Source organism: Natator depressus, chromosome 27, assembly GCF_965152275.1.
Source record: "Natator depressus isolate rNatDep1 chromosome 27, rNatDep2.hap1, whole genome shotgun sequence".
Taxonomy (NCBI): domain Eukaryota; kingdom Metazoa; phylum Chordata; order Testudines; family Cheloniidae; genus Natator; species Natator depressus.
The window spans coordinates 9,180,531-9,251,317 of NC_134260.1; the positions used below are offsets into that span (position 1 = coordinate 9,180,531).

The 70,787-nt window shown below is 50.3% G+C and overlaps 2 protein-coding genes across 2 annotated transcripts; one reads left to right on the forward strand and one right to left on the reverse strand.

Moving 5' to 3' along the window:
- Window positions 1-796: 796 nt before the first annotated feature.
- DLX3 (distal-less homeobox 3) lies at window positions 797-6,676 on the forward strand. The gene is made up of 3 exons (XM_074940718.1): window positions 797-1,452; window positions 3,180-3,370; window positions 6,156-6,676. Exons 1-3 carry the CDS (start codon window positions 858-860, stop codon window positions 6,498-6,500), a joined length of 1,131 nt encoding a protein of 376 aa, XP_074796819.1. The 5' UTR covers window positions 797-857; the 3' UTR covers window positions 6,501-6,676.
- Window positions 6,677-32,756: 26,080 nt separating this feature from the next.
- DLX4 (distal-less homeobox 4) lies at window positions 32,757-42,546 on the reverse strand. The gene is made up of 3 exons (XM_074940513.1): window positions 42,222-42,546; window positions 36,457-36,650; window positions 32,757-33,410 (listed from the first exon to the last, which is right to left on the reverse strand). Exons 1-3 carry the CDS (start codon window positions 42,529-42,531, stop codon window positions 33,159-33,161), a joined length of 756 nt encoding a protein of 251 aa, XP_074796614.1. The 5' UTR covers window positions 42,532-42,546; the 3' UTR covers window positions 32,757-33,158.
- Between the last annotated feature and the right edge of the window lie 28,241 nt (window positions 42,547-70,787).

Here is a 70,787-nt window from a genome sequence, read left to right on the forward strand (position 1 = left end):
CCCCACAGACCTACACAGACCCCCATTGACCTATGCAGACACCCCACAGACCTACACAGACCCCTACAGACACCCCCACAGACCCCTATAGACATACTCACCCCCACAGACCTACACAGACCCCTACAGACACCCCCACCCCTATAGACATACCCCCCACAGACCTACACAGACCCCCATTGACCTACGCAGACACCCCACAGACCTACACAGACCCCTACAGGCACCCCTACAGACCTACGCAGACACCCCACAGACCCCTATAGACACCCCCCACTGACCTACAGACCCCTATAGACATACTCAGATCTAGACAAACCCCTACAGTCTACGCCCCCACAGAATTACAGAGACCTCTACAGACACCCCCCCAATCTACACAGACCTCCTATAGACATATGTACATCCCACAGACCTCTCTAGACGCTCCCCAGAGTCCTACACAGACAGACCCCCACAGACCTACCCAGATGGCTTTAGACATACTCCCCCGCCCCCCACAGACCTACCCGGAACCCTAGCCACGAAAACCTCACCCCGAAAAACACCCCCCAGATCCGCACACACATGCTCTTAGGGACACCCAAAGGACAACCCCCCCCCCGCCACACACACACACACACACACCCATCTCCATATATCCCTCTGGACCCCCAGGCACTTATACCCCTATAGACACTCTCCCCCTCTAGCCCCAGATCTGGAGCTGTGGCCCAGCAGCTGCCCCCTGCCTCCCTGCAGGGGTTCGGCCGACAGGGCGGCTGGGAGCTTGGATTTTTTTTTTTTCACCCACTCTTTGTTGTTGCAAAAAGAAAAGAAAAAAAAAAAAAAAGAGTCAGTTTTGCCTCCCAGGCAATATGTCTGGAGCCAATCGGCGCGCAGCATCCACCCTGCCCTGCACCATAATTAAAGGCTTGAAGCAGGCTGGCTGGGCTGGGGAGTTTTGCTTCATCGCCTCGCAGCAGCCGCCGCCTGTGGAGCTCTCAGCGGCTGGCCTGCGGGAGGAATGCTCGCCTGACCCCTTTGGGGAGCGACAGAGACCCCCGCGCGCGCGCCCCAGCGGATCTGGTGCTTGTCCAGCGGCTCTGGCCCGGGGAAGGGAGCGGATCCCGCCTGCCCCCTGCCGCACCATGAGTGGCTCCTTTGATAAGAAGATCACCAGCATCCTGACCGACCTCTCCAGCTCCCTGAGCTGCTCCAAGGATTCCCCCACCTTGCCCGAGTCCTCGGTCACCGACCTGGGCTACTACAGCGCCCCCCACAGCCAGCACGACTACTACCCCAGCCAGCCCTACAGCCAGCCCGTCAACCACTACTCCTACCACCACCAGTTCGGCCTCAACGGGCTGGCGGGGGCTGGGACTTACCCCACCAAGGCCGAGTACCCCTATAGCCCCTCCTACAGGCAGTATGGGCATTTCAGGGAGCAGCAGCTGCCGGCCCAGGAAGCAGGTAAGGAGCCCCCCGACCCTAGTGGTCCAGGGGCATGGGGGTGCGGGGGGGTGGATGTCTGGAGATGGGGGGGTGGTATGGAAAGGAGTCACTTCTTGGAGTCAGCAACAGCTCTTCCTTCCCCCCCCCCCCTCCGCCCCACTGCCTGTGTATTCGAATGAGAGGAGAGTTCTTGTCAATATCCCACACACACACACACACACACACACACACACACGAGACTGCCTCTTGAATCACACACAAGTGGGGTGGTGAGAGGGAGGGAGTTGCTGAAGGTGGGGGGCTTGTTTGCTAGATCCAGGTTCGGACGCACAACTTTCTGAACTCCAGCTCCGATTTAAAAGATTACTTTTCCCAGCCACCCACACACTCTCCCTCCTTTTGTCTCTGGCAAATTCCTGACCTTTATTTTCTGTGCCACCAGTCAGGGTGGCTATTTACCCTTCCCAATCTCCACCCCCCACAGCTCTCTCCCCTCACCTTTGCCCCTGCAATCTTAAGAAACTTCAGGACAACTCAGGTTAGTTGATGGAAAAGGAAAACCATTTTGGGGGCAGGGGGGGATAGGTTGTCTCTCTTTCCAGCCCAGGCTGCTGGGGTAGAGAGAATGACCCATGCCAAGACTGGACAGGAAGATGATGGTTAGGTAGCAGATCTGGGGGAGGGGAATATGGGTGGGAAAGTGTTTTATTTGTGAATAATCTTGTGGTTTTTTAAAGCGAGTCGGAGGTGCTGGGGGATTATAGGAAAGTAGGAAGATCAGAGAAGCCTAGAATCTGCTGCCCTAAAAGAAAGGGACGCGGGGAAAGGGAGAAATCGATCCTGCCCTAATTTCCACTTACTGAACAATTCTACCCCCACTCCCCCAAAAATAACGCTTGGGAAACATCCAAGCAGCTGGGACCTGAGGCTGCTTTAGAGACAGGCTTGTCACAACCCACCCTATGGGCTGGGAGAGGAAGAGAGGGGCCAATTCTGAGAACCAGTTGGTTTCCAGAAGATCAGAACCAGGTGGGGAGCTCCTGGGCAGAGAAACAGGCAGGCTGGGGTGAGCTGGGAGTTTGGGGAGCTAGTGAAATGGAGCCAAAGGAAGAGGTGGCCAGGGACAGGAAAGGGAAAAGGCAAGACAGAATGTACCAAAAGAAGAGAGAGGGAGAGAGAAAGGAAGAGAAAAACCCACCAAAGAGAGAGAGAGAAAAAACCACAAAAGGGGAGGGCGAGAAATGAAAGACCTTGCGTGCTAAAGAACAACCCCCCAAATACTCCTTTCTTGCTGTGCTTCTGAAAGCTTTTACCTGGAGTCTGTACAGCGACTTCTCCAAGTAATCAGCCCTTAACTCCTCTACAATTGTTCTCACTTGCCATACGTACAGTTCAGGTTCCTGGGTCACTTCTCACGCCACAGCCTTGGGGTTCTGCATCTGGGAGGTGAGGTTTTCTAGACGGAGGCTTAAATCTAGGGTGACCAAACAGCAAAGGTGAAAAATCGGGACAGGGGATAGGGGGTAATAGGAGCCTATATAAGAAAAAAAATCCCCCAAATCGGAACTGTCCTTATAAAATTGGGACATCTGGTCACCCTTAAATCACACCCCACCTTCCTCGTCTCTCCCCAGCAGGGATAAGGGTCAGAAACCACCTCCAAAGACTGGGGTTGTTTTTTACAACATTCTGGGTGGGGGCAAGTCAGCTGCTGAGATTCCGACATGTTCCCTTTTCACTTCCAGTCTCGGTGAAGGAAGAACCAGAACCGGAGGTGAGGATGGTCAACGGGAAACCCAAAAAGATCCGAAAGCCCAGAACCATTTACTCCAGCTACCAGCTGGCGGCTCTGCAGAGGAGGTTCCAAAAGGCTCAGTACCTGGCTCTGCCCGAGAGAGCCGAGCTGGCTGCTCAGTTGGGGCTGACTCAGACACAGGTAACTTCAAAAAGAATTAAAAAAAACCTTTCCCCTCTGCGTGGGGGGGAGCAAGAGAGAGTGCACTTGTTGCCAACTCTGTACAGCCCCTGGGTTTAGTGGGCTTAGATTAAAGCACTTACGCAATCAGACAGGGACCCATTGCGGAGGAGCCGGCTGTCTGAGACAGTGGGAACAAAAAGGTGGGTTTTCTCTAGGTATTTGGATACATTTCCTACCGCTGTGCTCAACCATGTGGGCGAAGAGAAGCCCAATCCTCTTTGCGCTCACCAGTGTCAATGCATTGACTTTAGGGTTATTCCTGACTTACCCCAGCCATCCCAGTCGGGCCCAGATAAATGAAAATGGATTGGCATTGTTTTCCCCCCCGATGGGGGAGATTTTTCCCCCTCCCCAAAGATGATCAGTGCTTAAAGGTTCAGGGCCCAATCTATAGCTCACTGATTCGGATCAAGTGCAGAGAGCCAACTTCAATTCGGCGTTCCTTCCCCTTCGTGTCGACTCACTGGATTCCCGGCACAGTTTGGTGAAGTGGGCCGAAGAGTCTAGCTCAGTGGTTCTCAACCTTCTTTCGTTTGCGGACCCCTACAAAATTTCAAGTGGAGGTGCGGCCCCACTTTGGAAATCTTAGACGTAGTCGGAGGACCCCCCAGGGCTCATAGCGACAACCTTTCGTGGATCCCTTAGACATCTGCGGACGACAGGTTGAGAACCACTGGTCTAGAAAACCAGGAAGAAGTATCCCTTCCTCTCTTTGGGCAGTGACGGATCTTTGGGTCCTGTCTGGATTTTTTTTTTCTTTTTTTTTTATGTCTCTTCAGAATTCAACCACTAATTTATACCAGAGCAGCCCTTGGGCTGGAATGGGTAGGACCATATCTGTGGATGCTAACACCACTTGGGTCAGTGGGGTTTTAGTTAGGGGTAATCTAGTGTAGACCCCAGAGTCAGGGGTTCCAGAACTCATTTCTTTGTGTGCGTCTTGCACTTGTGAATATGCTCAAGCTCTTGCAGGTGAGGGGTTGTTTTTTTTTTTTAAAGGAGTCTTTTAATACATTAGGCCCAGAACCTCAAAGGTATTTAGGGTCCTCAGTTCCATTGATAGAACGTTTAAGCCTGAAATAGTGGAATCCAAAAGAGATTATACCCAACCCCTCTATCCTTACTTCACCGTCACATTAGACTGCTACAGTATCTGTGGGCGGGGGGGCGTTGTGACCACGAGTGGCTGCTCTTTGTAAAGGGAAAGATTAATAGAAAGGAGTCTGAACAGCTTCCCCCCACCTCCAGATCGGAGATGAGTGAATCCCCCTCATCCCTCACCCGAAAATTGGAACATCTCCAAACTCTGAGGAGGGTCACATCCAACCCCACCCATAACAAGGGGCGATCTGCTTCTGCTGTCCCTTACAGGTCGGGCTTCTGCGGATGTCAACAGGAGCATCGCTGGAGTTAGGAATGCAGGGCTGGTCATAGATGGTGACAACAGGCTCACTTTTAATTGCCCAGATCTAAATAAAGTTCCAGGTCAGCGTGTTTGCGTGGGCTGTTAGCCCAAGAGCAGATGTTCTGTGCCATAAGGGAGGGCCTTACACCCTCTGAGTGATTGCGACATGATAGGGAGCTGTTTCTTTTTGATTCCCTTCTTTAAAAGGGGTTTGATTTGTTGTTGTTGGCTTGTTTATTTTAATGTGGTTGGGGATTCTGCACTGCAAGCTGCTTTTTGTCTCTGGAAACAAAGGAAACTCCGGAAAAGCTTTAACGAGGCACACACGAGCCCCTGACGGGAGCTGGACTTGGAAAGCGGTGCTTTTCAGGGGTGCTAAAATACTAGCTTGTGTTTGCACTCTAGTTTATTCCCTTGGGTTAGCAGGGGGGATTTATGATTTCTGTGCTTTTCTAAGGGGTGTTTATCATGCATGAAAGATCCCCTTAAATTGAAGCTGAGTGCCCCATGTATGGCATAAGGCGTGGATACTCCCTTTACAGCATAAATGCTACAGTAGTGCTAACCCCAAGTGTTCAGAAACCACGAGCCAGGCCTCCCCCTCAAAATCACAAGATCCTCTTAAAACTCATGAGATTTCTCATAAGCATTATTTTGGGGTGTTTTGAGCCTGTCGTGAACAGTCAGGTCATGTTGTCAGGCTTTTCTCTGCCATCTTGAGGGATAGAAACTTTATTTTTAAATGAGAGCGGAGGTGCTCACCTAATCACAGGATGCGAGGAGCTGGGGCTTTACGGAAACACCAGATATTGTGAAATTTGGCAACACTGACACTACGCTCCTTTGGCTCTTTGTTGGCTGTTCTATCTTCTCCTTCCTGGTTCTCCCTGTCACATTGGATACATCTGCCTTTCCCGTCTCACCCGCCTTCTTCCTCACCACCCTTCAATTTCTCTCTTTGTCTCCTCCTCTCCCCGGCGGCTCTTTAAGTGGAACAGGAACCCGCTCAAGTATTTGAAATGAACCCCATCAGGTTTGCCCCAGTCCCGGTTTCATCACTGTCCTGCCCGGCCTGGTGACTTTTGTAGCAACAGGGCCACTTATAAATGTCCAAAGGAACTCGTCATTAGCTGTCAAAGCAACAACCTCTTTTGGGGACAAACCCCTCCCTGCACCTTAGGCTAAACAGAGAAGCAAATCTGCCCACGCTGTGACATTTCTGTTCACGCGCCACTCCATTTGTCCCCCGTCCCCTCTGCCTCCCTTCGGTGGTGTATTGACCATGTACGTAAAAGGGACCCAGAAAGTCACACTTCCCTCCCTTCCTTCCTTCTCTAGGTGAAAATCTGGTTCCAGAACCGGAGATCCAAGTTCAAGAAGCTCTACAAAAACGGGGAAGTACCCTTGGAACACAGCCCCAATAACAGCGACTCCATGGCCTGCAATTCTCCGCCTTCTCCAGCCCTCTGGGACAGTAACTCTCACAGCAACCCTTCCAGCAGGAACCAGCTCCCCCAGCAGCTCCCCTACAGCTCTTCCCCAAGCTACATGGAGGAGCAGCACAACCCCTGGTACCACCACCAGAACCTCAGTGGACCTCACTTACCGCATCAAGCTTTGCCCACTAACACCATGCATCATACACCCCCCGGGCCGCCTCCCAATCCGGGGGCCGTGTACTAACCTCCAGCCTCCTTGGACCAGGGGAGCAAGAGAGGAAATTGTCACCGTCGCGGCCAGACCCTTCTTAAAACGTGGGTTTGTTTCCAGGACAAAGGCAGACACACGCAAACATCCCAGCCCGTCTCAGGACCCGCAGAGCTGCAAAGGGTTAAAACGATCAGAGGACGATCCACAAGCGAGGCAGGAGTGGTGGCGGGCAGGCAGGGGTGGGGCAGGGTTGGGGAAGAGGTTTTGGATTTTTATTTTTTGGTAAAGATTCAGAATTGCCAATTCCTTTTCACCCCACCCCTACTTTCTACGGGGTCCCCGGCCCCCCTGCACCACCATCCCACCCACCACCACCAGGCACAGTGAATGGGAAGATTCTTCCACCTGGAGCTCTGTGCCAGAGACTCACCTCTCATCTGGACAGAGGCCAAGAGACACCGCACGTCTCCAAGCGTTCGAAAACAGCACGACTGGTTTTTTTACCTTCCCGGGTGAGCTGTTTGTGGGGTGTCTCCTTGAGGACTCTGGAAGAACATCTCAGCTGGCAGGACTTCAAAAAACCACTTGGCTTCATCCACATCAGGGTAGGATTTTTCATCACGCCCAGATGATAGAGAAGGGAAAGTAATTGTCTCTGCGTCTTCCCTCTCATCCACCCTTGCAAGGGTCAGACTGGAGATGAAAGCACCATTTAAGCTAAAAAGAAAAATGCAATAAGAGGTACCATACTTTGTAGTCTTTTAAAAAAAATTCCATATATTCTAAATAAATAAAGTCAATTTTTAGATATGTCTATTGTACAGAACTGGACACTATAGAAACATTTAATAACATTATTGAAGGGACCATTGTTAGAGAGGACCAAAAGCCCAGCCGTGGGGAAGGGCTAAATTCTGATCTCATTTACACCAGTGTAAATCTTGCTCTACACCAGTGTTACTCCAGATTTACAGAGAAGAATTTTGGCTGGTGCAAACTGGAGTGCCAAAATCTCCGTACTGGATGAGGGCCAGATTCTGATCTCAGTAACACCAGTGTAAATCCAGAGTTACTGCAAGATTAGAGGAGAAGTTTGCCCTTCCGGGCCAGATTCCCTACTGGCGTAAATCTGCATTGATCTCAATGAAAGTCACACTGATTTACGCCAGTTGAGAATCTGACCTTCTGTTAGGAGTCTGAGAAAATACATAGAGGGGTTGTTTTAAAAAAATGCAAAAAATTATTTAAAGTGTTTCAGGAACGATTTAAGTTATTTTGAACAGGGAAATGAGCCTGTTAATGGTTTAAGTTTTCTCCGCACATCAGTTAAGCTCCTGTCAAAGTAGAATGTCTATTTTTTTGACAAAACAACAACCAAAAAGGGGAAAAAAAAAATCTCGGATATTTTTTAAAAAAATAATTGTATTTTTTTTTAAAAGCTGCCGTTTTAAGAAGCGTTCTCGTGTCTTCCTATTTATGTTGCCTTGTAGAAATAAGGGCAGATGAGGGGAAAAAATCATGTACAGAAGGTTCATTTGTATAAAGTTGACCAAAACAAGAGTTTTCGTTAACCTGGCTTGGGGGGGGAGGGAGAAGAGAGCTCCCTCTAAAGTCAGGGCTTTGTTCCAACGTCCTTTCTGCTTTGTTAGTGGACAAAACTGTATATATCGTGTTAATAAAAATACTTTGAATTTAAGATGGTCCAATTTGGTTTTTTAATCTCTGTGAAAAGGAGATTGAAAAAAATAAAGTTCTGGCCTCAGAACTATATCTCAGAGCTGTGAAGTGTAGATTTGGATAATACCCTCCTTAGGGGACCCGTAATATAATTTGGTTTGGAAGAGGATGAGGTCGGGAGTCCAATCCATGTGCTGCTGAAAGTCTATCACCAGTTATTAAGCTCAATACAGGAGCAACTGAGTAAACATCTTCGGCCCATGTTACACAGGAGATCAGACCAGACGATTTAATGGTCCCCTTCTGGCTTTTAAAACTCTGTAAATCTATTGAATTTGGCCCTGATCCTGCAAACACATAAGTAAGTGCTTAACTTTACGCATGTGCCTGGTCCCCCATTGACTTTAATGAGCTTCTCCTGTGTTTAAAGTGAAACATGTGTGCCGGATCGGGGCCTTTAACAAAGTTGGAGCAAGTCCTAAATGAACAAAAGCTGATTTCCCCCCTCTGCCCCTCTCCTGGAGAAGGTGACCTCTTCAGGGCACAGATGCAGTCAGTCAAAGTCAGCAAGAGCGGGGAAGTGTTCAGGAGTGAATGGTCGTTGAAAACATGCCCCCCCACCACACACACGCACTCTCTCTCTCTCTCTCCCTCCCTCCCTCTATCCTCATGGGACCTCCCTGCAGGCAGATCTGAGCACTCATTGGTAATAGTGGGTGAAAGCCAGGATTGAATAATCATATGTAGACAAACTGAGAGCAGGCTGATGGACCTGCACCATTTGGCCTGGAGACCAAGAACCTGCTACTCCCTGGCCTTGCAACTTGTGTTATCCAAGCTCCCACTTCGCACAGGTGTATATGACTGCACCAGATACAAACCAGTGAAGGATCAGTCCCAGAACCCACTCTCCCCAATCCAGAGATGGGTGTTTCCTTGGTGAACGACTTGCACACATTGTTCCAAGCCAACCTGAATTCAGTTCCTTCTTCCCTTAGGAGCTCACGGCCTCCTTTGGCCAAGGGAAGGGTCGATTGGTTGTTAAATAAACTCAGAGTGATTTGGTAACTTGTGATCATGCTGGCCAGGAGTTTCAAACGATTCCAGCACCTGTGGATTTCCCATGCCCTTGGTACCCCAACGTGCCGGGACTCTTTGGCAAACTGACATATAAGAGCCCCAGGGGGAGCTGAGCCCTTCTAAAGGTCTGGCTCCAGCGGTGGGTGAGGAGCCCTTGAAAATGTGGCCCTGAGCTCTTTTGAAAGTTTGACCTATTGTGTCCTGGCAGGTTTCAGAGTAGCAGCCGTGTTAGTCTGTATTCGCAAAAAGAAAAGGAGGACTTGTGGCACCGTAGAGACTAACCAATTTATTTGAGCATAAGCTTTCGTGAGCTACAGCATCCGATGAAGTGAGCTGTCACTCACGAAAGCTTATGCTCAAATAAATTGGTTAGTCTCTAAGGTGCCACAAGTCCTCCTTTTCTTTTTGTGTCCTGGCAGAAACTCTTTGGAGACGGTAAGTTTCTCTCAACCCATTTTTGGGGGGTGTGGGAGTGCGTGTAAAGTAATCAAAGCAGATTGCATTAAACAACAAATCTGCAAAAGGCAGCTACGTTCTCGTGTGCTCGGAATTGCTTGGTTCTCCCTGTATTTTCTGTCTCAGCGAATTCCAGCCAGGAGAGACAGTAGAAGCCTCAACAACAGCCATGCCTCCGGCTGGAATCCTGCCACACTGAAGGAAGCTGTAGATAATATCTATGGCTGGTAAGCAACAACTTTGGAGGGAGCTGTGTCTCTAGTGATGAGAGGAGGAGGCTGGGAATCACAGCTCTGACATCGACTCGCTGTGACCTTGGGTAAGGCGTTTCACCTCTCTGTGCGTCAGTCCTCACATCTGTAAAATGGGGGCAGGGGGACAGTCGACTGGGACTCTGCATGTGTGCATAACGCCATATGTGTCAAAAGTCCCACTGAGCTCCGCGGGAACTGGCATGGATTTAAAGGCACGCAAGTGTTTGCAGAATCAGGGCTTTAGGTTGTAAAGCCCACTGAGCGTTGGTAACGGGCCTGGGACGGGATCGTGCGGGGAGAGCTGCATTTCAAAAAGGCACCCAACAATTTAATAATGCCGTCAGCGGCACTGAGCTACAGATCCCCAGCAAAAGGCAAACAAAAAGGCTTCATAAGAACATAAGGACGGCCATACTGAGTGAGATCAAAGGTCCACTTAGCCCAGTGTCCTGTCTTCCAACAGTGGCCAATGCCAGGTGTCCCAGAGGGAATGAACAGAACAGGTCATCATCAAGTGGTCCATCCCCTGTCACCCATTCCCAGCTTCCGGCACACAGGGGTTAGGGACACCATCCTGGCGAATAGCCATTGAGGGACCTATCCTCCATGAACTTATCTCGTTCTTTTTTGAACCCTGTTATAGTCTTGGACTTCACAACATCCTCTGGCAATGAGTTCCACAGGTTGACTGTGTGTTGTGTGAGGAAATACTTCCTTTTGTTTGTTTTAAACCTGCTGCCTATTCATTTAATTTGGTGGCCCCTAGTTCTTGTGTTATGAGAAGGAGTAAATAACACGTCCTTATTGTTGCTTTACCTATTACGCCACTGTACCTATTGCACCTTGCTTCCAAAGACACTGAAGCACTTTGCAAGAGATGATCTCTGATTTGCAGAGGTGGAGGCCCAAATATTCCAAAGCAGTTTCCGGTTTTGGAAGCACTCCATTTTTCACGTCCCCACCCCAAGCCACCTACGGCCTGATTGTCAGAGGTACTGAACACCCTTTACACCAGTGATAGCCAATGGGAGCTCTGGCTGCTTTGCTCAGCCTATTTGGAAAGGCCAGAGCCTTCCGCAGTGTGTTACCAAAGCGTGTGATTTTTAGCATGCTGTTCAGTGTTTGTCTTAAAGCCCCAGCTGCCGGATTCATGTGATGATGGGACAATCTCGACTTTCATGAAATAACAATGACAGTTTCTAGCCCTGATGGCAGCAGAGAAAAACTGGGAACCCTGATCCCTGAAGACTCCCACAGCAGATGGCAAATAAAAGAACCTCCCCCCCACATGCATTCATTTTAAAATCTCATGATATTTGGGGGGGCTAACTCATGATTTCTGAATGTTTGGGGCTGGCAGTACTGCTTCATTATTTTATTCTCTTTCCCAATCGGCAGCACTGATACGAGTAATTGTGTCGGGGAATTAAAGCTAGTGCTGATCCATACGGGACACTAGCGGGGTTAGTGGGATCTGGACATCTTGAGTTTGCCTGAGGCCTTGAGGACATGCATAGGCATTTTGGCCAATCAGAAGGGTTTTTATTCCCTCCACTGCCATCTTTTAACTAGAGAAAGACATTTTAAAAGTTATATTCCTTGTTTAAAATGTTACGTCTGAGTTTGACTAATGCTCCAGCTTCCCTTAGGGACGGGAAATCAGCCACAATGCAGAGATTCTGTTTTGCTTGCCTCTCTTCCCCCAAACCCATGTGTCACATACTGGCCATACTTTGTGGCTTGGAGTCCTGTCGTGATGTGTCCCTTTAGGGCCACGCTGGTGTGCTGGCAAAACCTCCAGCAGCTCTGGATGTTAGCCTGGTGCATGAGTTGCTGGCAGGCAGGGCAGGAAGCTGGAGCTCTGCTGATCAAAGAGGGTTTCATCTCCCAAGGTGGGTGTGCCTGAAATTAGATGCTACAAGTCCCACACAGAGCTGAGCCCACCGAGAGGTGGCCAGAGCCATTTCCAGAGTGGAAAGCAGTGATGCGTCGCCCTGCCCCTCTAAGGTGTTTGTAACAACTAAACTCTTTATAATTAGCATTATAATCTAGTACTTTTCATCAGTGGCTCGCAAAGCACTTTCCAAAGGCCTTTTGCAGATGGGGAAACTAAGGCACAGAGCAGGAAAGTCACTTGTGCAACACCACCCAGCCGGCCAGGAACAGAACGCAGGTCCCCAGAGTCCCAGTCCAGCCCTTGAACCAATAGGCCCCACTTCTCTGAAGAACACCTGGAGGTTTTGTTGCATGTTTGTACAGCGCCTCCTGCCGCGGGGCTTGATTTTTCACTCGGTGCTGCTCTAACCCCCTCATCCGCCCAGATGGTGCAGGCATCCTTGATGCTGGCTCCCTCTAACCTCACTCCCGCTGGTTTCCCGGCGTACTCTGACTCCCTCTTAAAGCAGCAGATCTCAAGCAAGAATCAGAACTCGTGCACTGCATACATTACATGAACTTGTCAGGGGTGCAGCTATGAGCCAGTAGGCCAGGGAGCTCCGAAATCCCCATGACAAGCTGCTGAACGTGCCTGGCGGCCGGGTTGTCACGCAGTTCACGCACTGGGAGCCATCCATACGTGGTTTATGAAAAGCTTTTCTTTTGGTTTTTTTTTAAATTGCATTGAAGATCGAACCCTCCTCCTTTCGCCGGTCAATTTCTCCCTTGCCCCCAGATTTCCATACATGTTGCTTTAGTGGCAATGCTGAGTTATGGGCCCATTTCAGGCCCCGTCCAGCTCCGGCTGAAGCTCGCGGGAGCTTTCCCAGCACCTGTGAGCAGAATCGGGCCCCTCTGCCTTTGAGGCCACGCCAGGCCAAAGCAGCTTGACGTCAGTATGACGGACGTGACACAAACAAGCTACATAACATCTAGAGGTGGACCTGGCCTCGTGTTTGTCCTCCAAGCCGGAGGAGGGCTGGGGCCATGACTCATGGCTGGGGCAAGCACCCTGCCCCATGGGACTGAGTGCCACTCACCCCAGCCTGCCGCTGCTCCCGGCAGAGAGTCAGGCCCTGGGGCAGCTCAGGAAGGGGAAGACCAACGAGAGAGGCACAGCAGGGGAGAAAAGGAGAACTTGTGGCACCTTAGAGACTAACCAATTTATTTGAGCATAAGCTTATGCTCAAATAAATTGGTTAGTCTCTAAGGTGCCACAAGTTCTCCTTTTCTTTTTGCGGATACAGACTAACACGGCTGCTACTCTGAAACAGCAGGGGAGAGACGTCCCACAGAACGAGAGACACACAAAGAGAGCCAGGCGACCGTGGTGCTTAGGGAGTCAGTCACCTCCTCCCTTTGGCCCATTCATCCTTCAGCAGCCGAACGGAGATCGGGGCCCCTTCGTGCAGGACGCTGTACTGGGAAGCAGCGAGCTTGCTAGCTCGCTAGGGTTGGGCGGGAAGGGAAGCAGGGGGACAGAGATGGGGAGTGACTTGCTCAAGCGCCTCCTGTAAATAGGACTCCTGACTCACAGTCCACCTCCCGACCCACTAGGCTGCACTGCCTCGCAGCCTTTGCGCTTCCCTGCTCGCTTGGCCCGTCCTTCCAGCCCTGACAGAGCCGACCCCTCTGCTTTTGCCCCCTCCTGACCGACGTGTGGCCTTGCTTGAATAACTGCACAGTTTGCGTTGCTGGCCCACCAGCTGCATTACTGCTCCCTGGCTAATTAGTTTCTAGGCCAAGGGAATGGGGAGCTGGCATTTCTGAAAATCCTCAGTGCTTTTGAAAATCCTGGTGCATCCCCCTCGCCACCTGCATCTGCCGGGCTCCTGTCTGAGTCAGAGCACCGTCCAGGACTGCTTCTTCTCTCCCCAGCAAGCTGGGTGTCTCTTCCAGAGACAATTGCTGTTCCTCCCGCCGCGTTGCTGACCCTGGCTTGCACGTAGCTGGAAACACAACCAGAAGGGAACCCCTGCAGAGCGGACAAGCACCCCTGCAGTGCCGCAGGCTTTCTAGGTGAGGCTCCATCTGCCGAAGCACGCAGTCGCAGGGCTTTGACACGCACTTGTCTGCCCAAATCAGTGGCCTGCATCCCCTCGCGTTATTCCCTCCACTGGATTTCAGGGCTCCCTTATGCTCGTATTATCTGCGCGCATGAGAACCATCAGCTGCCTTACCTAGCTTCCCCAGCTAAAATGATGGCAAAGACTATGTTGAGTAACCTGGTGTGTGCTGGAATTATAAAGAAGGGGATTCCCCCAGCATTTGGGCTAAGCCTCACCACTTCCTTATAAAGGGGCCACCCCCCCCCCTTCAAAACCGCCCCCGCTGGTGGCTGATCGCCGATCTGATGGGGCATTAAGAGGTCGTTTCTGCCTCGTGTCTATTTCCCAGGCCGGAGGCCAGTCTGGCCTCGAGAAGAAGCCGGCTGGAGGAGTAGGAAAATCAGAATGGCACGGGACACGCAAACACTGCCATCGTCTCTGCTTCTTAAAAAAAACCCACCCGGCCCTCTCATGGCTCAGATCCGTCTTTCCACTGCCAGAAGCAACACGCCTCCTAACTGTACCGCGTCCCCTTCCTGCAGAGGCCAGGCGCCTGCCCTGGCCCAGGAAGGGGTGGGCTATAAAGGGTTAAGCCGAGACGCTAGCCTCTTGGGTTCGCCGGAGCAGCACGGTTTGAGGGCTGCGTGCAAATGGGATCTGTGTGCTGGCAGGCGGGCAGACAGCGTGGAGACACTGCGTTTTACGAGGGCCCGGCTGCCAGCAAAAGCGAGCGAGCGGCAGGGAGGGAGGGGTGAGCGAGGCGGGAGCCCAAGCCGCGTCGCCTGAAGTGAAACCCGTGTCGTAAGCGCAGCCCCCACCGCCACAAGAGCCCACCACCCTGGGTGCAGGGGCTGCGTGGGGAAAGGGCAGGGCTGCTCCTGCCGCAGGCCTGCTTAGCTGGCAGTTCCGCAGAGCAGCCGGGCTTCTGCAGCTTCCCTTCGCGGCCCACTCCTCCTGCCCTAGCCCGCGGGCCCAGACGCCATGGGGATGGGCGCGGGGGCGGGGGGGTACGAACCTGAACAGAAAGGCTTCGAAGCTGCTCCTGCCACCTGCCCACTTGTTTAATGCACAGCTCCCCCCCCCCACGCACACAACTCCCTGCTGCTTTGGCCAAGCCCAGGGCTGGGGGATCGGGCCTGGGGGATCTGGGCCACCAATGAGTCCCAGCTAACCTGGACAGTTGCTCAGCTCAGGCCCGTGTCGAGAAAAGCTCCCCGACTGGTTCCACCGCCTAGGACGGACACAGGGCCTGTCCCGCGGAGGGTGGTGGCTGCGATCCTGGAGTCCCCAAGCCGGAGGGTGGGGCCAGCAGCTCTTCGGGACGGTTCCTCCCTTCTCAGCCCTGTTGCACCCCTTTCTCTCCCCGCCCCCCATCCCCGTGTGGACACGATGTCATCTGACAAGCCCTTGAATTGGTTGGAAAGCCCGTTCAGCCTACACGGCCATCACCGTCTCCAGCTCACATTCGCCTCCGCGGTCAGCTAGGTCCCCCGGGGTCTGTCAGTGCGGCCCCTACTCAGCCCTGCCCCGCTCTCATCTCTGGCCTCTCCAAGGCCCAGCTCACCAAGGTCTGATCCCCACCCTCAGCCCGAGGGGTGGGAGCCCATCCATCCGCTCCCACAACCCAATGCTGCCTCCATCCGGTTTCTCCAGCCTCTCACCCCTGGCTTCTTCCTTTCCTTTCCCCTCCCCTGCTCTGTGTTTAGCCCTCTTTGCAGGTGGGCTGTGACGGGAGGGGAGGGGGGTCTAGGGCTCTCTGAGGGCTCCCCACACGGAAGACAGAAGAGGGGAAGAAAAACCCAGGTGCCATGCATGGCCATGTTGCCTCTGACACAAGCGGGAGAGGGGAGGATGGATGGACGCAGCCTGCATCTCCGGTGAATGGGAGCGCTGGGTTCTCAGCTCTTCCTAGGGCATCGGGGATGCACTTTGGGCACATCCCAGGGATTGTGGCAGATACGAGGGCACCACAGTGAGCATCAGCTATTGTGCAAGGAGCCCCGCAAAGTGGCAAAGCTAGAAGCAGGACTGTACAGACAGGGCCTGCATGAGATTTCCCAACCAGCTGATGATCCACTTCAATCCTGATCCACAGCAGATCCGGTTCTAGGCCTGGGCTCCCCACCACCGCTCTGCCCAGGCCCCTCACTCCCAACCCACAGCCCCCTGCTGTTCCAGCCCTGGGTCCCCACACCCAGCTCTGCCAACGCCCCTCACTCCTGGCCTGCAGCCCTGCTATTTTGGTCTTAACCCAAGAGAGACACTTGCAAGAAGACAGGACAAACCCCTTCCCCATGGGGCTTCCCCCTTATCTGAGCCAAGCTATTCATCAGAGAGAGGCCATCTCTAGCACCGGGGACAAGATAATGGGGGCCTACTCTGGATTCCACCTGTTCTAACTGTGTTGCACAGGGGGCCGCAGATGGCAGAGCTCAGACTCTCCGTGGTATTGGGAGGAGATGGGGCTTTTCTGTGTCCCCGGCTTCACCCCACCCCCAACCATCAAGATTAGAGTGGCCCATTCACTACCCCAGAACTTCTTCATCAGCAATTTCCACCTGCCTATTGGAGCCCAGGACTTTTGGGCTGCTTACCCAGCTGCCTCAAGGGACCCCAGCTCAGAAATAAAGATCGCCATGTCACACCCGTTAAAGGCAGCCTTTGGTTTCTTGCCTGTTTGTTCTTGTCGGCAGCATGGTCTAGTGGGTAGGGCACTGGGCTGGGACTCAGGAGACCTGAGTTCAATTCTCTGTTCTGCTGGGTGACTTTGGACAAGTCACAGCATGCCCCTTGCCTCAGTTTCCCCATCTGTACAAGGGGGGATAGTGATCTCCTTGTAAAGTCCTTCGAGATCTATTCTATCCTGGCTCAGAGCCCTATTGTGCTAGGTGCTGCCCAGGCACATAGTAGGAGACAGCCCTGCCCCCACAGAGCATATAGTCTAGACAGACCAAGGGAGGGAAAAGAGGCACAGAGGGGAAATGACTTGCCTGAGCTCAGTGGTAGAACCAGGAATAGAACTTGGGTCTTCTGGCTCCCCCCGCTCTGGGCTATAGGCCGTACTGCTTCCAATACATCATGGAGCCTTGGCTGGACAAGAGTTGGGCCAATGCCCACATACAAGGAGAGGGGAGAAACCGAGCCCCTCTCCTTGACGTTCACCAACCTGCATACACATATCATTGACAGAGGTACTTATGTTACCAGGAGGCAGACGACTCCTGGCCAAAGCCATGGAATGGGGGAAGCTCCCGTTTGTTTGGAGCTGAGAATGTGTGAAGCTGTTGCCCTGTGTGTGTCACACCATATGACATTCCTCTGTGGAGTGACTTTGCTAGGAGACCGTGCATTTCCTGCACCATTGCATCACGCCAAAGCCAGCTGCTTGTGTCATGCTGCCACGGGCAATGTGTGTGGGCTACCCATCCCCTGCCCTTCCCCTGTGTTTTCCTAGTTAATTGCAATGTCTCAATCAGCCTAACAAGCTGTTTACTACGGCTGTCGGGGACCCAGCTGCTCGCTGAGTCCAGTCCGTCATGAAAGAAAGCTCCTAGAGTTTGTGAGATGACGTACAGAAGCCAACAATGCCTTTGGAGTTCTGGTCCCCACACGGGAAATCCAAGGGACAGCTTCGTAGCATGGAAGTCACCCCAGCCAGGGGAGATTTGCAGCATGAAAGGAATTGCACAGGTCTGAGTGGGTACAGCTAAGAGTAGTGGGATGAATGGGGAACCAATGTCCACAAAGACATGCTCCCAGCAAGATCAGATGGGCTGACAGGTGTCGGAAACCATCCCAGAGCACCGAGAACGCTCAGCCTCCCACCCACCCCCAGATTCAGATCCCCACTTGGCTCAGCACCCCGGTGCATCTTCACAAGGCAACTAACAGAACGCCATGGCCATTCAGCTCTCTGCACCTCTGGCAGGTGAGCTAACGCCCCCAAGACCCTATCTGCTCTGCATGGTCCGCAGCGATCCCCTGGCACTGAGACAAGGCGAGGTTTCCCCTCTACTTCTTGCCCACAGTTGTCATTCCTCACGCCACTGAGAGAGAGACAGACAGAGACGGACACCCCAGTCCCGGAGGGAGGCATGCTGCTAGGGCTGGATGGAAGGCCATTATGGATGGGCCCCCTGTGATCCATTAAGCTGCAAACCAATACACCTGTGACTCCTTGAACTCTGTAGACTTTCTAGGCTGTGCCCCCTTCACTGTGGCCAAAGACCCTTCTGCCGTGGGTGGGGAAGGGGAGGGGAGACATGAGTCAAGAACCCCAGAAGGCAACCTTCAGCGTCCCCCCAACTCGTTTTGCCCCCTTCCCTGGGTTTTTCCAGTCGGAGGGGAACACCCAGGCCGAACCCCTTGGAACATACTCCGAACAGATGGACAGGTTTTCAGAAAATAAAGGAGAACCCTGCAGATAGATCCCACCCCTCCAGGGGAAACTCATCTGTGTCGACCGAAGATTCTGCAAGGCACCCGTAGCCTAGCCACTGGAAGGGATCTTGCAACGCGCACCAGGCAGCTCCAGGCCGAGGAGCATCAGGGTTCAACCAAACCACACAAGCGATGGAGTGTCTCAAACCCTCCGGAGCGACCCTGAACCTGCAGAGCATCGCAGCCGGCGGGGAGAGCCAGCCTTGTCTGGAGTGTAAAAAAAGCACTTAATGCCTTACAGAGTTCAGAGCCGGGGACAATATTACAGGCCTCAAACCACAGCATTGCATACAAATGGGAACAATGTGTAGGCAAGTCGCTAGGGGGAACATTCGTTGGTTTAGCAAGTTAAAGCGAAGCTGTGGCTTGAAGGCAGAACTTTCCGAAAGCCGAGGAGGGGATTGAGACAGCCAGTTCCCATTAAAGTGCGTGGGAGTAATGGGTCTGCGTTTCCCTCGGTGGGGTGGGAAAGTTCAACCTAGGTGAGCAGCAAGTGAGGGCTGGAGTCCCAGCTCCCACAGGGAGGGAGGCTGGGGCAATGGTTCTGGTGCGAAACTGGGGAGGCCTAGTTTCAAGTCCCTGCAACGCCACAGATGCCCTGGGTGAATCACTTAAGCCTAGATCCTCCAAGGGGTTTAGGTGCCTAACTCCCACTGGAATCATTTTGATTTGATACATGTTGGTAGGTGCCTCAATCCCTTGGGGGAGCCAGGCCTTCGTCTCTCTAAGCCTACACTCACGGCGGCGTGGAGAATACATGCAGCTACACGCTGCAGCGAGCCCCCCAGGCAGCTCCATGTCCCTGCTGCCAGAATCTTTCCCGGCTGCCTCCCGCATGCCCCCATTTCACCGCAGCTGCGAGGCGGCAGGACTCCACACTGTGTCGATGTGGGGGGCACCGCTTGGGCCCGTCGAGAGCCCATGTAGGGGTCCACACACCTGGGGTTCAGGGCACCCCATTCTATTCCACCCACCTAAGACGTGCATCACCATCTATGCTGCTGCTGATGCCCAGGCGAGCTGGGCGTGCGGCGTGTTCACCCTCTGCGTCCTTCCAGCGTGAGATACGACTTGCTTACCTTCCGGGGGTGTGGAAGATGAACTCAATAATGTTTGCAAGGCCCCCCAGACACTACACAGACGGGGACAAGGTAAGATCTCTTGGCCCATTTGCTCCAAATAAGAACAGGCTGCGATAGACGCTAGCACTGTGAGCGCAATAGGAGATCCGGAAAACCGGACTGGTGCCAGGGAATTAACCATGCTCTATGCCTGCCCGTTCCCAGATTCCAATAGATCCTTTCCTTCTTGAGTGTGGAGGGGGGGACAGTCTACCAAGACATCCTTCGTCTGCTTCCACTTTTAAACCCTAAGCTCCAAAATCCTCCGCTGGGAGCGCAAATCAGGGTCTCTCTCGGTACACGAGAAGTCAAAGCCCAGTAAGTGGTTTCCTAAACTCAAACTATTTCACAAGCATGATATAATGACACTGGAGGGAGGTGGAAGCTAGGAGGGACCAAGCTCCCGGGTACATTCTTGAAAGGGCTCAAAACCCACGTGGGAGGGCAGATTCGACAGCTACACTACAAAGAAAAGCTGAGTGAGTGGTCACTCAATGCCTGGGGAAAGCACCTTGTTCCAAAGAACCTGGGCTCTTCCCCCTCTCCCACCACCTCTGCCCGGTGCAGATTGTTCCCTGCGCACGATGTTCTCCGGTGCTTTGTCCCATAATAAACGACTTCTGGAGGGAAGCTTCAGCCATTACCCTTTAGAACTGATGCCACAGCCCCTTTAGGAAAAGATGCCCTGCTTTCTGCAGAGCATAGATAAGTAGAGTCTCTTGATAAAGCATTAGATTATCAGAATGGTGGTGCCCTTGGGCCCCCCACCATGGATATAAGAGACGCCCACACCATAACTTGGTGGTTAGGCTGCTTACCTGGGAGCTGGAAGTCCCTAGTCCAAATTAGGCAAACCAGAGACTTTAACATAGGTCTTCCATGGCCTGGAGAAGTGCCCTAACCACTAGGCCATTCTGTTCCAAGAAGGAACAAAAACAAAGGTCAAAACCTCAACACTGCTTTTTGCAAAACACTCTATGGGCACCAGAGTTGAAGCACCTCAGTGAGGGGATGTGTCCAGGCATGGCGGGGAGGGGGGGAAGAGAATGATATTTCTGTGTCTGGCTGTACTTTTGTGCAGCACCTAACACAATGAGGCCCCAATCCTGACTGCAGCCTTCGGATGCTACCATAATACAAATTGTCAGTTGGCATCTACCCATATGAATGCAGCTAACCAATGGCTCAGCTTACTGGTCATCTCAACAGTGCTCAAAGGCTAAGTGGGTCCTAGAGATGGACACTCTGAGGAATCCAGGCATCATCTTCTGCATGGACTAAATTCATACACCCAAGGGTACTGCAGGGAGGGTGGAAAGCAAATATATTAAAGCACTAATCAAAGCCGCTTCCTGGCATGCTGTATGGGGTTATTTTCCAAGGTGAGTTTAGGGACTTGGGCCCAGATCCTCAAAGGTATTTAGGCATCTCTGAGCAGGGCTTAATTTGTACTGAAAGAGATGCTGGGGCTCAAACAATTTTTCTTTTTTTACATTCATAACGGATGCAGCAAACCCAGAGCTGCCGGGGCTATGAATTGCCAAGCCTAGAGGTGCCAGGTCTCAGCCCTGGCAAACTCTGACACAAATTGAGCCCTGCCTTTGAGGTTATAGGCTCTGGGGCCTGATTCTCAAGTCCATTGAGTTCAATGGGCAGCCTCAGACTTCATTCAGTGGGTTTGGGATCAGGGCCCTAGACAGGGTTTTAGACTCTCTTATAAATATAAGACACGCACTCATGTTTATCCTAGCTATGGACCAAACCCAAATCCTGGATCTAGACAGACCTGAACATTGGGGTGTCGGAAACTGGAATCCAAATGTGTTTCAGTTTGGTCCAGTCTCTATTTACACAGAAATTTACTTGAGGATTTGTGCGCACAAAAGCCATTTGCCAAACTCTGCAAAGACAGAGGAAGAGACAGGAAGACGAAGACAGAAAGTGTTTTGCATAAATATAATTCAATAGCTAACCAGGTTTTCTTACCTTGAACTTCCACCAATGCAGAATCCAAGCTCCTTGGAGAAATAACTTCTTCCTCTGCCTGCAAGATGGGACCTTCAACCGGGCAGCTAGCACCTTGGCACCAGATCCCTGGCACCTAGCATCAGATCCATCACTAAATCCAAGACAGATGGGCCATGTGCCTTTTTTCTGCTTTCATTCATGATGTTCCTGAAGAGCAGAAACTGGAGAAAAACTAGCCGCCTTACAGCGAGGAGGAAAAAATTCACCTCTGTGCACAGAGAGACAGTGTGAGGTCTATGCAGTTCTGAAGTGAGGGTTGCCAAGTGTTCAAAAATTATGACCCCATTCCTCCCACCCCACCCATGAGATTATCTTAAAAAGAATTAGGTTTTTAAAAAGACATTGTAGGGTCTTTTTCTTTGCCTTCTGGATTCTGATCCTTTAGGGTGCACTCAAGTAAGGTTTTCAAGCTTTTTCTCTGAACCCACGAGGGTGAGAAACTTACTTTATTTTTAAAATGAACAATGTGATCCCAGGACTCCAGGAACTGGGGCTTTAAGACAACCACCAAATAATGTGGAGAGTTGGCACCATGGGAAGCCCCACTTACGACCGCCAAAGCCCTCAGCACAGGGGTGAAGAGAATTTCCTACCAAGTTCTATGCTAGAGACTCTGTAGAAGAAATTCTCATTTACACCAATGTAAATCTGCAGTAACCCCACTGCCCTCAGTAGAAATATTCTGGATACAGTTAGGTGTAAGAGAGCAGATTTTGGCTTCCTTCCTCAGACAGGCTCTTGGCGGGGGCAGGAAATGAGTCTTGCTCCACGACTTTGCTCCTACATGCTTACTTTTGCCACTGGTCCTACTGAAGCCGTGGGCCTAAATCTCGTGTTTTACATTTACAACACTACATCATCATGTAAATAAGATCATATTCAAGTCCATGAGCAGATCCATCTTTGTGGGCCAGAGAATGCGCGTCAGTAACACACATCTAGGCCCGGATCCGTATCTCCTATGGAAAGAAGAAAAATCTGATGGCAAATTGCAGAAGGGTTCTGGTTGTGAAGACACAATGCAAGGTGTGAACCTTATTTTTCCCCACCTCTAGGAAGCTGCTGGTTCCCCTTAACACGAGGCGCATTCTAGGAACGACAGTTGAGTCAGGTTGCTTTTTGTTTTTAAACTGAAGTTCAATGTGGTTTCAGGTTTTGACAGCTGCCCCCCAGTGACTGCCAGTATTCATGGTTTTACAGCCACATTTTCCTATTGTAAAAGCTCCTGTTTGCCTCTCCCCCGTTGCCCGGTGAAAGACCCACGGAAACGGAGACCCGTATTTTACAGACATTTCGACGAGCGAGTAATTTTACTCAGGTGAGGATTATGATTTCAGGATCTGGCCCTAAGTTACAATCCTGCACTGTTCCATGTGTGGACACTCTTATGCCAGAAGAGTGCCTTGTTCCAGTTTACCTATGTCTACACTACAGCAGCCCAGCTGTGCCCCTGTAATGCTGTACCTTATAGACACTTCCCACATGGACAGAAGGGGCTTCTCCGTCAAGGTAGTTAATACCTCTCTGAAAGGTGGTAGCTAGGTTGATGATCAATCGACGATTCCCTGGTCTGTTCATTCCCTCTGGGGCACCTGGCATTGGCTGCTGTCGGAAGACAGGACACTGGGCTAGATGGACCTTTGGTCTGACCCAGTCTGGCCTTTCTTAGGTTCTTATGATGGAAGAATTCTTCTGTTTAGCTCCATCTAACTCCAGTGCTCAGGGTGTGAAATTTTTCACTGCCCTCAGCAACGTAGCCAATGCATACGCATAGATGAGGCCTACAGAGCTTATGCTGGCCTAGCCTCCTAGTATAGACACAGCCTGCTGCAACACACGTGTTTGTCGGTGCAAGGATTCCACCTCCCTGAAGGACAGAAGCCCTCTTCCATCCACACAGCTGTGTCTACACTGGGTTTTCTTTCAGAATAACTATGCCACTGGGGTGGGCGGCTTCACACCCCCGGTTGATATAGCAATGCCAGTAAACCAGGCCTTCATACAACCTGGAACAAGGCATTCTTCTTCCTGAATAAGAGGCTCTACACAGGGAGTTTTTCAGAACTAGCTCTGCACTTTACATTCACGCCTTCCCTTAATCCAAATTAACTTTCAAACGTAAATAAGCCTTAAAGCACCTTTACACAGAGTTAAGCGTATCCCCAACAGGGATTGTACGGGTACAGCTATTTTCATTTTAAAAACCTCACCCCCCAGTACAAAACCTGTGTCAAGGCCAGGCCTTGGGGCGGCGTCCATGGGAAACGTACAGGAGCACACGGGGCTGTGAAAGAATTTTGGGGATCATGAAAAAATAAACGTGATCCCTGTTTCAGGCTCCCAAATTGTTCTTTGCTTGTATGTCCGGGTAGCCTCTGACTGGCAAAGAGCTCCAGCCAGGGACCACCACAGGGATTTCTGGATGTAGAAGGCAACATAAGGAGACTGGTTTTCTGGACACGTCAAACACACGCCGATCAACATGTCCTGGGATCAACGTAGTTTGAAAGGTTGCGGGGGGGGGGGGGAGGGGGGGGAATCCAAGGGAAGGAAAATGTAGGGTTTCACTTTCTTCCTCACAGCAAAACCCTGAGCTTGTTCTTGAAGTTGGCTTTTTAATTGCCATGTTAAAGAGAAACCCTGGGGATCTACTGCCAATTAATCTCAGGATGGGGGCCCAGTAAACAATGCCCCCTCCCCCTTTGCAGGGAGAAAATTAATTTTCAGCAAGCATGGGGGCGCGGGGAGAGAGGGAGGATCAAATTAATGAACTGAGAAATTTTCCCTCCCCACTTTAAACCTAGCAGAAAAATAACCAGCAAATAACATGCTTGGAGTCAAAGGGGGAGGGGAGGGTCCCTTTGTGCCCGTTTGTAACGAGAGCCTGTGGCTCTTGGTCTTAAGGGCAGGCTGGTGAGCTCGGGTCCCCTTGAAATAGTCTCTGACAATTACAAATACAGATTTTAAACGATTTTGTTTTACCCTTTTGTATTTTATTCTTAGCAGCTCTATGGGCCGGTCCTTGAGAGATCAAAGCAAACCGCTGGGCATTTCCAAGGGGGAATCGCTGGGGAAAGAGTCCAAAAGATACATACAGATGTTCTCCGGGAGTCCCTAGTCCGGCAAAGACTGAGCTACGGCGTGGGGTTTTTTTTTTTTTTTTTTTGGTTTTGTGGCCCCGTCTAGACTCGGAAAACGAGGCCTGCCCCCGTGCGAACGGACACGTCTTTAAACTTCACTCCGCCCAGTCGCCCGGGGAGAATCCAGCACCTGCCTGAAGCTTGGCAGACGCTCGGAAACTTAACGCGGGGGGCGTTTCCAGGGAGCTCCCGCGCCCTGCTTTGCCCAGCTGCCCCCTTCCCAAACCCTTGAGGTGTCGCTTAATACCCGAACAATAGCCAGGAAACCCGGCGCGGGGACCTCTTGCCTCTGGGTCGGGTTTCCTCCCCCGCCTCCCCTGCTCAGGAGAGATTGAGACATGGGGGGCGGGCGGGGGGGGATTCGTACTCGGAGATGGGGGGGGGGTGTCTCCTTAGAACAAACACCCCAGCTTGGAACTGATCCCCCGATTTTAAAATGCACCCCTCCAAGCGCTGCCTCAGTGCACGGCCAACAGAGCCCCCCCCTCATCAGACTCCCCCCCTGGGTAATTACGCCGGTAGGAGACGGGCACGTCGGCTGCCCAGACTGGGCTGCTTTTACTATTAATTAGTATTAATTATAATTAGCAGCTCGGCGCCCTTTACCGAGAGGCGCTCGCTCTCTGGCCACAACCCGCGTGTGAACACGGGCAGCCGCTGGGAGCCGGGGCCGCCCCGTGGGAGATCAGCGCCGGGCCGCGCTTCTGTTTCTCTGCGGCCCAACCGAAACTAGACGCCGGACCCAGCCGGTCCCCACCCCGGCTCTGCCTCCCCCCGCCTCCAAGCTGCCGGAGGTAAGTGGAGACAGAACCTCTCCCTTAACCCTTTCCTAGCCGCCCGGCCTATTAACCCTTCGATCGCCGGCACCCTAAAAAGCCAGGGGTTTCGTTTTGCCCCCTTCCCCGGCGTGTGGGTTGTTTTTTTTTTTAAATAGATACTAATCTTCAAAAGGGCTGGAGGCGCCTCCTTCAAAGGCAGGCACCTCAATACCTCGGGGGCCATTTTTAAAACTGAGTATTTGTCCGGCGTTGCGTTTTGAACCATCCCTTGCAAGATGCCAGGGAGTTGGTCGGCCAGCCTAGGGGAGGGTAAAGGGGGACCTTTGGCCCGTTTGATGTCAGTGTGGATGCTTACACACGAGTTGCTTCCTTTAAGAGGAGGGGGGACCCCATGTCAGGCTCTTCTGCCAGCTGGTTCGGGCTGTTAGCCCCGAGCTGGGCTTGACACCGCCAGAAAAGGAGGCTTTATTATTTTTTCGCCCACCCCCGCACACTAAACGGAGAGCCAAACTGGGAACGCTTTGCACAGGGGCCGGGAGTTTTAGGGTTAAACTTTGCCCGCTTGAGAGCGCAGCTGGATTTCCCCCGCCGTTAGGACGAGCTCTGGGGAAGGTCCCTCTGGCGCAGGGCATCGCCCCAGGCCAGTGGGAGAGCGAGGTCCGTGGTGTCTGGTTGGAACGGGATCGATTCGCGTTTACACACGCAAGCTGCCGTCTCAGGTCGGGTGATCCCAGCCAAGCCGCTGTAATATTTTAAAAAGTCCCAAGTCGTCTTCAGAAGAAAAGCCGGTTTGAACTCCAGGGTCTGGGGCAAGGGGGGGTTAAGGCAGCGTGCGTAACCCAGCCAGGAGGTCTTTGGGGGGCAGGAGGAAAAGGGCGGGAGGAACCCGCTTTAGCTCTGCCCTGGGAGTTCGAACCCCCTTGCTCCCCAAAAAGCCCCTCTCGTAATTTGCGTTTGGTGGCCAGTATTTTAAACGGGTCCCTTAAGGCGAGACAGAGCAAGCTAAAGCGATCTGCTATTTGAAGCCAGACGCGTCAAGAAGTCTTTGTTTTACGCCGTATCCTCTTTGTTCCGCAAGAACCCCGGGGTTTTCCCACTGACTTGAAAGGGGGACGCTGGGGGGGGGGGGGGCGCTTAAAATGAAAGACTCTGAAGCAATTTCTATTTAGAGACACCCCTTCTCGTAGCTCGATTTGCCTGTGCAATGCGGAGCAGGTCCTAAGAAGGAGGAGCGGGGAAGCAATTAGACATCACGGCAAAATCTGGACAAAAACCAACAGGATTTTTAAAGCGTCGTTTTCAGTGCAAAGCAAAAAAGCAAGCTTCTAAACGCTTCCCGTTTGTTGAGCTGCTACCGTTCAGAGACGGGAACCGATTTACGAGTTTAATCGTTCTCAACGACCACGGCTTAAAAAGAGCCAATTCCCTCCGTTTCTAGGGGCCGGGGTTTCAAACCCTCCGCGCCCCCCCCCCTTGGGATTCGATCCCAGCGGGTGCTGAGCGCTTTAAACCACCTGCCCCCCTTCGGGCGCCTCGCAGGGACGGGAGAGCTGGGAGGGGGCTGCCAAACTTTGCCTTTCAGCTGCCGTTTCTCCCCTGCCTTGTGATCAGGGCAGAGCCCCCCCGGGGTTTCTATTTTGAGGCTTTCTCCCTCACTTAATGTCCACCAGCGCTGAGCCCCGCCGTTGGCTTTCCCCACGGTCTGAATATCCCGCACCTGCGAGTCATTGCCCGAAATGGCCAGGCGAGCTACTGCTCAAATTCCCCAGTGGGAGCATCTGCCCCTCCCCCGTCTCCCTCCTCTTTAACCCCCCCCCTTCTCTTCGCTTATTAACAGAGACATTTTCAACGGCTGCAAATTGCTCGCAATTACCCCAATTTAAAGGGGGGGGAGCCTGAACTTAGCAGCCTCGGTCCAAAATTACCATAATTGCCCCTTCATTTCAGAGGAACCGGCGACTGTCTTCAAAACAGCAGCGGGGTTTGTTTGTGCAGATGTTAAGGGAGAGGGGGGAGGTTGGGAGGTCTAGACCCCTTCTCCCCCACGGGTCTCCTGAACCAGGAAACCCCCAAACCACCACCAAGATCTGGGTGCTCGCGTTGCTGGGCCCGGGTCGGCCGCTGGTTTGACGCGTTTCCCTCTCCTGGCCGCCGGGTTTCGCCGCTTCTCGACCAACGCGCGGCGAAACAAACGGGGGTTTTCGCCTCCTCGCTCCCTCCTAAGGCGAAGGAGAGAAAGTGGCTTCGGGAGCCGCTTTCCCCCGGGGCCGGGGGACCAGGATCGAAGTTTCTACAGCGGCAGCAGCCGGCGCTTTAAAGAAACGCGGTGTCAAATCCGGCGGCTTCCCCATTACGCCAACGCGGGCGAGAGCGCTTGAATCCGATCATAACCCCCCCCCCCCCCATCGCCTTGTCCTAACAAACCCACTGGGCCGCCCCAGATAAACCAGCCCGGACCAGGAGGTTGCAATCGACTTGCTCCTTCCCCGCACACCCCGCTCTGGGTTTTTAATGACCTGACTGGCGCTGGGATGTCCAGGAATCTCCGCTCCGAGCCCAGATCTGATCTGTTGATGTGCACGGCTATATCTTCCCCTGCGGGGGGGTTAAAGAAGTAAATGGTGTTATCATGCAAAGGCTTTGACATGTGCGAAAAGGGGGGTTTCCTGTAAGTACGAGAGGCTGGCTAATTGGCAACTCCACGCAGGTGGGCTTGTCAAGGCGTTTGGTAAAGGACGCCGGGGTGTGCTCGAGCTACATCTTTGGCTGTTAATAAAATATGTCTCCATGCTGGACCGCATTTCCCCCTGTCGCTACAGGGCCTGGGGGATAGAGCATTGCTCCGGTCACTCGGCAAACTTTGCCCCAGGGGTGCGGGGCTGGCTTGGCAAAGCGGACCGGGGCCGGGGCCGGGGCCGGGACCCGAACCGGGAAAGCCAGCTTCCACTGTTCCACCCGTGCGCGTCTTCATGGTAGCGGAGGCTGCGCAGGGCGCCGGCTTAGGAAACTTATTGGGGTTTATTTTTCGGGGGTGGAAGAACCAACGAAATCCTTCCCCTCCCCCCCCCCCCAGCGCAGCTAATCCTTGATCTAACCGCTTAGCATCCCGACCAATTCGTGCATTCCCGCTTATATTTTTGCCTGATCATTTGCAGGCAGATATTAGGACGAACCAGAGGCCGGAGGCTTCCAGGGTCTTTGTGCCGCTTTCCCAGCAACACGAACAAATAAATCAGTGCCACTGGGGTCGTACCTGGGGAGGAGGACTGCAGTGACTAGGACAGTGTTTCATCGCCCCCCCCTCCCCCATCCCTCACCTCGAGGATTTGGAGTGTCTGTCAGATTCTTTCCTCCCACCCCTGTTTTTGCCAACACTCCCTTTCAGATATGACAGGTTTCAGAGTAGCAGCCATGTTAGTCTGTATCCGCAAAAAGAAAAGGAGGACTTGTGGCACCTTAGAGACTAACCAATTTATTTGAGCATAAGCTTTCCTGAGCTACAGCCCACTTCATCGGATGCATTCAGTGCATTCATTCAAATATGTTCTCCCTTGTACGGGAACCCCACAGACATTACAGCACCCAGTTCCAGCAACCGCATGTCTCCGCTAACCCCCCCCCCCCAACCAATCCAGATATGAAAGTTGTCTAAACTATCGGGCATCGACAGAAGGTAGAATTCAGCTGACAATCAAATTCCTTCCTTTGGTTTAAGAGGGACTCTTCTAAGTAGACCTGGCCCTCAAAATGTAGTTGGGGGGAGGGAGGGTCAGGCATTTTGCAAACTTTAGAATCAATGAAATACGCCCCTTGAAAAGGCCAGTGACATCAGCGTTAAAACCAACTCGCACCTCCTCTGTCTGCATCCCGAACGCTGGCCTGGGAACAACAATGTGAAACTGACCAGAAAGGGACCCTCGAGTCACGTGAAATTTACCCGTCTGTTCGCGCTGTGAGGAATGAAAAGCTGTGTTGGTTGATACAGCACCGAGCACCATGGGGCCCTGGTCCACCACCCGGGCTCGTAGTCGCGATGGTAATAATAATCCATAGTGGTGAACGGTTATACAGGGGCCATTCCCTTGTGCACTTCTGCACATCCGTGCAGCGTGGTTTAAAAGCTACCACATGGGTGTGGGTCGCATTTGACATCCGTTTTGAGCTGGTGCACACGTACAGGAGGCCAGATTAAACGATCTCCTCTGGCCTTAACCTGTACACACGACCCCGCACGGTGCAGAACCAATGCGAATCGGGGCCCCGGCCTTTTACCGGCTTCTCCTTTTACCTCGGAAGTTCTCAGCCACACAGGTAAAGACATCCGCATTTGTAACCTGCGGCTTTGTTTCTCGGCTTGTCTCCCACTGCTGTGCAGTGCCGGGGCTGACACCACTTCGGTGATCCGAGTTAGTTTGAAACAAGGAAGGGCTGCATGAGCGTGTGACGCTAAAAAGAGGGGGACCCAAAGCTCAGCCTCCCCGGGGATTGGTCTGCGTCGTAAAGGCAGGATTTTTACATCTACCTGTCTCCATACACCCCATCTATCCGTCCACACACCCCGTCTATCCGTCTATCCGTCCATCTCCACACACCCCATCTATCCGTCCATACACCCCATCTATTCGTTGATACACCCCATCTATCCGTCCATCTCGTGCAGATCATGCCTTCAAGATACATATGAAATCGATAGTGTCTTTGTGAGCTGCTCGAGTCAAAGATTCTCCTTCTTTCGTAGAAATACTTGGAGCCCTTGTTAATGTGGCCTTGCTCGGAAATTGCGGAGGCCAAGAGGAATGAAAGAGAAATCGAAACCGAGCCGGGGGGATAAAGGTTCTTTTTATTCCCAGAGACTATAACAAAGCGGGGTGGGGGGGGGATCTAATGACCTGGGCGAGATTTAATGGGCTCTAATTACACCCCAGCGATAATTTGGAGGTGTTTACACCGACCCTTGAATGGTGAAGCGAGCAGAGCCCTAGGTCAGCCTCCCCCTTAAAGGACAGCTGGCAAAATCGCGCCCCTCCCCCCACTCATCCTGCTGGGAGATTCCCTCCAACTGGATGCGGGGTCGCACCCACAGCTTCAGCCGCCGCCACTCCCCTTTCCACAGCAGGACCCTCGGAGCGGAGACACCCCCCCGCCTCAGCGGAAGGTTCGATCCTGCGCCTTGAAAGGGCGCCCAGGGCCCGCAGCTGCTCCGAGTGCCGCCGCGGTCAATCCGGAGCCACTGGAGGGGGGGGGTTACTCCGGATTTACACCTCAGAGCAAAATCTGGTCCCGCCTAACAATGCGGCGGGATCCTGCTCCTGGAGTTCTTAAAAGCCGCTAGAGGTAGGTATGATTAATATTATTAATAAGTGTGATGATTATTTTCCTCTCTCGGAAATAATGTCCCGATATTTCCTCCTCCGCACCAGCCTGACGATTGAGCTAATTTTTTGCGGGTGCCCAGCGGCGGACTACGAGCCTCTCTGAAAATGGGGCCTTACAGATGTTGGGCCCTGAAGCCCGAGTCTCCAGCACCCTCCCCTCATCCCCAGCCGCGCAGAGTACTTGGGATCTGGTAGCATTTCACCTCCAAGGTGCAAGGCTGGTCCTGCCTGCGCCAGGGCTCTTTTGTGATGTTGGCAACCCGGACATTTGGTGGGTATTGGAAAGACAGCAAGAGACGATGGGGGGGGGGGGGGTTGCTTCTTAAACAATTATATTTGAAAGGAGGGATCCATTTCTCTTCACAGGAGATTAACTTTAAAAAAGTAAGCCCCGCTCCTGTAACCTGGAAATCAAAGGGACCTTTGGCCATTAACTAACCTGGAAGCAAGATCAGGGCCTAGAATTCGTGTTGCCTCTTTGCCTGGGAGAGGGAGTCACTCCTTTCATGGGAGAAAGCTTCCCTTGCATCCGATGCAGTGAGCTGTAGCTCGCCAAAGCTTATGCTCAAATCAATGCGTTAGTCTCTAAGGTGCCCCAAGTCCTCCTTTTCTCCTTGGAGAAAGGCTTCCCTTTGCCCTGTACTCCTCGGCACAGCTGGAGAGCTAAATAATAAACCAGTAGTAACCCCCCAACCGGAATTTTCTCATAGCATAAAACGCAAATGCACTTCTCTTGCATTGTCCGCATCGGAAATTCGACCCCTGCCCTAGGTCCCTCAAAAAGCTTCCCAGGAGCTTTGGATCGGGCCCCTAGGGAAATAAAACGCTCATTCTGCGGCCCCCCCGCCTCGAGCTTGTTCAGCCTGGAGCTCAGTGCTCCCTGATTCTGCTTTGCAGACCTCGGTCCCTTGCTGCCTACATTTTACTACCGGTAGTAAAGTTAAGCGCCCGCGCAAACGTCCTCAGCCAGCAGGCCCTTGTCCCAAGCAATCAGAACAAAAATTCAAGCAAGTATTCATAGAATATCAGGGTTGGAAGGGATCTCAGGAGGTCATCTAGTCCAACTCCCTGCTCAAAGCAGGACCAAGCCCCAATTTTTGCCCCAAATGGCCCCCTTGATGATTGAACTCACAACCCTGGGTTTAGCAGGCCAATGATCAAACCATTGGGCTATCCCACCCCCCACTGGATTCTTTTTACTGGGAAAACACGGAAACAATTCTTGTTAAAGAAAACATTTCTCCTCAACGTTTTCCTGTAGTGACCAGGGGAAAACCTATTCCCCCTCCTTAGACCAGAGTTGAAAAATTACATTAGAAATGGGTATTATAAAATGTGGGGGGGGGGGTTTGGGGGGGGGGGCAAAAACAGATCGGAGGAAAGACATTTACTATACAGCTTTACACCCTATTTATAAAGAGAAACAACATCATAACAAAATGTTATTTATAAATAAATCTTTGCCAGCCAGGAGGGGAGAAACCATGGCTTCAGGTGGGCGGGTACAGGAGGGGATTAGAGATCGAATGAATGTGGAGAATGTGTGTTAAATCGAATCACAAATTCTTCCAGAAAGAAATCCCCACTGTTTGGTGGCTAAAACTGAAAGCGAACAAGTTCTCTCTCTGCCTTTCGGGGGGGGGGGGGTGCGCTTTATAAAAGGCCTGGAGGGAAATTACATTCCTCAAACTCTTCTGAGTCACTGTCTGTAAACACAATCCTGGTATTAAAGCACTTTAAAAATATTAACAGCAGGACACTCAAATGTGGAGTGAGCATTTGCTTTGCAGTATGGAAGAGTTTATAGAGAGATTTATATACACATATATATAGTTTTCAAAGTAGAAATCTGTGGATGTGTATAGAATGGGCTACCTACAGCACAAAAAGGGAGGAGGGTAATATTGGATAGTCGATAAAGTCTTTATCCAAGAGAGGGAGGGATTGGGGGGGGGGGTAGATTGTCAGATGATGTAAATTGCCCGAGTTCCATTGACTTGGCACCAGTTAACGCCCATTGAGGATCATCTCCTCCCTCTTTACATTCCTGAGGAGCAGAGGAGAAAAAAAGCCAGTCTCTGAACACGTCCCCAGACTCGTGAACAATTTCTTCGTAGGTTTTCTTTATTCCTGGCAGGGATAACATCATTGCTTTTGCTCTCCTCTGCTCTATGCAAATGTCAGCATCAACTCCTCACAGAGGTTCCACGTTCTCAGGAGAAGGCCTGGAGAATTTTCCCATGTGGCCGGCGGAACTCCCGGAGACTTGATGGTTTCATAAGTTCCTCAAAGAGCTGAGGGCTTGTGTTTCTTTTTCTGGGGGTGGGTGGGGAGGAGGGATCAAGGCAGAGCCCAGTGTCACATCATATGTGGTCTTGGCATGGCGTCTTGCTGGTGTGGCTGATACCAAGGTCCAAAGCTGTTGATGTAGCTGCTAGGAGGGATCGGGGCTCCTTTGCCAGCCATGGAAACGTCCCAGAGAGCGGGTATGTTGGGTGAGCAGGGGGACAAGGATGCAGAATTGTGGAGGTGCTCCCCTTCCTGAACGCTGGAGCCCTGTTTCATGATCTTCTTGTACTTGGAGCGTTTGTTCTGAAACCAGATCTTGACCTAGGACAAGGAGAGGAAAGAGTCACCTAACTACAAAGATGCATCGGATGAAGTGAGCTGTAGCTCACGACAGCTTATGCTCAACTAAATTGGTTAGTCTCTAAGGTGCCACAAGTCCTCCTTTTCTTTTTGCGAACTACAAAGATGTGTGTGTGGGGGGGTGCTGTATACTCAATTAGCAGCTAGAATGGGGGGGGGTCTGGAGTGTGTGTGGATTCCCTGCCAATATCTCTCCGGCTTGTCACTCCCCACCACCCAAATAGGAGAGAGAATATACATACGTTGCAAGGCAAAATAAATCCCCCCCACCCCGCCGCTCTTTCCCGGTCTGGTCTTACAAACGAGCCCCAAAGCCCTGAATCGCCTGAGCTGGGGCCGAGCGGCGGGTGGGGAGATGCGTTGGCAGCCGGTTTCCCGACCTGCCTCTGCTCGCAGGCCTGCAGCTGAATGCACTGTGCTGTCTGACACCCCCCCCCAGCCCCCCCAGCCCCTTCCACCTCCAGCCAACGCCCCGGCACCGTTGTGTTCACGTGGAAAGCGAGCCCCAAAGTCTCAAGCGTCCGCTCGTCAGCTGGGCCCCGTGGGGGCCACTGCAGTGGGGGCCGGGGAGCAGACTCTGGTCTGGAGAGGAAAGATTTTTAATTGATTTCTGCTTCCAAACGGAAGGGGCCAGCGCGCACCAGGGAGTTTGCTGGTTTATTGTAAAGCGCAGATTCCCAGGAGCTAGAGAGAAATGACGGGGTGCGGGGGGGGCTGTAGTAGCTGATTGCAGTGCCGGGGGGGGCTAATTGCGAAGGGTAGGGCGGGGGCCCCGTGGAGCGCCCCGGTTGTGAGATTTCTGGCGTACAAAGCAGCAGCTGGGCGTGGAGCCTGCCGCGGACGGGGCTTCCCGAGCTCGGGTCCTTTCTCCGTGAATCGGTGCCGACTACCCCGGCTACCGACCGGCCTCCCTCGGGGTGCCCCCGGGCGGTCCGCCAGCCATAAGGCCCGCCCGACTTGGGGGAAACTAACGCACCCTGGCTCTGCTCCAGCTGGCGTGGAAGCCCACGGAGGAGGCGGGGGGGGAGTGCTGGCTTCGGAGTGAAATAGGAGCCGGATCGGGCCCATCCTCAGGAACAGGTGACTACGGGAGAGGCGCATCTTAGGCGGCGTCTCTGCGCAGCGCCTCGGGCTGGTCTGCTCCTGGAGCCCGAGCCTGTGTCCGGGGCGATGCTTGGGAAAGTGCCTTAAAATATCCGGGCGCCACTGAAGACAATGGCAAAACTCCCGGGGGGGGGGGGGGCGACGACAGGATCCCCCCTGTGTGTGGGGGGGGGGCTTCTGCTTTGACTGTGAGAGGACTGCGCCGAGGGGAGTCACCGGGGTGGATGGCAGAGGAGAGAAGGAGCATAAAGGAGGCTGGGCTGGGGGGAACCGCGCTGCGGTTCTGGGGGCGGGGGGGGGGCAGCCCCATTTCATAACGCCGCGCAGCGCGCAGCTGACTGGCTCTTTTGACAGGGCGCTGCTTTGCAGGTCCTCACTTGCCTCCTTTGTTTTTTTATGATGATGATGATTATTAAATCTCGTTGCCCGTGGCTGTGGACTGATCCCTCGCGCCTGCCTGTCTGCATCTCTCTCTTCAAAGCCGTTCACCCGTCTCTCTTTGCTCCTGCCCCACGTTCCCATCCAGCTGTGCGGAGCCACGGCCCAGCTGAGGCTCGGGCCCCAGGATGGGGACAGGATTTACTCAATCTACCGATTGCCTCCCCCGAAGCCCCTGCTTGCTCATTTCTCCGGGGTTTCCTCTACACCATTTTTAAGCCAGGCGGCCAAGATTTTGCTCTCCAATTCCATCCCTGTAAATCCGGAGTCACTCCGCTGCAAAGGAGCGAGTCCGAATTCACACCGCTGAGAGCCAGCATTCGGTCCAATCTCGTTGTTGGGGCTAGTTTCTGGTCTTTGTTTTTGTTTACTTATGCCGGGGACCACTGGGCTTCCCGAGCGAGGCTTCACGGTTGTCTGATTTGTTTCTTCTGCACGTAAATGAAATGGAAACGAAACCAGCCGAGCTCCGGGTTTCCTTGGGGACAGAGCTGAGCAGCCGCTCAAAGGGGGGCTGTTTTTCCCTGGCAGGCAGTATCCCCCCGCCCACCCTGCAGAAGAGTTTGTCAACCTCAGATAGACAAACATCCCCATCCTCGCTGAGAAATAACAGAACAATTAAAGGAAATGCCTCTCAGCTCGGGAGCAATTCCACAGGGCTTTGAAGACAGAGAAAGAGGGCGAATGGGAACCACATGCGACAGAAGGGGGCCGAGGCGAAGGCGCCGGAATTAAGGACAAATCATCTCACACACACACACACACAGAGAGAGAGACGGTGCAGAACCAAATCCAGCCCAGAGTTACCCCAGGGAAGCCAGAGGGAGAGCGGGACAGAACTGAGCTCCATCGATCCGGTGATTTGGCCTTGTTTTCTGAATCGCAGGGCTCCTAGGGTTTTCCTCGAGCCAGATCCTTCTCTCAGTTACACCCCTACAACTGCAGAGTCAATACAGATTTACTTCTGAGCAGAATTTGGAATGATCTATTTTACAAAGATGTGGAGATGTGTGAGAGAAGGCAGGGCCGGATTCTGGTCTAAACAAGTATGAATCCGAATTAACTGTTGATGTACAGGGATGGAACAGAGGCTGGAAGTGGCCCAATGAAAGCAAACGGAAGGAACTGCATGTATTGTTATTTCTTATACACTAGAGAGATGGAGCCAGATTCTGCTCTACACAGGGTTAAATCCGAATTAGCTTTGAACTTTCATGGCTGTAACTGAGAGCAAGATGTGACTTAATGAAACCAAACGCAACTCTGCCTACTATTTTGTTGTACGTTAGAGAGACAGGACCAGACCCTGCTTCCAGTCACACCCCTGCAAATTCAGAGTCAATCCGGATTCGCTCCAGTGTAGAGCAGAATCTGGCCCCTTGGCTAAAGTCCAGCTGTTGCCAAGGGCTCAGTAGGGGTTGGATTGGGTCTCAGCCCATCCCCTCTGGTTCTCCCGAGCCGGTACCTGCGTCTGGGTCAGTCCCAGCTGCGCCGCCAGTTCCGCTCTTTCAGGGAGGGCCAGATACTGGGTCTGCTGGAAGCGCTGGTTGAGAGCCTGGAGCTGCAGGCTGGAGTAGATGGTGCGGGGCTTGCGGATTTTCTTCCCTTTGCCGTTGATGCGGATCTCGCCGTTCTCGATCACGGTGGTTTTCTCGTGCTCTGGAAAAAAAATAAAAAATAAAATAAATCACGGGTGGATGAAAAGCCTCGATAAAGCGAGAGCGACTGGCAGCCTCCGGAATGGGGGGAGGGGAGCCTGGTGCAGAGAGGCCAGAAAGGGGTGATAAGCGGATCCCGGAGATCCAAAACCTCCCCCCCCCAATCCACAGGGAAGAACAAAGGGAGGGAAGCATCCCGGGGCTGAGCCACCCCTATATGGCGTGGGACGCTGTTTAAATGCCAGAGGTTGGTTCCCACACACTTCGTCCACGCCAAAAGACGCTCTTGGCCCAGGATCGGGTCCCCGAATCACCCTTATAAACGCTGCAAAATGACCTTAAAACAATGAAAAGAGGTTTCGTCTCTTTCTCTCTCTCTCTCTCTCTCTGTGTGTGTGTGTGATTTTTCCTAGCCCTGGGAAGACGGGGGCGGGAGGGGAGCAAAAATTTGTATCAAATCTGCAGTTGAGGGGAGTAATTAACAGCATGATCTGGCTCGGGGAAAGCCCTCGGAGCCCCGTGGTCTATTGGTCACCCATCGGAGAACAAGGCCAAATCCGTTACACCGCTCAGAATCGCCCCTTATTCCGGATTGACAGCTGAATCGGGCCTAAGGGGAGCAAAGGAAGCGGTGTGTCTTCTTGTTGGTTTTTATTGATTTACAGCTCCTGGACGTTTAAGCTTGGGGGCGCATCGAGGTGTCAGCCTCATTGCATCAGGCCCAGGTATTTCTCCTGAACGGTCCCACAGCCGACCCTTCCCCCGGAGAAGGTGGTGGGCTGGCTGGGGCGTGGTACAGCCCGTCCGCAGGCTGCCCCCAATTCTACAGGAAGATCCTTCAATCAAAGGCTTGTCTCGGGGGGCCCGGGGGGTTGTGTGTGTAAAATACTGCTTAAATTCTCCCAACAATTTGTATTTTAAAAATCCCAATCGATCGGACAGGGCAGGGAAAGAGGGGGAGAAAACGGATAGGACCGTGACCCCCCCTCTCCACACCCCCCTCCCCAACAGCTATAAAATAGATCCTTTAAATAAGTGGCATATTATATCAAGTATTATAGGGTAAATCTAAGCCACTTAGCCATATATCCTATTCAGAAACCTCTTTCTTCCCTGCAACGGAGCAGACCCTACGCTACGTGACAGTCCCTTAATTAGCAGTAATGAGGAGACGTTTATTAGTTCTGCACAAAGTAGAGGCGTCTCCCTATCCGAGTTTGCTGATTATGAATTCTGCTGGTGTCGCACGTACCCGGCTCTGCATAGGCCGCTCTGTGCTTTTCATTTTCAGGTGTCTGTCGCCCCCGCCCCCATTCCCCCTTGAGCAGGTGGCGGAGAATATCCCAAAGCTATATCGCGCGCCGTCTGGGGTTCCTTTCCGGTTTAGACTCTTGGAAAGTGAAGCCCCTCTCCTGTAAAGCTTTAAGCCCCTGCTTAACTTTATTAACGCAGCTACCCTGCATTGTAATCACTCCCTAATGAGGTCTGACAGCTCCCATCAGCTAAAGATCTGTCCCAGGACTGGTCCCCATGGATCTCGGTCTATGTATTTGTTGCTTCCTTTTGTTAATTCGGCTTCATCTCTCAGGCCGGGCCGTTTATACTTTATAATCAAGTTCTGGAGACACCCTTGCCAACGTCACTTCGGTTTTTTAACAGCGCTGCATTGTTAGATTATATAACTTAGATTAGTTTATGTTAGATTATATAACTTGCAAACTGTAGAGACGGTCTTTATACACGCAAAATTCAAGCCACTGGGAAGTTTGAATAGAAAGAATTCAGGGCAGGGCACTTTGCTCTGTTAAATTTATGTGGGTAACATCAAAGCAGGGTATAAATTTGTTATAAAATAATGAGCTACTTATTCACTTCTCATTCTCCAGCCAGCTTCGAAACGCTGCTCCACACTGTAATTAATTTTGATGGCAATTTTCTTTTTCAATCGACAAGATCGTTATGAGATCTGTACGTGCAAATGGAAAGCGTGAGGGCGCATTGAGTCAACAGAAGAGTAAAGTATAATTTTAAAAAAAAACCCTCAAGGAATCATTTAATTTCAAAACAAAAGAACTTGCTGTAAAATCTCATATATAAAATCTCAACGCTAATTAGCAAATTCCTGTTAGCCCATTGCACAATTCCTGTTAGCCCATTTTCCCTTTCTCCAGTGGTTTTGTTAACGTCCTGTCGAATTCATTTTAAAACCGATTTGCCAATGAGTGCATGGATATTTCGTTTACTAGTTTGTTTCTTTCTTTCAGTGAATAACTCGCTTGCAGGGTAGAAATCAAAAGCTTGAAAATCGTGCTATTGTGAAAGGGCCAAATGCTGGTCTAAATGACATTGATCTAAACCCGGGGTAATTCAGGTGGATTCACCCAGGCGGCCGTGGAGTGAATCCGGATTTGCACTAGAATAATTTAGCATCAGAAAATGTTTCGCCAATCGATTTGTGTTCTGTCTCTCTTTGGACCAATGGATCTGAATTCAAAATGAAAGATTCTTGTTTCCCCACGAGATGAAGCCTAACCTGTGAAAAGATTCAATAATTTTTAATAGGTGTCAGTTTCATAATTCCTCCTTAAATCTGGACGGCAATAAATTAACTGGGCGGGTGTATAGATACACACACGTTCCTAATATATTAACGACCCGTGACTTGTTCTGCGTATCGAATTAGTATTCTGGGAAGCGAGCAGAACATTTAAAAGGAACTCAAATGGAAACCCATGAGCTGCGGAGGAAATTTGAGTCGAAGTAGAGGCAGAATTTGAATAGCGTGGAGCCTGGGATTTCCCTTGTTAGGTGCAATCAGAAATAGCATGCATCTGAAGAAATGGGGGTTTTTACCCACCGAAGCATATGCCCAAATAAATCGGTTAGTCTTTAAGGGGCCCCCAGACTCCTCCTTGTTTTTGTGGCTACAGACAAACACGGCTACCCCCTGAGACTTGGTGTAACACTGGCAAATAAATGCGGGTTCTCTTCTTTGCAACGGGAATACTGAAATAAATAAGGACATATCTCATTAGCCAGGGGTACACAAGCCGCCAACCCCCTGCCACAGTTCCAAAGCGGCCGGGAAAAGTTTTCGTGATTCAAAGTTAGCGTCTCTCCGGCTCCCCGAAATTTATGGGCAACTGGTTCATCTAAATTTGCTTCCGCGGTCCGCCGCCCTCAGTCCTTCATTTGTTCCTGGGAGCTTTCGAAGAAAGTAGAAAGGGTCAGAGAGAGTCACTTCAGTTCTAGATTTGAACGCTTCAGGAGAAGAGAGCTTGAATTTTAACCCAACCCGGGGAAAATACTACTACTAATTAATAATTAACCCAATTAATAATTAAAACCCCCCGGAAGGGTTTCTGTCCCGCAGGGAGATTCTCTGCCGTTCTGGTTGGCAGTACGGTCTCGGCAGTGACTAACAGGCTCAGTTCGGAATGTGTTAATCTGTTACACGATGGCCCAAATTCTGCTCTCAGTGAAATTGGTGTAAATCCGGAGTCACTCCAGGAAGGGGGGAGCAGAATTTGGCCTCCTCGGTCTCTACGGTCTGCAGACACTTAGGGCCGAATCCTGCTGCGAAGGAACGTTGGGCAGTTGAAGCTGGATGAACGCAGGGGCAGGACGGGGCCTTGCCGAGGTTTAGCGAAATGCACTTCCATTTGAGAAGGTTCTCCCCTGGTGCACGGATCACTTTAATGACTAACTTTTTGTTACAGGGGCTCTTAAAAGCCCAGGAAAAATCGCTAAGGCAACTGCCCACATTGTTTCCGTTACCAAAGAATCCGTTCCGATAGTCACTCCGAAATCTTTTGTTTTATTTTTACAACTAGGACTTTTCTTTTTTAAATGAGGACTATACCACTGCCAGCTCTTTGCTCTCTGTGGCATCTCTATGAAGTCCTTTGCTCCTAGCCTATGCCCCGTGATTAAATATTTTGGCATTTTACCCTCACGTAATACATATGTAATTCGTTTTTAAAACGACTTCCCTGAGCGTTCCACGAACTTCGCTGCCCGCACGAAATAGCTCCAAACGGGCGGTGTAAATATATTCGTTTTAGAAAGCGATGTGCCCAAAGAACAATGGACTGTTTAAGCGCCTTCTTTACGGCAAGTTTCCTAATGCGGCTGATCTGCCACGAACCCGGTTTGTATCGCCCCTGGAATCTTGACAGGTGCCAATTAAAGGATATTGGCATTAAATAATATAAATACACGAAATGGAAAGGATTGGTTGTGCATGCCTTTCCCAAACATCCAGCCCGTGTTGTATTAAAATTAAACCTTGCTAAATGTATTTTATGGCGGATGCAGGCCTCGCCTCTGCAGCCAGGCGATGAAAGATATTAAGGTGCCATGCAGTCTAATTGTTACAAAATAAACAATTGCATTCTTCTTCCTTCTGTACGTCAGCCTCCAATTCTGGGCCATTGCAGATAAATCTGACAGATACACCAGGGTAACTGACAGGTCATTCTGGGTGTGCGCAAAGTTCTGGAGGGAAATCCCAGGCCCATTAAACTCAATGAAATCCACTGGCTTCCATGGGGCCAGAATTTTACCCCTGGAGCATAGGAAAACGGAGACGGGTTTTCTTCCTTGCTAAAAGGGAGGGATATTATTTTTCAGAAAATCGCTTCCATGGCAGATCTAGAATAAAATGCAGAAACAAATAGGAGACGTTTTCTGGTAAAGGGGCATATGTTTCCAATCTAACAGCGAAGAGAGGTTTTCGGGATATTTTAGCCAGTGCGTATTTTTTAAAGAAAATGTCCCAAAGTAAACAAAAACAAAACAAAAAAACCCACAGCCCTCGTCAACCCAGAGTCTCAGGAGAGATGCCCAGGCCCCTGCAATCCAACGCGTAGTTCCTTTGCCGGAGAGAGACGTTTTTAAGTGGGGGGAAATACAGTTGTCCTAAAAATTCGTGTTTGCATTGCGAGCGTACCAAGTTAACAGAAACATAATGTTTTTCATAAACGGGGAGAGGACTTAGGACAGTTTCCTATTAAAGGATTTCCATTGAGCTTGTAATTCTTTTTTGTTTGTTTGGGGGGGGGCAGAGGTAGTATCTCGGTTTTGTCAAAATTATTATTTTGTTCCCTTATAAGGGGGGGGGGAGCTTTAGAAAACTCGCAAAAGGAAGCTGTAGCAGGTCTGGCGTAAACCCCTAGTTAAAGAGAGGGCTCAGCTAGGTGCTCTGAGACGAGCCAAAAGGGGGGGTCAGAAGTCTCCTGCGCCGGGAGAAGGCTACTTTCAACTCCAAACTCTGAGCAGAGATTCGCCTCTCGGTCTGATGCTTGGGTCGGAGGAACTGCCAGATACTTTCTGTTTGTAGCAGCGGGGGAAAGAACTCTTCCTGCAAAGGGCTGGATTATAGACGGAGCCAGAGAGAACCGGGGCCCGGGCCTGGGGGATGGACAGCGGATGGGCACTCGCAAGGGGCTAGGGGGCACCCAGAGGGGGCTACACGAGTGGGCCGGCGCTGGAGGCTGGCAGGACCCCCCCAGAGGGACTGGGCTGGAATAGAGTGTGCCCAACACACAGGCGCAGACCCACACCCCCTTACCTGTCTCCTCTAGTCTGCCCCGGTGCCCCAGGGCGCTGGCCGGCTGCTGGTAGGACAGATACGGGCTGCCGTGGAGATGGTGCGGGTGGTGGGTGCCGCCGGCCGAGCCGGGGTACGGGTAAGCCACGGACCGTCCGTAGGGTGCAAAGGGGCCCCCCTCGTGCAAGCCGTGGAGGGGGTAGTGGCCGTGGGCCAGGCCGGGAGAGGGCGGCGGCTGGGGCGAGGGCGGGTGGCTGTGCCCGAACTCCAGGAAGGCGGATTTGGAGGGGTCCGGCCCCAGCAGGCTCTCGGCCAGGGAGCTCATAGTCATCACGGAGCGCGGAGCCCAGGCCCGGGCGCGCAACCCGACCGGCACGGGGCTACCAACCGGACGGCCGGCGGCGGCGGCGGCTGCTGGGGCGACCCATGGCTGGGGCAGGGCACAGCCCCGCTGCTCCCGCTGCGCTTCGCCCCTCTCCCGCCCCGGCCCGGGCTGCAGGGAGCTCTCCGCGCAGACCCCCCCCCCCAGCTACATCCAGGCTCCGCAGCGCAACCTCCTGCTCAGAGCTCGCCCCGGGGGTTCCCCCTGCTCCCTCCCCGCCCCGCCCCGGGCCTCCCTGATTGGCCCAGGCGGCCAGTGACGTCACGGAGCCCTGAGGGCAGCCCCTCATCACGGTAATTAACAAGCAGGCCGGCTAATGGCAGCTGCCTTCCTGCAAGCCAGGCCGTGGGACGGGGGGGAGGGGAGGCACCGGAGCAACAGGTTTGGGCTATATTTTTTTTTGGGGGGGGGGGGAGAAGTTTAGCATAAATGTTTGTCAACAGGAGCTCACGCTGGCTTTCCACCCGTGTCCCTCCCCCACGGGCTCGAATGGATTTTGCTCCGGGGGCAAGTGAGGGCAGACTCAGCCCCGTGAGCTCATTGGCGGAGTAAGAAATTTGTTTATCTGAGGTTTTTTTTTTAAGAGGTTTAAAAAGTCCAAATATTTTACTTTTCCCACCCCCCCCACCCCACCCCAAATTTCATTGAAAGCTGAAAAAAATGTCAGCCAGCTCCAATTAAAAACAAAACAGCAAATCAAAAGGGGGAGGGGGAACAGGACACCCTCCCCCCAGCACCGCCTCCACCCAAAACAGGCAGAAGAAGGAGGCTGGGGCCCTTTTTAAACCAGCACTGGCGTGGTGGTTCATCAGAGCTGTCCAACCAACTCTGAGAGGAAGAGCGGCCGGAGCTGAGAGGAGATTTGAAAGGGGATTTTCCTGGAGGAGTTTGACACAGTCTTCCACTGACAGGAGGGGTGTGAATTCCACTGACCAGTTTAAGGACCTTTGACGCAGCCAGAGAGGTGTAAAGGGCCAGTCAGTCCACCCTCAATTCTCCATTACTGAGGGACAAGCCACACTCCTTGCGATATTTGTTTTCCACAAGCTACTCTGAGTCTAACCTCCTAGGAGTGATGGACCCGAATATTTGGGTGCTAATAGCTACGCTCTATTCTTACATTTATCAACCCAAATCTGGCATATTGCCGATTATGTCCTATGTGTATTTTATGACTTTTAAACCAAACTTTAGTACTTGTGGGTAATTTAAGCTTTATACCTAGAGGTATAGACACTCTTTCCTTAACCTGTGCATTAGATAATTTTAACATTAGCTTTCATAAAACATTTTATATCTGTTTTTAATTATAGCACTGAGGAGCCCCCATCAAGGAGCAGGACCCATGATGCTCGGAGCTGTACAAACAGAGCAAAAAGTCAGTCCCGGTTTCACAGAGCTCACCCTCTAAGTACAAAGATAAGAGATGAATACTGACGGGGGGGAGACAAGGAAAGGAGGGGACACTGTTGGCTAGCCATCGTCTGAGAACACCCGCTCTGAGAATCAGGCGTCACTCCGGCTGGAAACCACCCCGCGCTCGGCGCTCTCTGCGCGCAGATGTGACCGCCCAGGCGCGCTGCAGAGCAATGAGGGATCGGGCCCGGGCTCTGCGGGCGCTCAGGCCGGCGGAAAGGGTGTTTGCTGACCTCTGCAAAGTGGGACCCGTTCCCACTCTCTTTAGAGCCAAAAAGCACCAGCGATGCTGCCCCATCCGTCGCTGAAATGAACGTGGATTGCGAATCAGGGGGGTTAATCTTGGAGCTTCCAAGCTGTTTCTTGCAAAAGCCTTTGTTTTTCTTTCAAGCTTTTATTTCTGGAAAAAGTTTCCTTCAAAAGAACAATCCTCCCCCCCCCCCCCATTAACCTTCCTCCCCTCTCGGGCTGTGGTGCAGGGTTCGTTTTTTTTTCTCCTGGTGCATCCTCAACCTTGCAAGTAGGAACGGGGGCCGATGCAAACATTATTCCCCGCTCGCAACATGTCTAGCTCCCCTGAGCTGGTGTTTAATGAGGGGATTTGTATGGCAGACAGCGGGAACCCCTACCACTGTTACATGGCCCAGGTAAACCCGCACCTTACGACTCCAGGCCCTGCTGAAGCTGGTTTGAAGCGCAAGAGTTTCAGAGAGATTCGGCATCCTCTTAACCCATCCATGGCAGCAAGAGCCCATCACTCCCAGAGGAAGGCTTTGGGGATGCTCAGTTGGTAGGTTTCATGGGGCAAGGGGGATCTGACCATCCACTTTCAATTGTAACAAAAACAGGTTCCAGCAAATTGTCTCCAAAACCCATCAGAGAAAAGTGGAGCCTTTGCACCTTTTGGTATAAGGCCCTTGGGTGGGACTTACCAGAGGCCTGTTAATTGCTGTATTACATTGTTCTTCTTGATTATTGGCATGGCGCTCGCGGCTCGGAGTCCAAGTCCAGGATCAGGACCCCGTTGTGATAGGCCGTATACAGAACATTAATTCCTTCAGGCGGCCCTACCAGCATCCCTGCATTGCATGGGGCAGGCAAGCTCTTTGATAAGCATCCAAGGATGGAGATGGGAATTGGAGCCCTTGGAACCCGACCGCTTCCCCATCGGTAGCCGGGCGTTCATTATAATCCTCCAGGGGGGTCCTTACCTCCAGACCAAGCCATGTGCAGGATTTCCTTCCTGGGCAGTGCAATGTCCTGGAAGGGGGGCTTCAGCCTTTAGGAGGAAGGGGATGTGGCCCAGGGAGCGAGATCACTGAGCTACAAATACTTCCTCTTTTAAAATCTATGGGGCTAGAAGAAAATAAAAACAGCACCTCTGAAGCCCTGCTAGGATCGGATCCTCATTTCATCTTGGTGCATGGCAGGGTTTACCTGTATCCTCTAAGTCAGACGAATCTCCCATAGGTCATCGACTGCAGGACTGGGTCCTGGGTCACCTGTAACGAACAAGCCGCTAGCCATAACAGACACCCAAGAGCTGGATCGAGGTCTAGACAGCAGCACGCGTTCCTCTTTTTCTCTCTCTCTCTCCTGTGTCTAAACGGGGCTGATCCGAATTCACCCGAGCTGGATTGCTTCCAAGCTGCCTCTCTAAGCATTCTCCTGCGGCATTCAGTGCACCTCGCCGGCTTTGTGGATTCTTTTGCCTAATTTGATTAATTGGGCTGCGCCGTGTTATTATTGCTTGACACACACACACCCCCCCCCCCCGTTTTGTTTGATCCCTTCCCTCTTGGCATTCCGGAAGTGAAACGTCCGCGGTATCTTAAATGTGGAGTTTAATTACATAAATACACCTCTCTCCAGGCTAATGACATGCAAATTCAATCCTGAGGTGTCCTTCTTGCCACCAGGCATCCATGTGGATTTCTCTGCCCCCCTCCCCAATTAAATCGGTGGAAAACCGCGCCCCTTGTTACCATTAAACATAAGCAAATATGTTTTGTTTTGTGACGGGACCCCCGTTTGCAAGGCACTTTGAGCCCTTCGCTTTTTTGAGCAAGGTTTTAAAATACAAGTTTTCATCCTTTCCAAATGTTCTTCCCCCTCCGCCCCGAGTTTGAAGCAGAGATCCCCCACACACACACACCTGCACCTCTGAGGGGCAGAAACTCTGTGGGGTTCGTAGGAAACGCACAGAAACGGCGCCGATCCATCACAAAAGCAAGCCCTGCAATCTCGAGCCGGTGCGATCGCCTCTGGAACAGGCCGTGTGGACACACACGCGCTGTTTATACACGAGACTTCTGCCCACACACAGGACCCACTCTAGTAACCCAGTCCCGCTGCCTACACGCCGTCTAAACTAGGGACTAAAAGATTCTCCCCCCGCCCCCCACTCTTCCCACCTTGTCTGATAGCGTAAAACCCCATTTATCCAGGAACCGGATTCTCTTCTGTCTTATCCCAGCTCTGGCACACCACGGAATTAGAACCCAAATGAAGAAGACGGAAGTACATTTTTCCTCAAGAGAAGACGTGTATAAACTGACGTTTGACACGGGGGGAGGGTCTTAAGCCTGTATTCCCTGTTCCCCCCAAACTGTCACCTCCCTGTGAGATCAGAGTGGGTTCCCCTCAGTGCAGGAGGGATAAGATTTTAGGCACAGGGAGATTTTCAGGGTCCCATCCAGCTTCCTTTAAAGCCATGTGGCTGGTTGTCTTCCCTCCCTCCCCCCCCCCCCCCCCGGTGCAGGCAGGATCGGGCCCTGTGTAGTCTGTGAGGTGGGTTAATTTCATTTGCAGGCCTGTTGTCCCATCAGGTCTCCTGCATTGTCCTTTCAAGAGATGACCCACCCCTCCTTTCATGGGGGAACAGATTTCACTTTGCAAAGTGAGAGAAGTATCAGCAACCAAGCAAACCGTCCAAGGGATAACAAAGTGTCTGGCCTTTCCCACCAGCCTCAGTTCTTTGGGGTCCGTTCTGTGTTTGTACAGCACCTTGTACCATGTCTGGGGTTTTTAGGTGCTCTGGGGATACAAATAGTAATAAAAAACCTTCCATAATTCCTCCCCCACACTCACTTCCTCCTCATTTATGGTGTCGACCCCCTATCTTTTACTTATCCAAACATAAAAAGCAGGCCCTCGGTGGCGAGACTGCCTGGGGGCTCTATTTGAATTTGATTTATATCATTATTTCAGTAGTGATTTAGAGTCACTTGTTATTAGTAGGGCAGGAGGAGGGAGGGAAACAACACTTTGCTAGGATAGGGCAAATATTTCATTCTAGAGGTCATCTGAGGTACTGAAATAAATGCCATAACAGTGGTGAAAGGAAAAGAGGATGGCAGTAACGTGAATATTTTTTAAAATTTCTCAGAATTTTATTTTTCATATATAGATACATGGGCGACGGATGCCTTAAATGATGCCTAACAAGGAGCAAAACAGCCGAGAGTTGGCAAAGTGAAGGAGGCTGAATTTACAGAGCAGGAAGATCTGTACAGCTGGGCCCTATCCTGTGATCAAATCTATTGTCCCAAACTCCTCGCCCCTTTCCCCAGAGAGGAAATTTGCATCCCCAAGAGGGGCTGAATAAATTAATATGCACATGTGGCCATTAAGGATAAGTAGTTTTACTGAAATAAAAAAAATAGTGTAAATTTTGTAAGGGGAAATGACATTTTAGCAGCTGGCAAACAACCAAGGGAACATTTCTCTTGTATTTCATATTCCAATGCAGAGACAAACCAAAATGGCCATTTTGATGTAAAGAAAAAAAAAGGCTGCCCCCAGTGCTAAGCAGCATTTCAGTGTGAAAATTGAGAGGGTGGCCTTAATCCTGGAAAGATTCACAGGCATGCTAATCTTTAGCACAGAGGAGCCCCATAGAGGTCAGTGGAACTACATCCAGGCCCTGCATACAGCAAAGCATTTAAGCACATGCTTAACAATAGTATCTAGCTCTTACCTAGTGTTTTCCATCAGCTGATCTCAAAGCACTTTACAAAGGAGGTCAGGATCATTAACCCCATTTTACAGACAGGAAAACTGAGGTATGGGCCGGTGACATCACTTGTCCAAGGTCATCCAGCAGGGCAGTGCAGCCAAGCACATGCTTAGGTCCTCTTGACTTAAGCACATGCCTAAAATTAGGCCTAGGTTCAAGTGTTTTGCCTAATAGGGATGGACCGCTGAAGGGAAGGACATCGTGCATAAAGTTAAGCATGTGGGCTAATCTTTGCAGCATCAGGGCCTATGTATTTGTTACGTTGCTCAGCCATGAAATCTTGTTAGTCTCTAAGGTGCCACAAGTACTCCTTTTCTTTTTTCATGAAATCTCAGTTTCAGACGTAACCAAACTTAATCCTGGAATAGAAACAAAAATTCTAAAAAACTCTTGCTCTATATGGAGTGAAATCAATTGTCCTACCGGGCAGCCTAGGATTAAATGTGAGTTGCCAACATGAGCTATTTTAACACCTGGGTTAAGAACACCCTTTTTATTTGGTAGCGTGGGCAGACCCTCAGACAGACAGTGCTCGGGGCTTGTGGGAAAAAACACAATTTAGCCTATTATAAGCAAAGAGAAACTCCCACTGATTTCACTGGTGAAGGAGGGTGGAGTGGACAGTGTTTATTTAGGACCAACTCGTTTTTAAGAGGAAAAGGATCTGGTGTCTTTTTTCCTCCATTTTATATATGAAAACACAAGACAACTGTTGTGTAGACAACTCATCTCTCCCTCTAGCATGAATATAAAACCCTAATAAAGCTGAAACTGTTGCTTTTTAGAGGAGCCATCATTTCCCCAAAGGAGTTTGGCAGTTCTACACAGAGAAAGCTGTGATCCTGGATACTGAATACCATGACCGGCATGGTAGCTTATAAAACACATAACAAACACATAACAACAACCTGACAAACCTACTTCTAAAGAGATGACAGAATCAAACAGTTGGGATCGGAGGTAGATTCCAAGCAATTTCAGCTGCAAGCAGCTAAATCTGCCAAAATACGCCATAGCATTATGAAAGCAAGTCCTTTCACAATGCAAATAGGCAACGCTTTGCAATTGCTACAGACTGCAGCTCAAACCGGGAGATGCCATTTCCCCTGCATGGAGGGAAAAGAGATTTATTTTCCACCCTCTCCCCCCACTCTGGCTATGCCAAATTACCAGCCAAGGATCCGGCCTGCAATTTCTGCGTGGGGCTGGCCTCCTGGATGAATGATCTCAGGACTGGAAGACTCCAGTGCCTGTTGCAATCTTTGACTGGAAGTTGAACATGCTCCAAATTGCCTGGGTGGTAATTTACCATTGGCAAAAGATGCGCTTCTCTTGAGGTGCAGCGATGTCTTGGAATCAGGCAATGAACATTGCACCACATTTGGTTCGGAATCGGGACGATGACCTTTTGCCTTCATCTTGATTTTTGCCTTTGGGACATAACCAAGTTTTCCCAGAACATGACCTGACGGTTGTAGTCTAATTTTAATTTCACACATACTGCCTGAAATCCTGGGAGCTGAGAGAAGAGAACACACAGTGAAAACTCCCACCCAGAGTTTTCTCCCAGTTCAGCCCCCCAGTTAATTGGGGCTAATTCATTTCACACTCCCACAACAAACCACCGGATCCTAAAGTCCTTCCTCAGGGGCCTGAACTGCCTATGCCTGGCTGGGGAAGGAAAACAGAAGTGGAGAGCCCAGAGGATGGAAAACACATTGAGGCTTCCTGACCCCACCCCTTCTTCACATCTCCCCTTCCCCCCTTCTTGCCACAGATGAGTTGGGGGGCAGGTGCTCAGCCCTCAGAACCCACAGATCCCCTGAGATCCATGCCAATGATGGGGGATCAGAGCCACCCTGGCTGAGGTCCTGGGGCTGATTCCTCACAGCTGCCCTTGACCATTGGGTGGTCATTTATGCCAGCACAAAGCAGGGGGGAATGGGGAGTCTTCATTTGGGGGTGTTTTGCACCCACTTTGCCCAGGCATGAAGGAGGATGCCAGGCAAAGGTAGATCGGGCCCCCTGCATTGACTCTGCTGGCCTGGCCCAATAGCAATCCCCTGGGAAGAAACCACACTGCCCCTAGGGAGAAAGATGGGGAAGGAAATTCCCCCATCTAGAGAATCCCCCTTGAGCTTCGCAGTGACTAGAGAGCGGGGGGAGGAATGATGCACATCCAGCCATACCCCCGCCCCCTTCGTTCTCTCTCTCTCTGGCTAAAAGTTACAAGGTGACAACACCACTATCTCCTCCCATCTTGTGGGGAACCACCTAGGCACCCCATTCAGTCGCACAAGCCATGTCTAAACTGCCCAGCCATTCCCACTCATGGATCGGTTAGCAAAGCTAGGTGTCTCCCTGATGCCCGGATCTAGGCACCTATCTTTGAGAGGGGTAGGGGGCTCAGCACTCCCCCCGGCCCCACCACTGGCTTCTCCCATTGGCTAGCTTAGGCTGCTCCCTGCTCAGCACGCTGGGTTTTGTGGATCAGATTGCAAGGCCCCCTCTCTCTCCCCATTCACTGTAGAGGAGCCTCAGACTCAGACTCAGGCACTGAGACTCCTGTGATTTTCCCAGACGCTGTGATGCTCAGCGTTGCAATGTCTATGTCCCTCGGTGGAGCTGGGCCTTAGTCTTTACTCAGGGGAAATATCCATTGACGTCACTCGGTGCTCCACCAGACTAACAACTTCAGGCATGGGCCCTTCATTTCTAGGCTGGGGAGGAGGGGGTTCATGACGGTTGTTGGAGAAATTAAGGGCCTGCTAGGTACACATTGGCTTAGCCTCATTGCTCTGCTGATTTATACCCTGCTGAGAAGCTGGGCTTCATTTTAACACCTGAGTGGATGAGAGGCAGAAGTTGAGCCCTGGGCTTCAGCACCATGTCACCTGGAATGATTCCAAGTCAGGGAGTCAGCAGCAAAAAGCCTAGAACCCAGGCATCCTGCCGCCCTGCTCTGACCACGAGACCATCTGATGATTTCATTCTAGAGCCCAGCATTTACTGAAAAGTTTTGATCATAAGAGACTGTGGAGATTAAATCTTTGGACAGTTATTTAAATTTGGCTCAGTGTATTTGGATGTGCATTTGCTGCTCGGAAGATTACACAGGGCACGTAGATAGGTATGCTAGATTACTACATCTCTACTACATAATCAGGCAATTAACTTAAACATACAGTGTACAAATAGGAAACACTTTCCATGAAAAAAAAAAAAAAAAGGTTTGGGTGGGACTGCAACCGCGGCAGCTATTAACTATTTGATGGTATTAGATTTCGTGGGCATCTTGGCCATCGGTTCCCCAACGGCAAACAAGGGAGCGACTGCTATATGATGTGGTAATCGCGCCAAAAACTAGCTTGGAAAGGAAAATCCAAGCAGTGGCTTGTCATCAGCCCTCCCTGGGAGAAGAAACTGCACCTGCCCTTGGAGCAAAATACACAGTTTATGGTTCATGACAAAATGCATTCCACTGAGGATCTCGGAAGACTGCAAGGCAAGGGATTTTGCAACTTACATCTTGCAACAAACATGTTGTTCTGACTCCTGCTTTGCATTTCTCTGGCACTTAAATTTCTGTCCGAGACTCTTCCCAACTCAGAACACCCAGGAGCGATGGAGAATTATTATCCCTATTCTATAGGGATGGAAATGGATGCACAGACAGTTCTACTCAGTTTCTGCCTCCAAGAGCTTCCCGTCTTCTTGTTATGTGGCTCTACAACACCTAGTACAATGGGGTCCTGATCCCAGATTGGGGCTTGAATGACAAGTCAGAAATACCAGTAAGGCTAAGTGGTGTCCGATTTTGGGGGTGCCTCAGTTTGTGGGTGTCCAACGCAAGACAGATGTTAGTCCTGTTGCTTAATGCACTGCTGGAAGGCACTCAAACTACCGTGATGAACTCTGTATAAGAAGTAACATCAAAGACAACATCTAGAATAGAAACGGGGGCCTGCTTTTCTTGGGGTGCCCAGCTGCAGTAAATCAGCATTGCTCCACTGAAGTCAATCGGCTGGATCTACCAGCTAAAACACCTCAGCATAGCTCCACCGATGCTGTCGTTTTGCACCAGCGGAGGATCTAGCTGTGGGTCTTATTTTTCTTCTCCAGTTTTCTCAGACATTCAGAAGCTGGAAGAGTAGATTGTTGCAAAACATTTCCTCCCATTGGAAGGCACTAATTTGCACCAGGATCGCCGTTGAAGGTTGTGGAACTAGTTGTGTAAGTGTCCACCAGTGGAAGGGCTACACAATCCAGCCCTTGGTGAGCTACTTAATCTAAGCCAAGACTAAATTCAGCCCTGGTGCAAAAGGGTGTGAATTCCATTGATGTCAGTGGAGCTGCACCCACCAACACCGGGGGCTTGAATTCCACCCCAAGAGCCAGTCATATCTCATTTTTCACCTCCTGCGGTTGTGTTTGTTCAGGAGGAGCCAACCCTGTCACCAGCAGAGGGACATTCTGCAGAAGATGTTGTCTGGAAGGACGCACGCCCCCGGATTAGACCATCTTCCAAACATGTTTCCATCTCGACATTGCTTGGAAAGAGTCTGAGTCATTCCTGAACATGGTCTAAATGCCCTGATATAAATAGCAATGAAAATACTGCTAACCCTGCAGCCCTGGGACACACTGGGTAATTTTTCCTATCCTACTAACAAACAAACAATAAAAACGCAACCTTCTTCTACGCATATATTGACCCATTTGGGGTTGATTTGTAAAAAGTACTTTCAAAATCCACCCCCCACCATATTTGGATGCAGATCTTCATTAGCCACAAATGAGCTGCCCAATGAGGCTTTTCAACATGGCAAGATCGACAAATCGGCACCTCTGCTCAAGGTTTTTCCTACAGCTTCACAAGACTTTCCAAAAGCAACATTATGCTTCACAGTAGACACTATTTCACTCAGCACCGCAGCTGTGCCCCACAGCACATACCCTTTCCAGTCCAGCTGAGCTTATCAAGAAGTAATGTCCCGTCATAGAGTGTCCCTAGCCTCTGTTTGCCAGAAGCTGGGAATGGGCAACAGGGGATGGATCACTTGATGGTTACCTGTTCTGTTCATTCCCTCTAGGGCACCTGGCACTGGCCACTGTCAGGATACTAGGCTAGATGGACCTTTGGTCTGACCCAGTATGGCCATTCTTATGTTCTAGAGCTGGCTGAACTATTCTTTATGGGCAAAATTCACCCCAACACAAGGTCCAAATCCCACTGATGCCCTTAAACTAGCAGTTAGATGGGATGTAAGGGGCACATAGTCCTAGCAGCAGGCCTTGGCATATGGGTGAATTTCACCCTATGAATAATATTCCTTAGTAGTGCCATTTTTTGGCTACTAAGTCAATCATGAAGCAACCCTGGTATTCACTGAATGGATTCACAAGTATTTGCCAGAGAGCGTAGATCAATGGTTCCCAGCTCTTTCCATGCTTGGATCCCCTTTTGCTTACAGAGTGTGTCTACACTACATGATATACGTGAGCTCTGACATATGTTTAAGCCCACCTACATCCCCCCGACAGTCCACGCACAAAGCTCCCTGACGTGCACCGTTACCCCCTCAAAACATGGACTGCAAGGCTCACCCAGGACTCTGGGTACACGCCTGTGTGCCGATGTAACATACCACCAAGCCTGCCCATCTGGCACCGAGGACATGCCTGGCAACATGAGCTTCAGCTTAGTGTCTGGGGAGTCTACTGTTGCTATCCCACAATTCCCTGGACCTGTCTGTTCTGACCCTTCTATCTTGGCCACTTTCCACTTGCCTCCCATGACCCAGTGGCTTCCCCATTGAGTTCTACTTCCATCTAGCCAGGATCTAACCAGAGCACCCCCGCACGTCAAAGATATGAGAAGGGCAGGATGGTCTTCATCTCCCAACACCTGTTTACAATACTCTGGTTAAGAACCATTGGCTCAGTTGAATAATTGTCGGATTATGTGTTGTTTGAGGATTGTTCTCCTTAACCATTCACTATATATCATTTGTGGTGTTGTGTGGTTGGCCACCCAAGTCACATGGTATTGTAGTTGCTCTCTGATTGGATGAGCAAAGGCACCGAACAGGAGAGCAATGAGTGACACACTCACAGCCAGAATCTGATCATCTGTGTTACGATCTGGGAGACACCTGGGGTTTGAAAATGGTTTCACAAACACCCCACAGTTAACCAGATGCTTGCAAATAATTACAACCCCCTACATCACAACACCCCCAACTCACTGCTTTTTTGGTTTTGCACCAGCAGGACCATAGAACTGTAGGGCTGGAAGCGACTAGGGTGACCAGATGTCCCGATTTTATAGGAACAGTCCTGATTTTTGGGTCTCTCTCTTATATAGGCTCCTATTACCCCCCACCCCATCCCGATTTTTCACATTTGCTGTCTGGTCACCCTAGAAGTCACCTTGTGAGGTCATCTAATCCAACAACCCCCCCCCCGCAGGATATAAGCACACCCCTCAGTGATGGTCTAGGTGTTTGGCCAACCTGTTCTTTAAAACCTCCGATGACAGGGAATCCATACCCCCCCCCGCGCCCCATAAGCTATTCCAGTGCTTACCTATATTTAGAGTTAGAAAGTTTCTCATGTCTAACCTACCCAGGTTCTCTCAATCTGCTTTTTTTAAGCCATTCACCCAGCTCTGCTAATGAAAGTCCTTTCTGAATGTACACCAGGGAGGAGGCGGGGGACAGACATGACTGCAATCCTTCTTTTGTTCTCTTCAAATAATATCCAAAAATAGACTCTTCCTCTGGTTTCCCCCAAGAGCCTGAGTTTCAGAGTTGCTGCACCCACAGCTCCCACTGACTTGAGCTGGAGCTCTGGGCGTTGAGCACTTCTGATCCAGAGTGCCTAGAGATTTGGTCCCCACCTCCCATTGTACTAGGCACTGTCCAGACACATAGCCAGGAAGCACCGGCCCCACAGAGCTTACCATTAAAAGGCAGACAAAGGCTGAGAGGGCTGGGAAAAACAGATGAAGGGACTTGAGCAAGGTCATCGGCAGAATAGGGAATAGAAGCTCAATCTGCTGAGTCCCCATCCAATGCTCTACCCACTAGACCACACTGCCTCTCAAGAATAGAACCCAGGTTTCTTAGCCTGTCCCACTAGACGGCAGGGGCTGGCAGATAGGGCACTGGGCTATCTGTTGCTCTGTACCTTATACAGTTATGTACCCGGTAAAAAGTTTTACACCGACTTTGCACAAGTGGAAATGCCTGTGCAAGACGCTGCATAACAGAGCACCCGGCCTCTAGTGTAGACGAAGCCACAGGCCTGACTGGATCACTTCAGAACCACCTGGCTTGTCTACAACCATATGTAAAGCTCAGTCACTCTGACTGTTAAGACAAAGCTTTAACGGACACGTATTTACCCCACTTCCTCACTTGCCGTACTCCCATGATTCCGCGGTTTCTAGCTCTAGGGAACAGGACCCAGCATGCCACAATCAGCCACCAGTGAGCCTGCTCCCCAATGCATCCTGGCTCATCCTACTTACTAAGAGCTCTGTCCAGAAAGGTAGAGCCATGACCCATGCGGGGGAAATGTGGCAAGACACAATCCATCCAGCTGAGAATGGCAAAGCCCTTTAACTGGTGTCCGAAAGGAAGTGGGAGATAACATAGGAAGGATTCACTAGAGGATGGCACCAGGACTCAGGAACTTAACTCCTGACTCAGCTGCAGGCTTCTTATGGGACCTTGGATAAGTCACCTAACATCTTGTTTACACTGGAATATTCAGGCATATTCATCCAAATTAACTGTTCAAATGGACTGGTTAAACCACATTAAAACCCTGCGTGGACATTCTTATTCAGAACGAAAGTGATTTCATTTGATTTAGCTTAGGTCACTTTGGAAATAATTCACTACCAAAACAAAACAAAAACCACAAGCTAAATCAAATGAAGATCATTTTAATTCTGAATCAGAACGTCCACACTGGGATTTAAGATGGTTTAGCTAAACCACTTTACCTGTTCATTCAGATTAGTTTTTCTGAGACAAACCCCTACTGCCCCCATCTGTAAAATGTGGAGAATACGTCACAAGGGCTTATTAAGATACAGGCCATGAATAATTGAGAGATCCTCACATACTGGGGCAATGAAGGCCGTATACATAGCTAGCTAACTAGGCTGGGCACACTGTGGGGAGGTGCCTGTGTTTTACGATGGGCCCCATGCAGCTCAGTTTATACCAAAACCCAACTGTGGCATGTGGCCCAGACCAGAGAGATTCATTTCACCTGAGGGATCAGAGAGGTTTGTGCTATTGTTCACCTGTACATGGTCCCAGTGAGGAGAGAACAAACAGCACAGCTGTTCTGGGTTACAATGGAGAACTGGGCAGTACCAGGGCTCTCCCAAGCAGAGAGTTTGCACAGATAGATCACAATCATTCTCCTGTCCGGAAATCTACCTATCTTAGGATTTTATCCTGCTGCCCTTCACTCTAATATCCTCTATGTCAAATCCCTGGTGGCCTTAATGGTGTCTCTGCCACTTCCTCCTTTTCAGGGTCAAAACTCTGCTTGGAGGAGGGTTTTTAAGATTTTGTTAATTTCCTCCTTTTTCCCCCTCAGGGGTTTGGAGACAGGAGGGGGTGTGAGTGTTGGGGTTTAGATCTGGGGGGGGGTCTCCGTTTTGGGGTTTGGAGTGGGGGGGTCTCAGTGCTACAAGTGTCGGTTTTCTGGTGGAAAGGCTTTTTTGGAAAGGATCCTCTTCTGGTGTAAAGTTCACTTTAACAGAGCCATCCTGGTTTACACCAGCTGAGGATTTGGTCCCAGAGAATTCATAAGCCGGAGATTGTAGGGAGCAAATGAAGAAGGTGAAAAATACATTCACCCGCTAGGTGGGCGGGAGCCCAGTCCCATGCAAGGCACCTGGCGTGACAGCATGCAGGCCATGGGAGGGCCAGATGATCAGCTGATACCCAGCCCTGCCCCCTCCCGAAAGGAGTCCATCAGGACAGAGGTGGCTACTAGAGCCTTTGGGAGCTGGAGAGGGGTTGGAAGTGGAGGGGAAGGATTCCTTACTCCACTTCCAACCCATGTCCTGCCCAGCTCCCAGCCCAGTTACTAGGTTTGGGCACTGGGCAGGGAGGCGTTCACCTTCCAAAGCAAATCAGGGATGGGCCACTGGTGGAGGCAACGTGACAGATTCAGGGCCCCATTCTGCGCCCTTCCCTCAGGTGACTCACAGATGCCATGCGCACACGAGTTGGAGGGTGCAGAAGAAGGCTCTTGCTACACAGTGTTCTGCGTAGCTGCGGCCCAGCCTGTGCTCCCAGGGAAAACACGAGCCCATCAGTTGTGGAGCTGCAGGGGCCCTGCAGGGGCTGGGTTTGTCTGGGTATTTTTTGTTTTACAGGCACATAGGAAAGAAAGAGACAGCGAAACCTTCAGGCAATAAAGATGCATGGCCCATCCACTTCAGCAGGGATTCAGGTCTAAGTAGCACCCGTAGCCACATCCACTGGTCCCTGGCACTGTCCAAAGGGGAATAAAACCATCTGGTGCTTTTCACACTGACATTGCCCCAGCACAAGGGCCAGGCCCAGCTTAGGGACAGATTTTCAAGGGCTTAGCACCCAGCAACGCCCATTCTGACACCGATGGGTGAATTCTCCAAAAGAGCTCAGCACCCAGCCTGCATCCAGCGTGCTGAACTCTTAGGAAAAATCTGGCCACTTATTCATGCACCTACCTGGGAGCGGAGAGCTTTGGAAAAATTCTGACCTTAAGAACATGTGAATGGCTACACTGGGTCAGACCAATGGTCCGTCTAGCCCTGTGTCCCGTTCTCTGACGGTGGCCAATACCAGGGGATTCAGAGGGAATGAACAGAACAGACAACCTCTGTCGTCCACTCAACCTTAACTTCCATTTTGAGGGCTTGTGCGGAATTTAAGTAGTTCATAGGCCCTGCACTCACCCTCTGCACAGGGGAGAATTTCACCGTCTTTAGCACATCCTGCCTTCTAGATCAAATGCTCCTCTGGCCTGGGACCGACTCCATGGTGTGTCTTACACATGGCAGGGCACGTTGGCACTTAATAAATAATACCACGTCTTCATATTCCTCCAAGCCACTAGCTTTTTAGATCTGAAAAGGACAAGCTCTCGATCCAAGGCATTCTGTCTAGCAGAGGGTTGGGTGGCTTTATGAAAAAAGATACAATAAAGAGTCCAGGGAAATATTTGAAGCCAAATAAAGGGATGAGCCTTGCAGGAGCTAATTCGCTTTGAAATCCAAATATTAACAGGTGAATGACCTTGTAAAAGGAGCTTTGTTTAACAGGAAGGCAGCAGGTGGCAGACTTTTGAATTTAGGGCTCATAAGCAGACAATATGCCGGATTCCCCATTCACCCCAGTGTAACTCAGCTGAATTCAATGGAGTTACTCTTAAGTTACAGCCATGGAAACGGGAGGAGAGGTAGGGAGTCCTATAGGTCAGATGAAAGTAGGAAGGGTTAAGGAATGGGAAAGAAGGAGCATGTGCCAGGTAACAAACCAATAGCCCCTCTAAGATAAAGGAAGGTCCCGACAGTTGTAATTATGCATTAGAGGTGGAACAGCCAGGGGAAAGCCTGAAGCCAAGTGCAGAAACTCTGGATTAATGGAAGCCCAAGGAGAAGTTAATAACAAGACTAGCGAACTGTCAGCAGACAGCCTGGCGTCTGCCCTCCCACGCTCTACCACAGTCATATTAACTGAACAATAATACTATCTAGCAACCGTGTGCTGAGCACATGAATAATAAATTGGGGCTGGGAGAAGAACCCAGGGTGCATTTGCAAATAGGAAGCATGTTTCTTTCTTTCTTTTTTTTTTTAAAGTTGCTTTTTTATTGCACAAGATAAAGGAGAAAGAGAGCAGCTGTAAAATCACCCTCAGTAGGTGTGTGTGTGTTGGGGGCGGGGGGGGGGGGAGGAGTTGGCAGAACCATTTTCTGGATATAGTTTGGAAATATACATGGGGCAAAAGCACAGGAAGAGTTTAAGTAATGTTTCTGCCAGCAGCCATAACAGGTGTTCAGGTTGTATGAAATGTCTGCAAGAGATTCTGAGCGGTAGCTGCTCACCTGATGTCAATTGTCATCACCCCACAGAAGCCTCTGCAACTCTAACAATTCACACCAGCTGGGGATATGCCCCATCATATTTATAAATATGTCTGTCTAGAAACGTTTTTAATAGACAGACATATAAATAGGGGCTTAGATTTTATAATTAGCTACACAGATTAAGTATATATGACATGTACACAGTTCATACATACATATGAAGTTATTTAATATGTATACAAGAGAAACTAGCTAGCTAGCTAAAAAAATATGGGCCCTGATCCTGTGAAGACCTATGCATATAGGGCTTGATTGTGCATCACTGAAGTCATTGTGAGTTTAAGCCATTCACTTCAATGGGAGCAGGATCAGACCCATACTTCACTTTACTCCCTCAAGTCTTCCTTCTGAAGACTACCCATCTGTGTTAATGTAAGCACATGCATAGCAGGATCTGCGGTCATACATTGATTACGTAGCTATAATGATATGTGGACTGTATATGTAAATGCAGAGATTTAATATATAATATTTATGGCAGAGTTTATCTAGAGATATTGAGTGTTATAGCGGATCGCAAATGAACTCGGGGGGGGGGGGAAATTGTCAGCATTCTGAGGTTCTTTTTGTTTTGTAGGGTTCAAGGTTTGTTTGGGTTTTTTTGGTAAAATTGGTGTTATAACCATTTTGATAAGAAGAATCAATATTATTCATTTTCAGTAGGCAAAAAGTGCCTAGAACCATTTCAAGCAAAAAGAGATAATGAAAAAGCTTCACAAAACCTTCAAAGATTTTGACAATTTTTCATGAAAGCTGCATTTTCTCACAATAGACCAATTTCCATTAGCAGAAGGTATCAACCTGGGGTTTTACCAGGTCGCTTCTGCAACTTACCTTTCGTAGGCTTCACTAATTCCATTTGTCAGATCACTCCTTCTCTTCATGTGCCAATCCCCAGCTGGTATAAGTGAACGGGCTAGATCCCCCAGACAGCGTAAAGCAGCATAGCTCCTTTGACTCCAGAACTTACCCCCATACACCTGCGGTTTGTTTAAACAGATATACATTTCAGTGGCTATTTTGTGTTTCTCAGGTAAAGTCAATTGGGGACTTCAATGGGGCTAAGATGCCCCCCTAATTTTGTTTACCTGTTACTGGACCCATCAGTGATTATTAATTCTGAATGTTTTCAGTATATATCATTTAATCTTTTTTATTTTTTGTGCTAAAAAAATTAAGCAAGCATGTTGATTTGTTAACTGAAAATCTTGTCTAAAATCTCAATCCAGTGCGCGTTCGATTTTTCACAGGGATGATTGTCAACTGAAAATCATCAGCATAAATACTAGATTTTCCACTGGTGTTAACTGAAGTCAATGGGCCAGATCCATAGCTTGTGTAAATCAGCACTGACTCAGTGCAGCACCACTGATTTACACTAGGCCCGTGCGCTTATCTGGATTTAAGGGTAAGAAGTACAGAAAAACAGTTCCACCTTCAAATATTATGTTTAGTGGGAAACATTCTTTTCTATTTTAACTGACGCAGCTTTTACTGTCCTATAAACAGGTGGCTCTCAGCCTTTCCAGACTACTGGACCCCCTTTCAGGAGTCTGATTGGTCTTGCATACCCCAAGTTTCACCTCACTTAAAAACAACTTGCTTACAAAATCAGACATAAAAATACAAAAGTGTCCCAGCCCACAGTTACTGAACAATTGCTGACTTTCTCCTTTTTACCATAGAATTATCAAATAAATCAATTGGAATATAAATACTGTCATTACATTTCAGCGTATAGTCTATAGAGCAGTATAAACAAGTCATTGTCCGTATGGAATTTTAGTTTGTACTGACTTTGCTAGTGCTTTTTTAATGTAGCCTGTTGCAAAACTAGGCAAATATCTAGCTGAGTTGATGTACCCCCTGGAAGACCTTTGCGTACTTCTCGGCGTCTGTGCACTCTGATTGAGAACCGCTGCTATAAAATACACAGGGCCTGATTCTTTTCTCACTCGCATCAAGTTTACACAAGTGTAACTCAGCTAGCTTTGAAGGAGTTACTCCCGCTTTACGGGTGTGAGCGGGAGAGTGGAATCAGGCCACTGTGAGTGCATACAGGGTTTTTCCTCTTTTCCTGCTGTTCTTTCTCGCTTTTATTAAGTGCCTGGAACTAATTGTGGTAGCAATTTTCTGCTGGCTAAATTCTCAGTGTCACTGTTATTCCCCTTTTGCCCTGACATGTGAAGCCAGTTTGGAGGCTAATTATGCCCCATCTGGAAACCTTTGGGGAAGGTGTGAACCTGTTAGTGAAAAATGTGACATATTTAATCAATTATTCCATTCATTAGCCCCAGCCTCAATGCCTTACCCTATTAATTTGACAAGAGAGCCAGTTAAAGGGGCTTTTTAACCTTTGTTTATTTCACATTGCAATTAACACAGAGAGAGAGAAAGCACCAAAATGAACTTACCATGTATATATAAAATGCATAGATCTATTTTCTCTTTCAGATCTGCCTTTTACACATTACCTGCAGCTCTGAGTTGATCACATTTTACATCTTTTTTGAACTCTGCTCCTGGTGTAATTAACCACACATAGTTCAGTATACAGAGGAGTGAGTCCCTGCCTTATATTTAAATAATGCAACTAATAAAACTTTGCACATGTAGAGCTAACTTCAACGAGCATGTAACAAACATCCACTTTGCTAATGGAAAAACTTGGGGTAGCCCTTTTAGTTGCTTGTATTAATCACCTGTTTAAACTTTAAGGAAACAAAACCGGTTTACATTTACCTCTTTCTCATTCCATTTTTAAAACATCCTTTAGCTCTCTCTATCTAAGGACTACTTAGGGCCCTGATCCTGCTACCCCTTAGACACCTGTTTAATATTGTGTAATGCCACTGAAGAAACCATCTCACGTGCATAAAGATGAGCCTATGCGTAAGGTTTTCCAAGATCAGACTCTAAGACCATCTAACAATTTCCAGTGCTGGGGAGGAAAAAAATAATCTTTTCATGTCAGTTTCACTTACATGACATTTCTAAGAATTAGGGCTGGGTCCTGCAACTGGATCAGTATGGGCTGATCCACTGCACAAGTGAGGTTCCTTGGGAATGGTTGACGGTATGGGCTCAGGGCCATATTTATCACTCTGCTACCCAATTGGCTAATTGATTGCTTTTTACATAGAGGCACATTTATGCAAAATAGGTCCACACCCAAACCAATGGGAGCTTTTTCATTGACTTCAATGGGCTTGGGCTCAGGCTGACCTCACTGCAGCCAATAAGAGTTTTGCCATTGTCTTCCAAGAGGTCAAACTCTCACCCTTCCTTTCTAATTTAATGCTATGCCATTATTTTCCTTTCCCTGCCTCAGTTACATTACTGGAGCAGATAAAAGGAATAAGTCATATTTACTGTGTAGTACACAGTGCTCTTAATTAGTGAAAAATACTGTCCCAGCTTCTTATAGATCACTGGGCACAGACACTGATTCCCCCCCCAGGGTGAACTTTAAAATAAGCTCAATTAATATTTAACACCTCCCCCTTTTTTTTTTTGGTATACTTCCAAGGGATTGTATCCTCTCTCTAAAAAGAAAAGGAGTACTTGTGGCACCTTAGAGACTAACCAATTTATTTGAGCATGAGCTTTCGTGAGCTACAGCTCACTTCACTCTCTCTATTTCCTATCCGACAGACTTTTTCATTTGAGAAGCTATTGTTTTCCCCTTTAGTGGGATCCATTCAGGGTTTGTAACTTTAACAACATAACAAGGCAGATTGTGATAACTAGAAGCAGAATTTTTTTTTATGATAATTGAGAGTGCTGGCCTCTGAGCAGGGAGTTTGATCCAAAAAAACACGGATGAATTTCTTTCAGAATAATTTCCTACAGGCACATGTCTCCCCTAAATGTAAACTTCGGCTTGAGGACAAAAACGGGAGGTAGCTGTTTTATTGCTTTGAGAGCAGTGAGATCAGTGGTAGTTGGTTTTACATGCCACTGTGCTAAGAACAATAATTCACGGGATGATGTGCTCTCCTTGTTAGCCAGTCGTGGTTTGGGCAGGATTTTAATACGACATTTTTAGAGATCTGTGCTGGATTTAGCACTAGTCTATGCTCTGAGATTCTTTCTGTGTGCTCTCTACAGCCCTAATTCAGGAAATCCCTTTGGCGCAGATCCTCAAAAGTATTTAGGTACCTAACGTCCATTGAAATCCATGGGAGTCAGGCACCTAAATGCCTGTGAGGATCGGAGACTTCATCACTTAAGTCTGCCCCTATTCAGGACAGCATGTAAGCATGGGCTCACCCCCGTAAGTATGGACTTAAGTCCCACAGGTGTCAGCCTGTGGTGTCCTGAACAGGAGCTGAACAGAGGGCTTCATGTAAAACCTTAGATCTACTATCTATAAAACCAAGAGCTGAACTGGACAATTGAAAATCTGTCCCCTTGTTGATCAGACCCACTCTGAGCAGGGTTACCTGACATCAGGCTTGATCCTGTCCCCATTGAAATAAGCTGCAAAGCTCCCGTTGACTTCTATGATTTAGGGTCAGTCTACGGGTGTTTCGAATGACAGCAGACGATGGGCTGTCTATTAAAGGATTCCCAGTGTTGCTAACACTGGTGAAGATGAACCAATGTTAGCAACACAGAGGTATTTGTGTAATATTTCCCTGGCGCCCACAGATTACTGGTTAATTACCACCTAGAACCTAGCACTGGATGGCATTGAGGACAAAGGGAGATTTGTGTGTATGACAATCGCAGGACCATCTAGATCCAGAGCACTGCTCAGCACATGGGCCCAAATTTTCCAGAGAGCTCAGGGCTGGATTTCTAAAGGCTCAGCCTTCTCCATTGGGGCCAGATTTTCCAAAGAGCTCAACTTTCTTTTAGACTTCTAAATACAGATCAGATTTTCTAAAGACCTCAGCACTAGCACGGGTCACAATTTTTCAAACAATAACTATTTTTGTGTGGCCCTAACCCTGACTGAACCATGGCATGAATCCATGTCCATTTTGCCAAATTGTTTCAGTCAGACCCCTCCCACCCCCCCGCAGAAAAACAACCCACCACACACACACACACACACACACACACACACACACAAATAGAAAAAGGAAACATTTTGTATTGACATTTTCACAACTACACGTTTAGATTTTTCAATTGGAAACAACTTTTTGTTCTGAATTTTAATTTTATTAAAGGAACAAAGCCCTCAAAAATTAAATAAAATGTTTTGTTTGAGCCAACACAATTGTTTCTCTCTCTCTCTCTCTCTCTTTTTTTTTTTTTTGGTTTGCATTCTTCCACCGAACTACCTGCGTCCACACTGAGGGTTAGGTCAGCATAGCTACCGGGGTGTGGATTTCTCACATCCCCGAGTGCTGTAGCTACATTGACCTACATTTTAAGTGTAGACCAGGCCTGAATCAAAGGAGGATGAGGTGCTGCCCAGCCAGGGTCACCTCCATTGGAAGGAACAACCTCCTGAGAACTTTTCTCTTCTCTGTCTTCTGTGTGCAGGGAAACACCATGAACAATGGGCCGCGTATCAAGTATTCCTGAGAGAGAGAGCCCCAGAGCTAGCTGGGAGCTTTGGCTTGTGGTCAAGGCACAGGACTAGCAGGCAGGTCCTTATGGGTATGTCTACACTGCAGCTAGCCTGCTAAAGAGAGTGGTGTGGATGTTGCAGCCACCGCAGCTCACGCCTAGGAGGTTGGGTGGGCCTCAGCTCAGGTGGCTAGCGGCAGTGTAGACATATGCCTAAGGTCTGTTCCACTCTCTGTTCCAGGCTCATTGGGCTTTGCCTTTCAGTTTCCCAACCTATCATATCAGGTAATACTGATCCTCATTTACTGGCGATTCTGATTGGTGCCTTTGTCTTGGTTAGGTTGGTACAAAGGGGCTGCTGAACTGGCATAACCCCGGTGTTGAAACCCTTCCCCAGTGCGGAGCTTTCAGTACCCCCAAGAGAACCTTGGGGTGTTAGTGTTACTCTACGTTGGTGGTTTGGGGCACATCCCTGCAAAGCACCAGAGAACTGGCCCTTCCCACCAGCACAGGGAGGAACCGGCCCTTAGAGACTCTGGGCCAAATTCACTGTTGGTATGCACTCATTTACATTAGTACGCAGCGAATGTGAACTAAGTGCCGGTGTGATTGGGTAGCGGTTTTGTCTGGTTTGTATTGGTGCGAACAACGAGATGTGGTGCAGAAGAGCGGAGAATCCAGCCTTATGGAGAGCAGTGCAGGAAAAAGAAGAACAGGCTAGAGTCTGCTCTCATTTACGCTGGTGTCAATCCAGATTTACATGGGGGTAAACCAACAGTAGGATCTAGCCATTCACCGGAGAGCGGCAAAGGGTGGATGTCCCACTAGATTTGGCCTTCCTCAGTGGTTCCACAACAGGAAACCCTTTTCCGCCTTCCTCCCCCTGAAACCTGCTCCTCTCTAACTGGGACCCCTCTTCCCACTTAGCAGGAGAAGCGTAGAGTGGTTGCAGCCCTCCAGTTGAGGCCCGATGGCCAAGTCCAATCATATTTACTAACAGCGCACCAGGAGGAGCACATCTGTAGTGCCAAGCCTCCTGACAGCTGGCTCTGCTGCTGGGATGAGTTGCGAAGAGGACCCAAGCAGGGGGGATATGAATAAATTAGCTTAACACATCCCAGAACTCCTGCTGGGTCTCTTCAGTGCATTTTTATCTGTACTGCCCAGACTAGCGCGCTGGATGTGTCAGAGCTTGCAGGCTTGGGAAAGAATTTGCCAAGCATTTAAAGAGCCGACAGGAAGGGCTCAAGCTCGCGGCTGACAGCACATTCAGTCCTCATTTGTGAACACTTTGCCTGCTGATGACAGAAAATTGCTTTGTTGCCCAGGCTCTGGAGGAATGAGTGACGGGAGAACTGCAGAGTTCACACTAATTGGCAAAGTGGAATCCTTGGGAAAGGGGGGGAATAACCCCCCCCCACAGACACACCTACTCTTTCTGCTGAAAATAGACAAGCAATTTAATCCCCCCTCCTGAATTATATTCCATCAGAAAGTGCATTTAGCAAAAGCCATGTGTTAGACTGAGGCTGACTCCCAGCTCCTAGCTTTGGGAGAGCCTTTCTGCTTAGCCAGCGGGAGCTAGTCATAAAGACAAAGTAGCCCACTGGCAAAGATACACCTGGAGGTGGAGAGCACAAAATTTTCTCCTCAAAACTTTTTGCTTGTTTGTTTATTTGTTTTGGATGGAAAACATCTTTTCAACCAATTGCAGCAGAAAAAGTTCATTTTGGTGAGCGTTTTTCAATGTTTGTCAACAAACCAAAGATTTCACCAAAACCCAACTCTTTTGACCCAAAATGGGTTTTCAAAATAATTTAATTTCTTGTGTGTGTGTGAGACTGTGAAAAACCAAAAAAATTTTTGCAGGAATTGTTTTTATTTGGGGTGGGGAGGGGAGAAAGAGAAAAAAAAGTTTGAAATTTCTTGTGAAAAATAACAGGCATTTTTTGACCAATCCTAGTGATTAGTTCACAGGCATGTAATGCCAGAGAAGATGTGTTGCCCCAGTGTGAGCAGGAATGACTGAGAAAACCTTCACTCCTTTCCTTCAGCCCAGAAAGAAGTGTTAGAGGGACAGGTGGAAGGTTTTTGGATCGGATCCATTTTATTTCAGGTGCTGTGTTAACAACCCCGGGGATTAAAGGACAGTATTCTCAAAAGTACTCAATGTTGGTCTGATTCTGCCCTGGTTGATGTCACTGGCAAATTTCAGTGGAAGCAAATCTTCCATTTACCCATAAGACAGGCAACAGCAGTGTGGAATTAACACCCCAGCTTTACCCTATGCGTCCTACTGGTGTTTTAAAGCCAAGATTTCCTCTTATGTCCTCTGCCTCTGGTGACATTATAAATCTTGAAAATGTGACATCACACAGTGACCCCTGTGATGTCACAAATACAGAACTGTGACATCATCACAGTGTCCCAAGCAGGAAAATATGAGTTAGGAAATAGAAAGGATAAAAACTTCCAATCGACTGCCCAAATCTTTGCGAATTATCAGCAGCAGAGCATCAGTAAGTGAAAAAGCAAGTTGCTTTTTTGGTGTCACTTCCCCCCCACCCCCCACCATCTCCCTGTTTGTGCTGATGTCACAGTCCCTCTTTAAAATGAGCCTATAGGACCAAATCCTGCAGTCCTGTCTCAAGCAAAACGCTTGTTGAAATCAACGTGACTTTTGCCCGCATGAAGGCATCTTTCCCAGGAGAAGATGGGGCAGCGGATCCGAAAGCAGAATTGGGGTTCATTGTAGACTCTGGTTCAAAACAGATCAAGCCAAACGTGTACTGGTTTACACACTCAGTGGGACTGTGGCCTTGTAAGTGCAGAATTAGGCCCATGATCTGAATTCAAAATAGGACCCTCTAGGGTTCACAGACTGTAAAATCGCCTCCAGCCCTGGCTAAGTGCTTTACTGGAGTGTGAAAGCGATAAAGATATTTTTAAAAAGTGACCCTACTTGCTCTACAGAAGTTATAGGACAGACACCAAGATGGGTTTGGTCAGGAAAGTGCGAGAGAACAGACACTTGCTAGGCTGAGCTGCAGCCCTTCACATCATTCTCTGGTTCAAATCCAGTAGTGTCTGAAAGTAGCAGCTAGCCCCAATCCTATGGCACAGTTCCCACCTCTCAGAGCTGGGAACACCAGACAGCAGTCACAGCAAAGAGGGCTGAATAAACAAAGGGGCCAGTCGATCTAATGCTCAACCATCCTACAGAACAAGCCTAGAGACTGAATTTCCCCAAGAGAGGATGGTCTCGTGGGGAAGGGAGAAGGTGCATTAGCAGAACCTAAGGGAAATATACTCCCAAGGGCAGGGCATTAGCCTGGGACTCTAGAACTGGCTCTGCTGTGCGTACTGGGACAAGTCACTGGGCTTCTGTTTCTCGTGTCTGTTTAGACTGCAAGCTCTTTGGGGCAGGAACTGTCTCTGACTACGTGCGTGCCCAGCCCCTACCCGTATGTCACTCTGGTCGCTCGAGTGGGGCCTATAGCTGCTATGATAACAGCAGCATGGGTCCCCGGGCACTTGATGGACGTCTACACTGCAAGAACAGGCCAGCGAGTCGCAGAACCTAGGTCTAGAGACTCAGTGCTCAAAAGAGCAGAGTAGACTTTCCCACTCAGGCTCGGAGACCCAGCCCCCTTGCTGGGTTTCAGAACCTGAGCTCTACGTCGAACAGGAATGTCTACACGGCTACTTCAAGCACCCAAGCGGGTGCCCCGGGCGCCGCAGGCTGTAGAGCTGGACTCAGACGCGCTGCCAGGGCTTTATTTCTTTATCTTGTAGCCATACCCTTAGTGAGCTTGGAGCCTGAATTCCCTTCGGGGTTCAGAGCCGTCCCTCTTAGTCAGCTGCACTTTCGAACGGAGCTCGAAGGAACTCCATGCCCTGCTGCCAGGGCAGCGTGACAGACACCTCGCTCGGTCAGGGGGAAAATCAGCCAGTGGTGGTGTCATCCAGCCATGGCCCTACCCCAACTAAAAATTCTCCCTCCCCCCCACAACCTGCAGGAGGTCATTAACCGGTGCTGATGATGCTGGGCTCCCTGCCGCCTGAGCTCTATATTTACATATCTGGGGAAGCCTGAGCTTCAGGGGGGAAAAAAAGGGTGATGGTAGATGTATAATTAAAGTACAATTAAGAGGCGCCTCGGAGTCTCTTAGCAAGCAGGGTGGACAGACTATGGCCATATTTCAGATCTGCTGCTTTACCAACCAGCTCTCTGCACAGCAATCAGCTGGTCCAGCCGAGGCGTCTCCAGTGCTGGTGGGCTGATGACAGCTCACACGCAGAAGGGAAGGGGGCACTTTGCTCCTCATGCTGGCAACAGCGTAAAGGGCTCAAGAGCTATGAAGTCATTGCTCCAGCAGCCATCTCTCCTGGGCTGTGGTTCCTGGGCCAGATCCCGATCGGGATGGGGCCCTCAGCCCCTCACAGGATTGGCCTCCTGGGGCACAGATGCTCTGGTCCTCAAAGGCTTTACGCAAACTGGTGATTCTAGGTCCAATCACTACAAACATGCCTGGGGTTATTCTTCAGCAAAGTGAGCACGAAATTTATTACCTTAGGCCCAGATCAGTGGGAATTAGGTGCTTAAATACCTTTGAGGATCAGGCCTCTAGCAGCCTGCTACGGCCCCAGCAGCACATGCAGGAACCCACCTTCCCCTCTGCAGTGATGGGACCTGCTGGGAGGGACAAGAGGTGGCCTAGATGCCTCATGCAAACCCCTCCTAGGGGAAGACATTCTGGGAGGGCCTCGAGTGACCATCTCCCCTTCCCCCCCACCATGGAACCACCCCCGGAGGGGCCAATCCATGGGGGAGCTGGGAAGCACAGCCTGACCCCCACAACTCCAACCACCCCAGAGAGACAGCTAGGAGAAACCCTTCTTGTCCAGCTCAAACCATCCACAAGGGGACCCCAAAAGGGATCAATTTTCCCTTCCCCCAAATCCCACCGGCTCCAAGAGGAGAAAGTCCAAAGAGTCTCTCTTAGCCTCTGCCTAGCCCCCCGCCCCCTCCCCGCAAAATAAAACCATCCCCCATGAGGGGGAAACATAAGCCCACCAAGATTATACCATCTGCTGGCGGATACCAGGAAGAACCTGTGGAAGCTGGTGTGGGTGTGAGAAGAATCGGGTCCTTTCCTCTTTACTGAGTTCTGCTCCTCTTTCATGCTGCATGTCCCCAGAACTCTGTCCACACTGACGTGGCTCAAGGCCCATCACCCTAACATCTGACAGCCACCTCTCAGCAAGCCCTAATCCCACCCCGCTCTCCCACAGAGCCGGTCTTCCCCAGCCACTTCCTGTTTTTCTCTCCATGCGCCAGTCCCTTCTCTCTACTAGGTCCGCATCTCTGCGTTCTCCCCCCTTTAACTCAATTTTCTCACCTTCCCTGCTTCCCAAACCCCCTCACCAAGAAGAAAAGTTCACTCCCGTTCCATGTGACGGAGCCCGCCAACGGCCTTTGCAGTGTGATTCCCCCCCCCATACACACACATCTCCTCCTTGAGAGTTAGCTCAGAAATTCAGCGGTACCTGGCAATATTTTTCCTTCCACTGAAAGTGTCCTAATTGTCAAGGTGACATCTGAAGCTCCTGCATCAATTTCTGCCACCAGATGCCAATGTGACTGTAGCTCAAAAGTTGCGTCTTCATCCAGGGCTTTCCTCAGCCACTCCTGCTAAGATAAATACAATGCTGCTGGGCTTGACAGCAAATCACCCTTTTTGCTCACTGCCTGCTGGATGCCAGCAACCCAGGGGAACAGCTGGTTAGGATCCACCTATTTGAATGGAAAAGCCACCTGCAGAAGACACCCATCTCTCCTGCCACTTTCTCTCCGTTCCCACAACAGCTCACGGCTTCCTCATTAGCTCTGGTTCACCAGGCCTTGAATGGGGACTGGAATTCTTTAATCCACCTGTGACCTGAAGTGGAACTTTCAACTCCTGAGCCATGTAACCCGATCCAACTCAGTACAATGGCTGGAAGACATCTCTCATATCGACCATCCATTCACGTTTCACCTCCTTCTAGTCATACAGGTCTGGGGAGCGGGGAAGCA

What these genes read in the sequence shown, in the direction of transcription:
- DLX3 (XM_074940718.1), top strand. Translation starts at nt 858, where the DNA reads ATGTCTGGAGCCAATCGGCGCGCAGCATCCACCCTGCCCTGCACCATA. An exon ending in GCTGCCGGCCCAGGAAGCAG is followed by an intron (nt 1,453 to 3,179) that starts GTAAGGAGCCCC and finishes TTTCACTTCCAG; the next exon opens with TCTCGGTGAAGGAAGAACCA. An exon ending in TGGGGCTGACTCAGACACAG is followed by an intron (nt 3,371 to 6,155) that starts GTAACTTCAAAA and finishes TTCCTTCTCTAG; the next exon opens with GTGAAAATCTGGTTCCAGAA.
- DLX4 (XM_074940513.1), bottom strand. Translation starts at nt 42,531, where the DNA reads ATGACTATGAGCTCCCTGGCCGAGAGCCTGCTGGGGCCGGACCCCTCC. An exon ending in GGGCAGACTAGAGGAGACAG is followed by an intron (nt 36,651 to 42,221) that starts GTAAGGGGGTGT and finishes TTTTTTTTCCAG; the next exon opens with AGCACGAGAAAACCACCGTG. An exon ending in TGGGACTGACCCAGACGCAG is followed by an intron (nt 33,411 to 36,456) that starts GTACCGGCTCGG and finishes TCCTTGTCCTAG; the next exon opens with GTCAAGATCTGGTTTCAGAA.